This window comes from Wolffia australiana, chromosome 9, assembly GCF_029677425.1.
Source record: "Wolffia australiana isolate 7733 chromosome 9, ASM2967742v1".
NCBI classification, from domain to species: domain Eukaryota; kingdom Viridiplantae; phylum Streptophyta; class Magnoliopsida; order Alismatales; family Araceae; genus Wolffia; species Wolffia australiana.
In genome coordinates, this window is record NC_135843.1 from 186064 (window position 1) to 257643 (window position 71580).

Sequence of the window (71580 nt, forward strand, 5' to 3'; positions counted from 1 at the left end):
AATTCTTAGAATATTTTAAAATATTATGACCTAGAAAATTATATTCTTTACGAATTTAATGTCATAAAAAATATTCTAACTTAAAAGTTAATTTATTTATGAATATGATGTCAGAAAATTCCAACTAAGCACTAAAAATTCTAGAAAAATAATTATTAGCTTGATAACTATTGAAGTGCAAATGAATATTGGATATTCATTTGATTTAACAGATAATCAACATGCCATTACACAACTTCAGAATGTGATATGTAATTATCTAAGAGTTCGGTCTGAAAGTAGTTTTCCATCTCCTATGCATAAATAGATCCATGTATCATGTAAAAATCAACTTAAAATTTTTCTTACATTGCTAGCTCGTGTGTAAGAGGGTGATTTAATGATGTATCAAGATTTCTTGGTGCAAATCATTATTCAAAGTTAGAAGGCCAAAGAGAAATGGGCGGGATCTCCTGTTATCGTGAATTTATTTTATCTTGGCAGAACATAAAGATCTAGAATGAGTTCATTGCACTTATGTAGTCATTTTCTTCTCAACACCAATCCATTTATTCACATCTACCTATCTACGTCCATCATGTGTGCTTCATATTACCTGTCATCTTCATCCACTGTGCCCATTAGTCTATTTTTATCAACATTTATATGCATCAATTATTATATGTATATATATATATATATTATCTCTTTCTCATCTCATCATATTTCATATGTTATGAAGTATCCTTCTCATCCCTTAATGACTCTTTAAAAGGCCTTAATTTCCTAGTATCCATTCCATGCGGAGAAGACGCTTGCTCATCACCGTTTAATAATTTTTTTGAGTTGAGGTTCTATAGATTTTACTGTAAATCAATTACTGACCAAAAGACACCCCATACTTGAGTTCATCAGTTTCTCTCTGAATGAGTCTTCTAACCTCTTTCACATCAACTATTGACCTTGAATTAGGTATTTCGGAAAGTCATCAAAGCAGAGCCCCCTTCTTTCCTGTACCCCAATTTTTTCACAACATTGATCCTCCGGTTCAAAAGTTGAGTTAATAACAAGCCAGGAATTAGAACTGGAGAATTCATAGCAGATAGAAGTCAATGAGATTGTTGGCTCATTAGAATCTCCACGGCTACCTCAAGATCTCCTTCGGCAGCATCAAGGGCAACCTCCACCTGCGTCTGAAATTTCAAAAAACAGGTATCACACATATTCTCATTCAGCATTGCCAAGAAGATGGCTAAAACATGTATGTTCCATATGCTAAATACTTCGCTATCATTTCCTACATATTACTATTATTAGTATGTCGCAACAGGGATGCAAAGATCGATAATATAACAACAAAAAGCATTCTAGTCACCTTTTCAAAACCCATGGACACGAGTTTCTTCACCTCCTCCGCATACCCATCCGAATCCTGTTACTCTCAAAAAAATACATTAAAGACATGCCCGAGAGGAAGCAGAATAAACCCGAAAATTACAGCTAGAGATAGACAAAAAGAACCTGAGTGCGCGGAGGAATTGTCACGGCTCCTTGGGTATTCACAGCTAAAGGCCTTCAAAATCACAAAAGAATGAAAAGTTTTCATGATTTCAGAGTTACAACGCAATAAAAAGAGAACTGACTGAGTCTAAATGATGGTGAAAGAAAAAAATACAAAGACTAAACCCATTAAGTGATTCGGTCTTTTAATTTGAATGTACAAATCAGAGCGTTCTTTTGCGAAAAGTTCATTTAGACATCAAAGACGATCGTGAAATTTACGATCACAAAGATAGCATAAGAGAATTAAATAATGAATGAATGAGTGAGCGAGGAGCATTTGACTGGTGAACACCTTGTATCATGAATTCTCTGAGCTACTGTTTCTGGAGGGGGCGTTCTGCCATTGTCATCTAAGAGTCTAGCCTGCAGGCTCAGATCAGGATCAAACGTAGGTGGCAGTGGGCCTCTCTCTGAACCCAGCGTCCTTCCTCTTCCGGGGAATCTTGACTCTTCTGAAACCTAAGAATTAATAGATGCCCTCTTAAGAGAAGTTCATCATTCAGAGTATCTCTCTCTCTATCAGAGAGAGATGTACTCAAAGAGGCGCCACATCAATGTTGACACACAGAACATCATAATAATAAGAAAATCAGAATTACAGAACCTGGGATGGCATTTGCCGCGTCAATACCCAAGAAGAAAGATTTCTCCAGACGTTTCCAGGGAGCAAAGTGCTGGATGAATATACCAACATGTTTAGTCTGTGGCAATGAAATTTGGAGAAAGTGCATGATAGAAACAGAAGTGAACTTTGAGGACATATGATACCTTGGGCTTGAACCGCTGCTAGAATAGGTAGGAAGTGAACCGTGAGAAGCTCCGCTTGACAGGATGAATCCTTGGAGCCGAACACAAGATGACTACAAGATGAAAGCTCATCATTCCCCGTGATTATTATCTCACGGAAAGATTGGATATAATACTTCTAAATATGATTTTCTTTTTAAAATAAGGTCTTAAAGGACAGAAGGGGCTGAAAACATGTCATACAACAAGACAGTGCTAAGCAAAGAGATGAAAAGAATAAACTAAAGATTTGGCAACGAGATGTATGATTTGTTATATCAAACGGTTTGAATTGATAATCACAAATAATTCTCAAGGTTCTTGCGTTCATGAAAGGTTGGATTTTATTCCCATCACGAAAACTAATTTAGCAAACACAAATAAATGTCCTATCATCCAAGAAAGTTGATATATTTTGCAAATCATAGAGAAATAAATATAATATTTTGTCTTCAAGATTTGTGATAAAATATGGAGAAAGCCCATCTACAGTATCTGAAAAAAGGTTTACATGATACAAAAGATTGGAATACAAAAATAACGAAGCTCACCAGTACGGAGGAGCTTTCAATAGCAGAATAAAAGGACGGCCCAGGCGTTACATACTGGAAAAATCCGTACATATCTGCAAGAATGATAATAATGGTGAATAGTATTAATTGCCACAAAACGTAACGATTTGATTCAAACAAGAATTGAAGGTCATTTAAACGGATAACGTACAGGCAAATCCAGATAATATGCCGCATAAATGTCCCAGTAACGAAACATTTGAGGCTAGAAACTGAAATAGTATCAGCAGAATCCACGGATACCTGAAAGTTTTGAAACAACTTTTTATAACAGGGACTTCGTAAAAGGGTAAGCATCGAGAGAGTAATAAGGGGTCATTTTTTTACCATTTTGTAGGCACATTGAAGAGACCGAAGACACTGTAAGAAAGGACCTTGCGTTACTTAAGGCAAGAATAAAAAATAACTTCCAAACCAAATAATTTAAAGTGATAAATATTTGACCAGGCTACAAGGAAAGATTAGGTAATGGACCATCTGTGAGCCATAAACATGAAATTTCACCACCATATGATGGAGATCGGTCAATTATCCGAATTAAGATTGCCCGATTCAGACTCTAACGAATCACTATTCTGTTAATAGAACGCCGAATACGGGATTTGTGATAGTGCGGTTCAGCCAACAGTTTTAGTTATTTGTGTATTTTGTACAATTATGATAGACTTGAGATGATTACGGGTTCCGCATAAACTTTCTGGAAGTTTACTTGAGTATGTCCATCGAATGACCGAGGGGAAAGAAGAATTGGTTTTCCGAGCGAGTCAACAGCATAAATGAATAACAGCTAAGTATTCAGTCCATTTATCACTCCCTGGTGATAAAATATAAGGGAAGTAGAGCAAAAAAGATTAAAAACTAATTTTCAGACTAGAAGAAAACACTAACCTCCGAGACCGGATTCCACTCAAACTTCCTTCAATGACGATCAAGGAGAAGAGGACGCCAGAAAATCCAATAGCACATTCATTTAGGAGGTACGGAAAAGGATGAACAGGGTTTTTAGCAATAGTAAACGCAATAATCAGATGCAGAAGGCCATTGCTAGTTGCGAGCAACCATATGAGATACACCAATCGGACTGATCCGATGATCCTCTCCAGCTCCGTACCAAGGGGTACCAAAGCCAACATATTGAAAAGAACGTGAAGAAGCGACCCATGGAAAAGATCGGCCGTATATATTCTGTACACTGGAAAAGAAAATTGTGTCAGGGAGGAAATTTAACTAGGAACATGGTTTTATATACTCAGGCGAATGATGACATAGAATGAACTCTGTCGATGCTGTTACTCCAACTGCGTGCCAGTGCCCAAGTTTTGGCTACAAAATTAAAATATAACTACATAACATGGTTTAATAGTCTCACGTGAATGATGAATTGCAAGGAAATCTGTTGATACTGTGACGCCAAATGTGTGTCATAGCCCAAGTCATGGGTACAAAATCACGATGCGAGCAATAAATTTGGTCGCTTGGGAGCCTCTGAAATCAAACGACCAAGTACAGTACAAAATAAGACACTTCAAAATTTTGTAGTAATCTTTTGTATTAGAAAAAGCATAAATCCAGAGTTTCAGAAAAAGCACGGGCCCCAAATTTCAGAAATGATCATAGACCCGGAAGTTACACCATGGAAGTACAAGTAGCAAACCAGGCAAAATTCTCTGAAAAATTCTGGGAGTTGAGAATTACACCTTGGAAGTGCGATACCACGTCGACAGGCAAGAAGCAGACTTCACGGAAAGAATCGTAGCCAACCAGCAAACACACCAAGTATATGAATGAGCACAGCACCAGCACAGCAGATGTCACGAACGTGATCCCACCCCACCATTGTCCGAACCTCGTCTGGAGCCCCGCCTGCACGCCCCCCAAATCAAAGTCATAAACCCCCACCCAAAAAAAAAAAACCAAAAATTCGCAATCGCAAAAATTACAACAATTGCAAGAATTGCAGAGAATGTTCGATCTCGCACCTCGGAAACGATGTTCGATCGCATTCTCTTCGTCCCTCCCGTCGCTCTCTCCTCCGCCCCTCCTTTCACTCGCCCGCAGTTGACAAACACTTCGCTATAAATTTTCCTAATTTCCTCTTTGTCTCCCGCCGACGCGCGGCGCACACGAGTTGTTAAACCACTAGGCCCGGCCCATATACGCCTGAAAAGGCCCATAATGCAAAGCCCAAAATCATCTAATGCAGGCAATGTAATTGCACGCATATTCTCACTATCATACTTCCCCATTAGCTATAAGGGCTGTCAAAGATTTGGGATAAATGTTGTGGGTATCCCAAATAAGACACTTTTAACGAATGAATTATTTATTCATTGATTATTAATGATTGTAAAAATATTTAAATAGTGGACAAAAATATTGAACGTCAGCATTCTAAAATACACCTTAAAGAATGGAGAGTCTCAGCATGCGCATCTTCCTCTGTGGGTTCCCCCCCCTTCCCGACATCATTTTAAAAATCCTGTCACTGGATGGAAATAATAGGAAAATACAAATCTACCCTCAAAATTTCAGGTTGATCTGACGGTTGGATAGGGAGATATTAAGGTTTAATTTTCCTAGTCTTAGGTTCAATTTATTTAATTATATTTGAGTGCAATAATAACATATGATATTGGTGGGGTTGAAAGACAGATGACAAATCCCAGTTATAGTCTGATGGGATGGGACTGGACAGCCGTCCGTTCAGTCGTCCTTTCAGTGGACTTGTTATCGTCTCAATTGTCACATCCATATTTTGTCATCGCCACCGTTCCTTCATCAGTCCTGTTCAGTCAATCACAGGCAATGAAAAGAGGAACTGATGATGAAATCTGGATGATGACATATTCTAGAGAAAACATAAATATGCTCCCCATTCTCCCTCTACCCCCTCTCTTTTCTAAATGACGTCAGCTACACTAGCATCACCATCCCATCAGTGTTGCATTGTCTTTGCCTGAGATACCCACCAGGGGTTGTTTCTTTCCCTCACAATATCTCCCTCAAACTCTCTCGCTATCTTTTCCTCTCATTCTCTTCCTATCTACCCAAGAACCCATTGGCTGTTGCTGGTGTCACTTCTTGTGCTGCGCCACCACAGCCATAGATATCCACTTGATCACTTGACTACCTCTCTTGTTCCCTCTCCCTGTATCCAAATTATCCCTCCCTCCTCTCTCTACACGCTATTACATTCTTATTCCCTCATCTGTTATCTCGCATCATATGTCGGGTCATTTACTTACATCAATCATTAGTCTTCTCAGACATATGGTTGATGACTAATGATCAAAATGACTTTGTCTTGTCATCCATCCACTAGTGATGAAGTATAGTTGATGGATTGGGACAAAGTGGACGATGGCCTGTCATCCATCTTCCGATCCTAGTTATTGGCATCATATGACATATAATTACATTAGATACCAACCCCAACAGCAATGTAAACAGGGGACAAAGAGGTCAGCTTGCAGCATGCCTCTTGATAGTGTTTATCAACTACGGATAGGAAAGGACACTGTCTGACCAAAGGTTAGTTACATCGAACCAAACTGGATTGTTGTTCAGCATTCTTAGGGCTGACCCAACATTTTGGTATGGGTCCAGGTCCAGTTCGAGGTGTAAAAGCGGGAGCGTAAAGCTAAGCCTACGATCAGAGCTGTCACTAAACTAAAAAGTTAGGTCACTATTCTAAGATAAGCTACCAACAAAAATAGCAAGCTTGAACCAGAAGTGGTTAACAGTGATTTGCATCACCTTTAGCGGTGAAATACAAGCAAAAGAAAGCATGGTTCCATAAATCTTCTCTGCAGCATGAATAGCGCATGGTGACCCATCATATGAAATGACACTAGGCATTTTATTAGGACATTGCATAATGATTAGAATACTGAGTCGCATCTCTTCAGTATGAATACAATATAGATTATAGCGATCTCCTCTGGTACCTACTAGTACATCAGGATTCAATTGGTCATGAACATCACACGGTGCTGCTCTTTCACTCTCTTACTCTCTCCCTCTCTTTTCTCTCCATCTCTCATTCTCTTCATCTTTCCCTCTCGTTCTCTCTCCCTCTTTCTCTCTCACCCTCTCTCACATGCTTCCTCTCTCCCCCTCGTTCTTGCTCCCTCTCTCTCCCCCTTGTTCTCTCTCCCTCCCTCACTCTTCCCCTTGTTCTTTCTCCCTCTCTCTCTCATCCTCTCTCCCGCTCGTTCTCTCCCCTCCCCCCCTCTCGCCATCTAGCCCTCTCTCCTCTCCTGCTGGTTCTCTAACCCACTCTCTCTCGCCCTCTCTCCCTCTCTCCAACTCTCTCTCACCCTCTCTCTAGCTCTCACTCTCTTCCTCTATCCCTCTCTCGCACCGTCTCTCCTTCTCTCACTATCTACCTCTATCCCTCTCTCACCCCGTCTCTCCTGCTTTCACTCTCTTCCTCTATCCCTCTCTCTCATCGTCTCTCATGCTCTCAATCTCTACCTCTATCCCTCTCTCACTGTCTCTCCCACTCTCACTCTCTACCTCTTGTTGGAGGCAAGCCCAAGCTTTCACAATTTCCCAAAGGTGTTGATTACGGAGAAAATGGATGTCGATCGAGAGAGGAAGACAGAAGTGAAAAAATAACTTTTCAACTTGTAATTTCAAAGGAACGATGTACATATTTATTGGCCAGATGAAAAGAGAGAAAATGTAACTCCTAACAGTGGTTACTTCCCACGTAGCTTACAATGGACGGTGGAAAAGAAATAGAAGAAAAAGTAATGGAGGAGAGGGATAGTGGCAAAAGTAACTGCCTTATGAAGTGGGCTTAGTCTCATCAATCTCCCCTCTAAGTCCAGTTCTCTTACCATCTTCATGGATGCCCAGATCTTGACAAAGTTTGACAAAACAAATTCTTCCCAAAGCCTTAGTGAGAATATCTACAAGCTGATCATTTGTAGCCACACAATCCACTTCAATTTTCTTTTCTTCAAGACACGATCGTATGAAATGGTACTTTGTATCAATATGCTTTGACTGATTGCGAAGTACAAGATTCTTTGACAAAGAGATGGCTGATTTGTTGTCTATTAAGAGCTTTATGGGAAAAATTGTTTCTGTCGTTAGTTCTTCAATGAGTCTTGCTAACCAAATCCCCTGACAAGCTGTAGCAGTGGCGGCTACAAATTCAGCTTCACATGAAGATAAGGCCACTATTTTTTTTTTTGTGAAGTCCAAGCTATCGAGCCTGATCCGAGGAAAAACAATACTCCAGTCGTGTTCTTTCGATCAATAGGATCTCTGGCATGATCGCTGTCACAATATCCCAGAGAGAGACTTCTTCCTTCTTTCTATAGATTAATCTCAGATTCATAGTCCCTTTGACATATCTGAGGATCCTTTTAACTGCCACCATGTGTTCTGATGTAGGATTCTCCATATGCCTACTGAGGTAGACAACATAAAACATAAGATCATGTCGTGTGTGAGTCGAGTACCTTAGACTCCCAATTATGCTTCTGAAAAACTGTAAGATCAGCTAGAGGAGTTGCATCTTTATGGTTGAATTTGAAACGTGCTTCAAGAGGTATAGAGATTGAGTTACAATCACTTATTCCACTTTGTTGCAGTAGCTTTAGAGCATAAATCTTCTGAATTATTCTGATGTGATCCTTTTAATGATCAACTTCAATACTCGAATAAGAAGTCAGCAATCCAAGATCACTCACTTCAAAGTAGCTTTCTGTTTGAGTCTTGAATTTCTGAATACGCTAGACACTTATCCTGTGACTATGATATCATCCACATAAACTCCAATGATTAGTCGAGAAATCTGAGATACCTTGAAATAAACAGCGTGCTCCAAGGAGCTTGTGATGAAACTAATAGTATTTAAACATTTATCAAGCTTTGTGTACCAGGCACCTAGGGCTTACTTCAACCTATAAAGGGCCTTCTTCAATTTTAGGACTTAATGTTCTTTGTCCCTCTTGATGAAACCTTCATGCTGCTTTACATATAAAACCTCTTCTATGTCACCATTTAGAAAAGCTGATTTCACATCTAAATGATGAATTTCCCATCCTCCATGAGCTACAATTGCAAATAAAACTCTTATAGTTTCCATTCTAGCTATCGGAGAAAATACCAATTCATTGTCGATTCCCTGTTTCTGCACATAACCCTTGGCCACCAGTCTAGCCTTGTGACGAGTTATTGCTCCTTCTGAATTTGTTTTTACCTTGTAGACCCATTTGAGACCAATAGGCTTGCATTATTTTGGTGGTAAGACAAGGCTCCATGTATCATTTCTTCCAATAGCATCAATCTCCTCTTTCATGGCATTTTTCCAAACTTCATGCTTTGTTGCTTCTGAATATGAAGTGGGTTCTTCATACATCAAGTGATATTCTTCAGTATCCACATAAATTTGACTTATATCTTTGTACCTTGCATTAGTGTGTTCTTCATAGGCTGCGTGTTGAGTGTTTTCATGATTCGAGATTTCATCTTCATGCTCACATGATTCTTGACTTGAATTTTGCTGGTCAACCTCTTCTTCTGCATAAGGAGGTTGAGGAAAATTTTGAATGCATAGAGTACCTTGAAGTTGAGATGAGCTCCAATCCCAGTGGTTGTTTTCTTCAAAAATTACATCCCTACTGATGTGCACTTTGCTGGTCTTCGGATCATAGCATTTGTATCCTTTTGTACCAACTTCATAACCTATGAAAATCATAGGTTTGCTCCTATATTGAAGCTTTGATAGTCTTTTTCCAAGTTCCTTCACATGAATTGGAGAGCCAAAAACTCTAAGATGAGAAACATTTGGCTTGAGACTAGTCCAGACTTCATACGGAGTTCTTCCTTCCAAGTTTCTTGTACGTGATCAATTCAAGATGTATACACTAGTGTTGACAGCTTCTCCCCATAATTCATGTGGTAAATTATTCTCTTTCATCATGCATCTCACCATATTTATAACTGTCCTGTTTCTTCTTTCAACAACTCCATTTTTCTGAGGGCGAGTATGAGCTGTTAAATGCCTCTTTATGCCATGCTTGGAACAATAAGAGGAGAATTCTGAGGAATTGAACTCTCCCCCTTGATCAGGGCGAAAAATTCCCAATCTTACTCATTTTTCAGCTTCAGCCATTGTCTTGAACTTTAGAAAAGCCTGGAACACCTCACTCTTTTGCTTCAACACAGCAACCCACATTAGTCATAAGTAATCATCCACTAGAATGAGAAAATACTTGTTTCCTCAATAAGTAGTGGGTGAGATAGGGCCACATATATCTCGATGGATGAGCTCGAGTACTCTGCTTGCTCTAAATGTTGAAGAGTGGGAAATGAACTCCTATGTTGCTTGTTGGCAACACATTCTTGACATAGATTGTTTGGTGGAACAAGAGATGGAATTCCCCGTACTAACACATTAGAAGAGAGCTTCTTCAGAGATTGAAAATTCAAGTGACCATACCTTCTATGCCACATCCACCCTTGTTCTTGATTTCCTTTTGATATAAAGCACTTCTCCTCAATGGACAGTTTAAGAGGATATAGCCTTCTAACCGTCTTCTTCACTATCGCCAAGAGTCTTCGATCTTTGTCATAAATGATAAGCGAGCCCAATTCCAATACCATTATGCATCCAAGATCATCTAGCTGACCTACACTTAGAATGTTTGACTTGAGCTTAGGTACATAAAGTACATTGCTCAATTTCAGTCTTCCTCCGCCTTGACCATTGACAAGAATGCTCCCCTTGCCTTCAATTTTAATGCTTGAGTTGTCTCCAAATCTAACTTTTCCTTGATGTGATACGATATCACAAAACAGCTTGCGCCTCCCAGTCATATGATTTGTAGCTCCAATGTCAACGTACCACACCCTTCCTCTTTTTCTTTTGTCTCTTCTTGAAGCAGTAGTTGGCTTTCTTCTTGCGTAATCATCATGAGGAGTGTCATTGATAGTTGATCCTCTGCTTCAGAAAATTTTGCCTTCTTTTCTCTTGGTTCTAATGGAAATATACGTGGCCGACAAGCCAATCACACATTCCACATCTCGTTCCATGTTCATTAATAGAACATATTCATTATAGTGCACGTGTGATGCGTATAATGAAGTCCATGAATACATGATCGGACTTAGTGAATTATGATGAGATCGTAATATGGAGATCACTAGTCTTTAAGCATATGTTCTAAACATTCCTATTCAAAGGATACGCGAGAAGGACATCAAAGTATCCAGATAGAATAGCACTATCTAGCCTCACTCATATGATGAGTATGGCCGGTCCCATAGCCATTAGTGTGGCGACACTAAGGATAGATAGTGGGTGCTCTTTAGTGAAAAGAGTTCACTAAATTGATCCGTACGAATCCCTGGATGGTATTATACCGAACTGTCAATCAGGTTGATTGACGTCACGGATGTGTAAGTGGTCTTTAGACCTAAGACACCCAAGACGTCTTGTGGACGGACGGTTGTACTTTGGCTATGGCCAACGAGTCTCTAATCATGGGATTCTAAACGGTCTTAGTTCGGGTGCATCAAGAAGTACACGAAGGCGATTGAGTGGTCAAGATGGGATCGTCCACCCTCGGTATAAGTGGTGACAGCTCAAGGAAGATGATGCGATGAAGTCCTTGGCCAAGGCAGTGAAATATCAGAGAAGAGTTCTCCGATGATTTCTGAATGCATCAGTACTAACTTGGATGATCGATTAGGGTTTGACAGTTGACCATACCCTAAGTCGTCTAAGGAGCGTCAAGTGGATGAGGGATTATACATACACGGTAACTGATGACGAACAGGTTCCATGAGTGCGTTGATACACACTCCGTTGTATCTTCTAGGACACGAGGTGTAGCTTGGCACCCCACGTGTCGGAGTCTCAACCTATCGATTGGGTGAAATCGATACGACGTTGATTAATCTATATGATGATATAGTTAATTAATTTGGATGGCCAATAAAGGTTATTGGGCCGCTGGAGTCGTTAACTAGACTGATACATGGGCCTAGAGGATCACACGCAAATGGTCTTTTGGATGTTGGAAGATATACTTAAGTTTTGGGGGTTTTTATGAAAAATACCCACTAAGTATAAACAGGGGAAGGCCTTGAACGAAATTCACCCAGGCCAGAATTGTTCAGGGGCCTTTCTCCTTCTTCTCCACTCTCCCCACACCCCCTCTCCATCCCTGATGTGACCAGGACGACGTAACGACGCCAACGGAGAAAGAAAGAGTCTCGTCAACGAGAAGGAGGAGATCCGACGTGCCGAGGACCACGTGGATACGTGTAGAGGCTGCACACTTGAGCAGTTCGACTCGTCTCGCTCCGTGATCAAAGAAATCACGAATGAGATTCGTGCAAATGTACTTCGTTTAATGGTTTTTTGTCGATGTCGTTCGATTCGCAAAAGTCTTCCGCTACACATCATTTTGTTCTGTTCATCCAGATCTAGGCCTCTAGAACCCAACAGGTTCTCTGTAGCATTTCGAGGCATAATGCCCAAACTTTTCACAATTAAAGCATTGTACCTTGGATTTGTGGCGAGACTTCTCATCTCCAGCTCCCCTTCCTCCAGAGCTTCTACCTCTTCTATGGCCATGGCCACGGCCACGACCACGACCTCGGCCTCTACCACGAAACCCGTCTCCTTTGGGTTTTTCAATGCTACGAGATAGAAGAGCTCGCTCTTCCTTCTTTGACTAGCAATCCTGAAGTTTCTCTTCATAAATCTTCAAAGATCCTACCGCTTCTTCAAGTGACATCGAGTCAATATTGCCAAATTTTTCTAGAGTAGAAGGAATGGGATCAAACTTCTTTGTAGCAGCACGAAGAAGCTTTGACACAATGACTCCTTCGTCAACTTGTTCTCCAAGATTCCTCATTTGAGTGACGACTCGTGACGATTCGTGACAGTTTTCCAGAGAAATCGGTCATCGGTTCTTCATCACCCATGACCAGCATCTCAAATTCATGCTTGAGAGCTTGAAGTCTGGATTTCTTGAGCCGAGAAGCGCCGATGTTCATCGACTTGAGAATCTCCCATGTCTCCTTTGCTGCTTTCGTAATGTCAAGCTGAGTTTGAATGTCTTCGCTCAAAGCTCCAATCATCACAGAAAAGGCTTGCTGGTCCTCCTTCCTCACCACATTTTCTCCATCGATAGCTTCCCACAAATTATAAGCCTCCAAGTGCAACTGCATAGGCATTGCCCACAATGCATTATTTGTCTTTGACAAGACTGGGAACGTACCAAGGTACCCAGCATCTCTGGGTCCCTTTGTAGCTCCAACAAGGATGAGATCCTTCTCGCCTTCAGCAGCAGCAGAGGCAACATCTCCACGTCACGACATCTTCCCTCAGAACCTGGAGCTCTGATACCAAATGTTGGAGGCAAGCCCAAGCTTTCATACCTTCCTAAAGGTGTTGATTATGGAGAAAATGGATGTCGATCGAGAGAGGAAGACAGAAGTGAAAAAATAACTTTTCAACTTGTAATTTCAGAGGAACGACGTACATATTTATAGGCCAGATGAAAAGAGAGAAAATGTAACTGCTAACAATGGTTACTTCCCACGTAGCTTACAATGGACGGTGGAAAAGAAATAGAAGAAAAAGTCGTGGAGGAGAGGGATAGTGGCAGAATTAACTGCCTTACGAAGTGGGCTTATACACCTCTATCCCTCTCTCGCACTGTCTCTCCCGCTCTCACTCTCTACCTCTATCCCTCTCACCCACTCTTTCTCTCTCTCACCTTCTCTCCGGATCTCACTCTCCTCTCTCCCTCTCTCTCACACCCTCTCTCCAGATCTCACTCTCTTCTCTCCCTCTCTCTCACACCCTCTCTCCAGATCTTACACTCCTCTCTCCCTCTCTCTCACACACTCTCCCCAGATCTCACTCTCCACTCTCCCTCTCTCTCACACCCTCTCTACAGATCTCACTCTCCTCTCTCCCTCTCTCCCTCTCTCACCTGCTCTCACTCTCCTCCTTTCTCCATTTCTCGCGTGCTCTGTCTCTCTCACTCTTGTCTCTCTCTCTCTCGCTCTCACTCTCCCCCTCTCTCCCTCTTGTTTTCTCCCTCACTCACCCTCTCTTTTGCTCTCCCTCTCTCCATCTGGCCTGCTCCCTCTTCCTCTCTCCCTCTCATAGTCCCTCCATAAGGCACTCTCTCCCTCTCTTTTTCCTCTATCGCTCTCCCTATTTCATCTCTCTTCCTCTCTCCCTCTTTCCTTCTCACTCTCTCCCTCTCTCCCTCTCTCCCTCTCCCCCTCTCCCCCTCTCGTATTCTCTCCATCTTGCAATACCCCAGTATCGCTCTCTTCCTCTCTCATCCTCACACTATTTCACTCTCTAATTTTATTCCTCTCTCTTTATCTCTCCCTCTTGCTCTCTCATTATCAAACAATACTTTGGCACCGGAGGCGACATTAAGATAAAGTCTAGTTAGATGCAGCGAGACGACCAAGTCAACTGGACATTGATTTTCACATTGACTAGTCAACATGACCAACCGAGACTGGACCTGACCGAGACCAGATCTGAAAAAACCAGACGGAGACCGGACTGTATTCTTCCCTAGGTGTGGAAGCCAAGTGGTGCCAAAGGGGCAGTTTTGAGTTGGGAATTTCAGACCCAACTTGTCTTTTTTTAGTCAACAGGGCCAGCAGGGAGATCAGCTTGTCGCATTTTTCTTTTTTTTTTAAGAAATGACACGTATGCTTTATATTTACCTGTTAAGACATCCCTGCTTTAAATAGCCCACAAGACTCAACATTTTTTATAAGAGACAACTCATTGGCCACCAATTGATGGGCGAAATTCCGTACAATTATCTGCAAAGAGACAGCCTTGATTTGAATGACACTTAAGTACTATTTTAATCACAATGTTTTGGGATTAGAGCAGATTAAAGATTATTGACCAATAATCATCAGACTAATAGAATAAACAATTATTTAAACAACATTTTCTGAATAATCATTATTTTGTGTTTAATGCCCTTAATCAAGAGTATTTTTCGTAGACATGATAAATAAATGAATCATTAATTTTCTAAAAGTATTTACAACATCCAAGACCAACATCTCATGTCCACATCAGTAAAGGTGTCCAGAGAGATCCGATATGGCATCTGTATCTGTTCCAATACAATCCGATATCGGATATCATTAAAGACAATCAGATATCAGTCCATAAGCGACCCTTTTTAAATCATGAAATTGAAAATTATCTCTCTCTTTCCTTGATCCGAATGTGATCATGGAAAATACGGTCTACATTGGAACGAGGGAGGGGTAGTAGTGTAACACAAAATAGAAGAAGGGCAACCCACAATCCTTGGAAAAATAATGGCAGGGTAAATAATGAAAATAGAGTATTTCCGAATAGGGTCTGAACTTAGTTGGAAGAATCTAATCCTTTTCAGGATTGTTTACCGCAGATAGATGGATAGAGATAGAGTCACGAACTTTTACTTGAGAAGGGACCTGGCGAGGTGTTCTCTGGCCGTGGCAAGCGCCTGTGAGACGGTCTGATGGAATACAAGGAAAGAACATGGATAAGAATAAAGGACAGTCATTTACCCCAGGGAGGTATATATATAATAAATAAGAACGGTGATAGTTTAAGGATGTCATGATATGTTTACCAGCTCAGAGAAGGGAACAGCGCCATCCACACTGTTTGTGGCCACCTTCCCGGCAATGGCATTGGCATCTGTTTCCAGTATGATCCTGCAAAGTTTCAAATTACGGTAAAGCCGAGCACACAAAGAACACCTAAATATCTATAATTTCATTGAAGCTCCCCCCCTTCCAGCTATTTGTAGATGTTTTTCTCTGTTTTCGCCATAAATTTAGATAATTCCAATAGAATTATGCAGAAGAAACTATCGATAGAATCAAATTGCAGTTCCCCAAACCACCATTTTCTTCATGATTGCATGACTAGGGGTCACGTACCCTCCATCGACAACTTCATCGATGCACAGAAGAATCAAATCCAGGTTTTCGAGAACAGCTCTTTTCTCCACATCGCCCCTGAAAATGGCCATAGAGGTGAAATAAATAAATGAAAAATAAAAAAATCTCGATTAGGAGGGAGATACCTGAGGAGAAGCCCAACGGCATCAAAGAAACCTTGAAGAACGGAAGCCAGGATCAGCTCATTTTCCTCATCTCCGCCCGTGACGAAAAAATGCAGATCATGGATGAACTTATAGACGATGATGTAATTATCAAACATCGTGATCTCGGCTGCATCCAGTCAAAATATTCCCTTCAGTATAAATGGACTCCAAAAAGGCACTGTCAGCCACAGGCTATTTACTACCCATATGACGTAAAAATCATAGGATGGACAGATGGATATTTCAATACTCACGCAATTAAAAAAAGGACACGAGTGGATCCGATGTTCAAACAGGGTCGTCAAATTTTATTTACCAAACTAGTCGCTAAAAGCTTATCCGCCTAAAATATCAAAAAGAGATTGCCACCTTCTGCACGGGCATTAGTCTTCTGGGTCTTTGTAAACACTGACTTTTCAAAGGCCAACTTTGCGTTAAGCGTTGGCCAGTCATCTGTGAAGTATTTGACTGCCACACGTTTCCCTTCAGAATCCAACAAGAGAATGTTCTTTACTGAAGGGCAGGACACCTGAATGATGAAAAGAAATCTAATAATCAGACAGAAATTTGAATTATATTCTTAAGAACTTTGAAGAGATTCAATCAAATTAATGTATTAAACGACAATACCCAGTCGGTCATCCAAATATGAGGTCCGTAAGGCTATCTAAAAACTGTAATAAGTCATTTTCCAATTAAATATAACACAAATCAAGGAGATTGCATACCAGAGTAATGAAGGGTAGACAATGCAAGAAGAGCGTAACTACAGTTTCGAAGGAATAACATTTACTTATCTAGGATAGAGTAACATTTATTTATTTGTTTAGCTTAATTTTTCACCAATATCTTCATCATAATTTGTTAGTGAGATACTAATTCTCATGGGCTAATGGGCCCTATTCTATAAGCCCATTAGCCCTCTTATCATTCTCTCTCCTAGGGTATATATATACCCACACATGTACTCACTAGAGATTATGTCATTATCTTCCTTCTTCCTCACTTGACATAATTTATTTTTAATTTGTAACTATGGGACTTAATCATAAGGACATGGCTTGTCAGGTATGGACTTGGCTTTTGGGAATTGACTGTGCTAATAAACAAAGGCGAGGCTTCATTGAAGCTGCCCCTGATATCTGATACGGCTCCCATTAGAGTATATGAGAAAAGAAAAAGATGGGAGAGCCAAATAAAGAGTGTTGACCAGATAACAGGCACCAGGGGACCTAGTACCCCATGTGGTGCTGATGTGGCCACTAACTCCCAGTCTTGACTTGGAGTGGTATGGGAATCAAGAATGCCTATAAATAAGAGGTGAGATCTCAAGGAAAGGCATCTTCTGGCAGTTAGACTTCTTGAAGTGTGTGGGAGATCTTGGAAAGACCAGGTGTATGCAGCAAGGGTCTTCTGAGGGCGTTTGTATCATCAAGAGGAGCTAGCTACAGGAGGATTGGCGACCGCCGGGATTTCAGAAAAGGGATCTGGATTTGCAAGAAGGTCATTTACATCGGTAAGTAGAATTTCTTGATCTTTTATTACCAATTCCATACAGATCGTTTCGATATCTAATAAACAGGTTTGCTCATAGTTTGTCTGAGGACTGCTTGAATTCATAATCAAGGCTAATTGTAGAATGATGACTCTAGTGGTCGAGAGGACAAGAATGTTCGTGGTTTGCGGTTGATTAAAATATAAATGCAGACAAAAAATTCATTTGATTCACAGAAACTTAATAGACGGAGACAAAATACTCTTGTCCTCTCGACCACTAGAGGTCTACAATTAGCCTTGATTATGAAAATATCCAAAAATTAGCCTTAAATTCATCGACGGAGTCAAAACAAAAACGTCCCAAAATCTGGAGATGAGGATGGATATTTTCAACTTAAGTAAGAAAGATAACAATTGAGCAGTAAGCTCGAAGAAGCAGAAACAAGAGATTAATGGAAAAATACATTTCGGTGATACCCTTACCGTCTCCAAGAGAGTTAAAAATTTAGGATTCTAGCCAAATGAGAAATGAGCAATAAAAAGACATTTTTTTCATGTAATTGAGTCACTCTTGACTCAGTGCACGGAAAACTACGCAGAAAATGGCTTTTCATGGCCATACTAAACTAGAAGGTTACAAATTTAATGTCATCCGTGAGTTTTGCTGGATCGATAAAGGTTATAAATTTCTTTCCTTACCTCCGACCGTGATAGGGCGCTCATTTTGCCTAGGAGATAATGTCGGAAAGTCCGATCCCTGGAAAAAAGTTAGGTCATTCGTTGAGAAGTTTTGATCCCACTCGAATGATGAGAGCATCACGAGAGCCAGATCAATAACAATTAATAACAACAACGAGCGTCCAGACACTGGGTTCGTACAATCAACGAAGATAGCAGGTTCCTTGGCATTTATGAATCAAATTTCGGAATGCAATAGAAGTTTCTTGAAGAAGTACTCATAAGTCTCAGAATGTGGGGAGAATAGTCGAATTCCAAGAACCAAATAACTCGTTTAGGAAATTGTGCAAGGGTTTGAAAATTAAAAGGATGATGGGATCGACATAAAATCAGAAACACAATCAGGATACGACACAGAAGATAAATTAACATCATTGGAAAGCAAGATCTGCGTAAATCTGACACTGGGCATAACAGATCTACTCCTCCATGCAAGGACGGGTACCAGCCAACCGTCGAACTGGGAAGAGTAAACGATAGAATGAAGAAAGACTAGCACAAAAAAGCAGCATTTTTTGAAATCGTACAAGTGATAGCGCGCAGCGGAATCGCCGAAGGTGATCGCCGGATGAGAAGGAATAGAACAGCTCTGAGCTTCGAGGGAGATTCTATACGTTCAGAGCGAATAAGTTTCAGATTATATTTAAAGAGCGGTCCTTTCTATTTTTTCCGGGCTGTTCCAAGTTATAAAGGATTTAGATTAGGCCCGGCCCGTTTATTGAAGAGAGACTTTGTTCTAGAAGGTGCATTTAACTTCCTTGCGCTTATTTCTAAATTTCCAGTATCAAAGAGTCCTCAGAGAATTCGCCAATAGATCTCATTTCTAAAGAATGATTTGGATTGGACAACGGTCACTCATTTTATTGTGGGAAGAAGTTCTATTCTTGGGTTGTAAAATATATTTGAATTGCTGACATCATGTTGACTTGACAACTGGTGTAAATTCATTAATTTGCTTTTTGAAACCATGTAAAAGCCTAGCCCAACTCTCAAGTGGACATCTGCATTGTGATTTTTTTGTTTGTGATGGAAACATGCTAGCGTGGAAAGCCATTCACACATTCTACATCTTTTTCAATTTTATTTATATAATATATTGATAAGATGCACTTATGAGACTTATAATGAAGACCATGAATACATGATGTGGGTAAGTTAATTATGAACATATCATAGTACAAAGATTACCATTATTTAAGTATGTCATATAAATATTCCCAATTATTGAGCTCCTAACCATCTTCGCTCGGTTGCACCAATAATTTCACAAAGGTAATTGTATGGACAAGATAATATTGTGGGAATAAGATGTAGTTCAATCCCAAGCAAAGGCAACAAAATATAATATATGAGTTCTCTAATAATTTCCCAATGCAACAATTCAAGTCCGATAATTTACCATACCCTAATTCATCCGAGCATAACTAGACGAGGGACTACAAATAAACCACAACTAGATGAGGGACTAGTTCCATGTGACTGTTGATATACTTATTTGTATCTTCTAGATGTTGTAGCTTGGCACCCCATATGTTAGGCACTCAATATATTAATTGGGGTAAATCAATCCTTTATTAATTAATATATTTATTGATGTACATAATCACTAAGATTTTCAACTAAAGGCAATTCGGTCATTGGAATCATTGATTATAATTATATATGGTGCCAGAGGGTCACACACAAACAATATTTTGAATGTCAAAAAAAAAATTAAACTTGGAGGGCCTTCCAAGTTCCCAAATTGGTTTAGGTGCATGGACTAAATTTCAGAATCTATATGCTCTCGCATATTCCTAGAGTTATAATAGTATTCATGGGTCATAAATCCATCTTTGAGATAGAGTACCTCGATATTTACTTGAACTATTATACCCAACATTATGATCATCTTGTATAGTCATTCCCACTTGACATATAAAGTTCTTTCATGAGCATCTGCATAAATGCATGACTAAATCCTTGTCTCATGAGGTTGTGATAATTTTTGGATCATTTTTTATTGTAAGACTACTTTTGCTCCCACAATCTTCTAATAGAAGATAAGTGTCTTCAAAACATGCATCCTTTCTAACAAAACATATTTTCTTCCTTGATATGGTATAAGTACTATCAAAATTTTACAATTTAGATATCCATTAAATCCATATTCATAGTCATTAACTCTAACTTATTTGTGTCGTGCCTCGTCTCATGGACTAGAGATTCCATCCTTTGTCACAATTCACGTTGGTTTTACTTTCCTTTCCACAATTCTTGTGGATTAAAGGAACCAATATCAGTAGGTATGCAACTAGAATGATTGCATATACCCACAGAAATACAAACATTCATAAGTAGCTCATCGTGGATCACATCCTGCCAAATAAAGTGTGATTCTATGTCGAGTTTAAAATTAAGTTCTTCATTAATGTAAGGTTGAATCAGTTGATCTAGAATAAAATTCCTTCATAACCATGAATACCATATTCCAGTACTATTATCCTCAATCTCATCAAATCGTTGATACACTCTTTTAGTGGGTAGATGCATAAAGCAACATGTATTGACCTAAACATGCCATTTGTATCAGTTGACTGATCTTTGGACGAATCTTCAGCTTATTAGGCACGATGGCGTCGATGCGCAACGGCGCGACGCGCGACGCCGCGACGGCGTGGCGCGCGACGAGCACAATGTGTATAACATGAATGTCTTGGATTGATAAAGGCACGACTTTAGGAGCAACAGATAAGAAGTCGTGTATCATATAATGGAAAGATGGCCATCATGGTCCTTAGATTTGCAGCTCCAACATTTTGATGCTGGAACTAAACAAAGGATCCCTCGTAACATTTATAATATAAGCAGAATGTCTCTATACCGCCAGTAGATGGGATTTTGCTTGCCCTTAAAAAAAGGACCCCTCCAAAACCAAATCATTATTTATTTTATATCATATCAGCGGCGGCACCCTGGCTGCCCTGGCGTTCTCCGGGTGGTGGTCGGCGCTCAGACGGCCCGTCGGCAGCAGTCCAGTGGCGGGCTGTGTCCCGGCTGCGTCGTAGGGCGAGCTGGGGCGCGGGTGGCCGAGCCCTAAGACGAGGGGTGTCGGCTCGTCGGACATAAGGTGCCTTGTGGCCGTCGGCTGAAGGGCGGTGATGGTTAGGGTGGGCACAAGGGGGCGCGCCGCTGGCGGACTGGCAGCAGGCGCCTAGACAGCGCTTGACGGGTGGCGGCAGGGGGGCGCTGGAACCGGCGGTCGCGGCGCCGGAGGAGGTGACGTCTCAGCAGCGACGGGCGACGGATCTCAGCGGTCTCTCCCTTGAGAGAGGGAAGGAGAACGGCGGCGGTGATGAGGCGGCGGCACAATCCGGCGACGGCGACTTGGTCGGCAGGACGACGGCGGCTAGCGGCAGCGGCGAGGCGGCAACGGCTCCTACTTATCCTCCCTCTAGAATTCCCTCAAGTGGTCTACATTCTCATGGGGACATCACATCAAACATAACTTTTCTTCAAAAAAACAACATCTTCTCTATTCGGTAGTCTCTTCTCCTTATATAGGGGAGAGAAAGGGGAGGGTTACCCTAAGGATAACCCTGTAATTTTAGGGGAAGTTGTGGCCTAAAGAAAAGGCCAATCCCCCCCCTAGTGGACCCCCAAAACAGGTCTGAGAAATACCAGGAGGGGCCCAAAAGCGACGGGGGCCCTCCCAAAACACACGCACACACAAGTCTAGGGGAAATTAAAATGCATAAAAGAAAGAACTCGCCGGGAGGACCGTGTCAGGCTGTATACTTGAATGCAGGGTCCTTCTCATCGGCCCGGGCTTCGCGGCGTGGTCGCTGACGTGTCGTCGCGGGTTGACCTTGTGCTTCGGCTTGCGGATGGTCCCCCATCGATGCCACTAGTCCCCGCTCACTACTGCTCACCACTGTCAGCTCCCATCTCCGCTTGCGACCATCCATCATTCGGTCGTTGACATTGGCTCTTGCCTCCGCTTGCAGCTCATTGCTATTGTCAAGGCTTTGAGGGTGGAATAATTGCTTAACATAATTGGGGAGAGAGTTGAGAGTTGAATTAAGGGAAATATAGTAAGAGCAGTCATCGAGAGAGATGTATGAAATCAAATAATATATATAGAGAAATATAACAATATAAGAGAGACATCAAAACATAAAATATTTGAGGATAAATATTATTGAACACATATTTTTAACTTTTACAAGTTTCAAAAACGCTTTAACAAATATTCTTGAAAATTGATGTAGAAATACATCAAACGTAACATACACAACATCTACCAGAAACATAAAATCGTTATCATATAGAAAATGAAAAAAACCATCTAAAAAACCTACTCCTAAAATCCTTTGAAATAGTTCGTACTTTGAGTAGCCAAATCAACAGAGTCCACTGTTATTTTTCCTCTCGACTATGTAACTCGTAAAGAGTAGAGTCACAATAAGGTACAAGGCTCACCAAAATCTTAACTAATACACATATATAAATGTTATATATATTGACCTTTCGAAGGTTTATGTCTGCTTCTTTTGGGTTGGTTTGAGGAATTTACATATAAAATCTACCACTGGTTAAAAAATCGATTATAATCAATCTGGGTTTTAAACATTCAGAAGAAACCCTATAACTCGCCAGGAGTCTGAGGGAAGGAAGACGAAGAGTAGACCAAGGAAGACGACGAAGATCAGACATAGCTGAAGCAGATCAGTGAAATGGGGAAGCGAGAGAACGACAAGGAAGATCGCGGCAAGAACCAGAGCAGTGTAAAGAAGAACAAGAAGAAGAAGAAGGAATTGCCCGCCACTGTGAGTGTTGCCTTGCCGGGCTCTATTATCGACAACGCGCAGTCCCTCGAAATGGCAACTCTGGTGACGACATGCTGCTTTTTACCATGAACTTAAATGTTTTCTCTATCAATTAAAGTACCATTAACTTTATCAGTGTATATTTTCTTTCGCTCGGGTTGCTGGTCGTTAGTTAATTTTGTGTTTGCTTCTGCCTTTGCAGTTGGCTGGTCAGATTGCTCGCGCGGTCACCATTTTTCGTATTGATGAGGTTTTTCTCTCCCTTTTTTTTTCTTTATTCTCCTGCTGTTATTTGTTGTTTATTTCAATTTTAGAATGTTCTCCTACCCGAATGCGAACGAAGTTCCTCCCAGGTCGGCGGGACGACAATGCAGTACGAGCCCAGGTCAGAACAGACGATGTAGCTGTACTATTTAGAGAGGAAGTAATGATGGGCAACATCAAATTCAGAAGATCAAAAAATGCTGACGTTTTTTATGAAATTGAGAGCATCGGATCCCAAAGAAGGTATAATTATGCAATCAATATACACCCATCGGGATCCAACTAGTCTTTTACCTTTAGGTTGAAAGCCTCTCGTGAGAGCTTTCGTTTCAATATTCATTGTTTCTATCCACCTTTCATCTGGTATCGCCTCCTTAACATTTTTAAGAGATTGTGTTAGAGTCTTGCATAGTGTGGAGCTTCTGAAACTCGGATGAGGTACGGTCACAAAATGAGAGAGAGGATACTTTACTCCTTGGGTACTTGTCTTTTTTCTTTCCTCAGGGCGGAAGGTCATTCTGAATCATTAACCTGATCTGGCACATTCAGTTCGTGAGTTTGGACTTCTTCATTCTGAGGAACAATCACTCCTTTAGTCTCCTCATCTTCATTTGACCTCGCCTCTTCTGTGGGTGATTTGTTGTTAACAGCGGTTTCACTTGGGTATATATCGGCTGATTGCTGTATCTACTCTGAAAATGCTTCATTATCTGTATTCTCAGTATTTGTGCAAGTTTTTTCTTAGCAATTGAGCCTTCTTGCTGGGTACATGGAGGGCATTTTTAATTACCCCCAAGTTTTCTACCTCTACATCACTAATACCATTTACAGCTAACACTTTTCCCCCAACTGTAAAAACCCGTCTATCTCCTTCTTATGAAATATAGGTACACAATTTTGTATGATAACAAGTCATATGGTAAATAGCCCCAGAATCCTGAATCCAGTCTAAATTAAGGTGGCTTTCAAGACGTGTCAACTTACATGGTCTAGTCATGGAGGTAGAACTGACCAAGAACTGACAAAGAACTTTTCAGTTTCTTCCCTGAGACTGTTGACTTCATTGGTGCTGTGTTTTTTCATATGAACCATTGCTCCCTGATCGGATCACTCTCCATCTTCTAGGTCACTTGGGTGTTTGCAGAATGACCTGACTTTTTGGAGGTCGCTTGTGCAGATCCCAGCAGTTTTCCGTTGTTTGCTCCCGTTGTTTGGAGTTATGGCACACAGCATTGCTTCTGTCCATTTTTCCTCCCTGATCTTACCATTATATCAGTCTCCTCCTGCATATTGGCCTTTCTTGCACTTTTGAGTTGAGGTCCCCTGCAGTCTTCTGACCCTAAACCGTGACCATTTGTCCTGCTACATTCTCCTTTTGATAGCCTCCAATACGATATTGATAGCCTGCCAAGGTCGGGATCTTTTCGGGATTGAGAATCTGACTTCTTAATGACTCGTACTCTGAATTATAATCCATTAGGAATTTAAACATTCTATCCCTGAGAGTATGCTCCCACCCATCAAGGTTTTGAATTGGCCGATAGTGGTCCAATTCTGAACATAGTATCAGATCTGCTTGGCAATGTTAAACACAAATATCTTTGCAAGTTGATCCTTGGTCATACCTCCCAGTGGAAACACATGCATGTTAGTATCATCTTGCTTCCAAATATTGTATTATAGATCAGATGGATCCACCTCTGTGATCAGGTGGTTGCCTAGCTCTCATCCCCTGGGTCTTTTGTAATACAATGTCAGAGTCCTCGCTGAAGTAATCGTAGTCCCCCCCGGTCCCTTGGTACCCCATGGTCATGCAGAGGCATTAGCGTGGGAAATCTGACGCAGAAATTTGGATCCTCCCGCAGCCAGTCATGTTTTGTTGAGTGCCCCAGGCGCTGCAGTCGTCCATGTCTTTCCCATTGCTCAGTAAATGGCCGTTGATGTCAAGGCTGACCAAATGTGCCTAAATTGTAGCCTGAAGAAGGATAGTTCCAATTGAATTGTTAACCGCTGAGGCGCTGACCACTTTTGGTGCTTAAATTGACTTTGATAGTTATGTGCGTGCAGCCTCTTCTTTTATCCCATTTAATAGTATCTTAACCGAGTGATCTCTGATTTTTGAACTATGGTCCCTTGCTTTGACAGTTTGAGGTCTTGCGTTTTGTTTGAATTTTATCTTTCTGAACAGGTTATAGTTTTTGATAGCAAAACCTCTTCAGATGATGCTGCGGGAGAAGAAAATTCAGATGACAAATATGATGGGGCTCCTTTTCTGATTAAAATATTGCGTTACCTAGAGACTCCACAGTATCTGAGGCGCAGTCTCTACTCTATGCACAGCAGCTTGCGGTTTGTAGTAAGGATTTGCCTCAAAAAATTTGTGGTCTGGTGGATGTTCAGGTTTCCCATATGTTCATAGTATCTTCATCGTCATTTGGTCCAGGGTTTGCTTCCACCCCTTGATGCTCCTCACCATCTCCGAAAACATGAATGGGGCCCTTTCCGAGAAGGTAACGAAAACTTTCCTTTTAGATACTAGATATTTAGATAACTTTTGTGCCTTTTTTAAAGGAAAAGAAGACTTTTGTAATATTAGGATTATTTTGGACGATCATTTTTGTTGTCACAAAATAAGTTGTCTCCTTATATTTTAGGTAGCTTCAATGTTTGATGTCTCCTGATATGTTATCAAAGTAAATAGGTCAGGAAAGGGAAAACCTGCCATGCCCATATTGGTGTTTGTGCGTCAAGTCTCGAAAAATTAGTTTTTTTTTTGAAAAGATTAGATTTTTGTTGTCACAAAATAAGTGTTGTCTCCTTATATTTTAGGTAGCTTCAATGTTTGATGTCTCCTGATCTGTTATTGTTGACTTCGTATAGCACTGTGAGAGAGAGAGGGAGAGAGAGAAACAGAGGGAGAAGAAGAACAAGAAAAGAGAATTGTATTAAGAGGTAAAAAGATAACCATAGAAATCCTAATTTGTCTCTCTTTTATAGAGAGACAAATTAGCCATTAACAACGGCTAGTTATAACGGCTAGTAAGACTAGCCGTTATAACTTACCCGATTCCGATATGGAATCGGGTAATGGGTCTACCCGGACCCGATAAGGGGGGAAAACACAATAAAATTATTTAGGCTTATAATTGGCCTATATATAAAGTAAATAGGTCAGGAAAGGGAAAACCTGCCATGCCCATATTGGTGTTTGTGCGTAAAAGTCTCTAAAAATTAGATTTTTAGCTGCCGTTATGACCTGCATTCTCCCAATGTTCACCGTTGGTGTACATATTAGCTGTAAAGTATCGGGTTCTTTCTGCATTTCTGCAGTCATCTTTCTCTTTCTTGCAGAAGACCTGCTTCAGACGTTGTCAATGTCCATCGTTGGCCAATACCTGAGATTCGATATGTATTTCTCCCATTAGATTTTCTATCTGATTTTACTTTTATATATTTGTTAAGAGGGGCCTTTTTGGGTCCCCCGAATGAACTCTGGACCCAGGCAAACCACACAAAGCATTCCAAGTTTACTGTTCGCGCTAGATTGCGCTATTTATCACGTATTACTTAGCCACCGACTGAAACATTAACCATTGTCCTGCTGCTTAAGCTAAAAATAATTCCTACTTTTCCAGTTTTTATTTCTTGGTTTTGGTTATCGTTTTGCATCTGGGATGTCAACTGTGAAGATTTTCATGTACTGTTGTCATTTCCCGCGTTCTAAACATAGTTTAATTAATCAAACTTTTGAGATACCCTTTTCGAATAGAGCTCACATCAACCTAGACTTTCTTTTCCACTTTTTCCGGTGAGACTTGCTTCTGAAGTTTCATCAGCCATGTCTCCAAGTTCTGTTTTTTCCTTTCATACTTTTTTACAAACTGTATGTGTGGACTTGATCTGAATTTCATTTGATCCTGCACTTTATTATTCAAGTAACAAGACATTTTTTATCTCATGTCACATTAATTATTACGTTGTTTCAGACAGGATACGTTGTTTAATTAGTTTCTTTACCTGAATCAATTTTTTGTCTGCTTAGCTTTTCTTACACTTGTAGTTGTAATGTTTCTCTATCGTTGCTCTGTCCAAAATTCATAGCAGTCCTAAGGAACATGACATAGACTGCATTTGTCGTCCCTCCATCTTATCTTTTACTCCTTATTCCTTGTTTGATCTATCTCAGAGTATCTATCAAATTTGGTGCTTAGTATCTTTTCTCGAATCTAGGTTTAACACTGAAGGAGAAACCTTTGAATTTCGCCGGAACACTAGTCGATGTTGGGTTGAGTAAGGTACGCTTTGACCTGAAATCAAGTACTAACTTTTGCTGACTGAGTATTTGGAAGCTGGACAGTTTGATAACATCCAAAATTATCGTGGCTGGGTTTACTTTTTTGATAACATGATCGTCATATTTTGAACATATTTTCCTTTCATTTTTTAACATAGAAAAAAATGAACAATATTAAATTTCATGGCTTTCCCAACTGCGTATTTCTTATTTGGCCTGGATTCATAGTTCCTTCCTCAGGTTTCTGATATTATTTAACATTTCAGTTTAATACAGATGGGTAAACATGGAAATTAAACTCTAATTAACTTATGGTAACCAGAGGATGATACGAAGGGGATATGCTTTGAAACATTTTCGTTCCAGCTTTGAAGAACAAAGACCTAATTCAGGGGATAATTTGACTAAAATTTCTTTAATATAAACTCGTCCTTTTGCAACTGCCAACTTAAACATCCCCAAAAATTTCAAGATATCAGTTTGTAAACATCATGTGGCGAGCCCTATTTGACGTGCTAAGTTGCCTTAGGGAAAGACGATCAATTGTTGAGATCAACTGCAGAGGGGTTCTGATCTTAGAGACTGTGAAGACATAAAGCAGTAATAAGGAAAGGGGCTAAAACACCTGGAGAAAAAGGAATTTATGGCCATTTATCTCATATGAATGGCGAGCGTCAAGAAATTACTAATCTTGAGTAACAAGTGATGGAAAAGAAGAACTAAATTGTTCTGAATAGGAACAAAGTCACATGTATACTGCCGCAGCAGGGTCTGTGCTAGTGTTACAATACCACTGAATTTAAGGAAAACGTCTGCCCTTTATCAGCCCACTTGTGGACAGGCCCTCTAAGAGCCAAGTGTAGCCTACAAATAGAATGGAAACAAACATCCAATCCTCTGCTAGGTGGTGGCAAACAAGTGTCCCATTGATGTGCCATTCTGCAGGCATTCTTCTCGTTTCTCTCTTTCTCGTCCTGCGAGCTCTCATTCTTACAACTTCTCTTCCCTTTCCATTCCTCTATTGACGTTTGAAGTCTCGAATTACATTGTCATTGAATTACTGAAGAGATATGTTGGAATTCATTTGATGCATCCTCGGAAGCATGTCAGCTTGCCATGTCAGCTTTGTACATTGGGTTGGGCATTGTTTGAGTGTGACTCAGGACTTGATTTGATTGATTCATCACACAACGTGTAGTAGCTATCTCTTTCAGTTCGTTTTATGTACAAAGTGCTTCATGCAGAATGTAACGGTGGAGGAAATTCTTGAACCTGGTGTACGGGTGACCGTGGCAATGGGAGAAAATCGTTCGCAGGGAACCGGTATGTCCTCTTCTTGGATGTCTTACTCCTCTGACATCCTGTGCACGAAAAAATTCATTATTTGGGTTTTTGAAGTTAATTTCCTTTTGAGTAAGTTTGTTGGCTTAATTTGTCTCTAACGTTTGAAGAAAGAATTGAATCCCTGGAAATATGTTATTATAACTAGTTCAGGGATAGAAGACTTAAAGATGTTAGAAAAAACATAAATATGTTTAGTTGGCAAAACATTATTTCGGTAGGCAAATAGTATACTCAAAGATGAGGGTTACACCCTGCAGACGATGCCAAGAAAAAGACAAAGATCTTTGATTTTCATGGCTTGGACTCCAAAGTCTACTCGTTCTGCAAGTACAGCTTGGATCGTATTTGGTGGGGATGCAGTTGTTTCTTCCTAATCTCTCAGTACAATTTGTTATGTATCTTCAATGTGAATACAGCTGAGGATATCTGATTTTCTTATTATTTAATTAAGGCTCAGGTCATGGAATTTGTACCTATTTCAGCAGTTTTAGACTGTGAATGAGAAAATTCAAGATATTTAAAATTTACCTGGTGGTATTGTCTCCTGTTGCCTGCGAAGTAACTGTTACAATGCCTACGACAGGTGAATCTGGACTATCAACATGAAGACAAGTGCCAGCGAACAAAATACTGTACTTTCTTTTCCAATGAGACTAAGATATTTTAGAAAATAGCCCATGGAACCAAAATGGCCGTCGGAACTTGGAAGTGTAGTAATAATACTCTCAATTACCTGTTTGCATCATCTGGGAAACCCAGATGTGGTTTAAGTAAAGGGTTAATTCGAGGATTTAAACAACTTTAAAGTTACCGGGTCATCTGGTCTGTAGTTGAATTCTTTCTGGAGAAAGCAATTTATTTCAGGTCTGTTAACTGGTAAAGAGCTGTATCTTGTATTGTTTTAGTAGCTTTGGCCTTTGGGACTGGCCGGCTTACGTTTTATCTTTCTCTCTTAGTTTTTATCTTTCTTTTTATTTGGTCTGGGTCAAGAAATGTATATATTGTCTCCATCTTCTCCATAGAGAGAGGGAGTGGTTGTCAGGAAACCTTGAGAGTTAATCATTAATACTTAATACAACTGGTTTTTTCAGATGTTCCAAAGAAAATTGTCACTCCGAATACCCCGCAGAAGGAAATGGGTTCGTACTGGGGGTACAAAGTACGATATGCATCAAACTTGAGTTCAGTTTTCAATATGTGTCCATACGAGGTTAAGTTTTTTCCTTGGTCTGACAGAAAATCTCTCTTTTTGTTGTGACCAAAAAGTTTCCTCACCATGACTTAAAGAAACACACATATATATAGGAAGGTTATGACCATGTCATTGGAACATCTGAGCATGGGGACATCATTAATTCATCGGAGGTTGTGATTCCAACATTTTGGTACGAGCCGATCTTCTTTTTTTTAAAGCTTGTTTTGACGTCTGTTTGCTGTTTTTACTCTAGTTTCCAATCATTATCATCTCTCTTTTTCCATTTGATAGTGAAAACTTTTGTATACCTTTCCTCACGAAATGCTTCAGTCAACAGCTTATGTTGAAGACGTGATCATTCAGAGTAGCAGGTGTTTAGGTCACTAATATATATCGAATCTGGTTAAGGGGTCGCCCATTAACTGGTTTCCCTTGATACTTTTTTCTCTTAGTTTCATATTAAGACAAACTGTTAAGTCAAATGTACTTTTTCATTCGCTCTTTAAATGACTTCTTTATGTGAATTAAGTCACTTAAACTTGGGCCAGACCGGGGTCCAGGCCCACTAGTGTATCTCATGGGTATTTAAACCCAACTCTGAACACAAAATTATGTTTCCTTTTTCTTTCTGAAACCTTAAACGTGGAGACTTGCTGCTGGCCTTTTTCTTCTCCGGCAGAGCTGACAGTACTCAAGTAGAATTTTTTGTATAACAGTTCTCTCTTTATTTTCTTAACAAAGAGAGAAGTAGGATCAAGGAGAATGGGTGATTGGAAGATCTGTTAAAAAGATCTAAGATACATACGTGACCTGAAAGTGGGTGATACGATTCGGCGTGGTTTGTATTCTGAATGGGGACAAGGGAGGGAAATCTGACTGGATGGATGTCTCCATGAGGAGAAAACAGAGGAGACTGGTGGAGTGGATGACACCACAGAAGTGAGATCCAACAGGGTGGGCGTCATCTACAGAATATGGCGACAGCAAAGTTGTAGATTCGTAATTACATTTTCCAGTAGTAGTCTTTTCCTACGGACACATTGATGACTGACGATTGTGTACCAGCATGAGGACACGCTGAAACTGATGAGGGGGACATGCTGAAGCTGTCGGTAGCGTTGATATGATCCCTGACCCCTCCTGGGGGAAGTCTCATCTTTTGGACATTAGGGCCCTCTATGTCCCTCCTCTCCCATGTTTCCTTTAAGTAGCACAGCCCTTCCTTTAGGAGGGCAGTCAGTAAGTTATGCTAGTGGTTGTTCTTACCCCCTTCTCCCCTCTACATCTAAGTTCCATCTCTTCCCCTGCAATCTTGTCCTTGTGATCGTTTCTTCTTCACCGCGTCTTCAGATGGCTCGTATTTTGGTTGATCCCTTCCTCCTCTGTTAGGCGTCTTCCCTGACCATTCCCATTCTCCTCTCCGTCTCGGGAAATCTCTCGCTGCCCTCCCCCCCTCTTGACTGGCCTATCTCTATCGAATTGAGGTTTTACGTTATCAGAATTACATTGGAGAAGATATGCCCCATGAGGAATGTGTCAGACGTCACTATTTTGCAGTTTGCGGACTAGCATGACAATGTGAATACAGAACTTTGTACAACAGTGATGCCCAAACTTAAACCTCTGGTTGCATGAGAACAGAACCCTTACGGTTTTGTGTGTGGGAAGAAAAATCCTCTTTTCTAAGGTTTATGCATCAGGAATGGGTGGTTGTTGCTCGCTTGGCATTTTCTGTTCCTGTCGCCGGGGCCTTCTGGTTCAGGGATGTGCCAAGATCCTTGGGGACAAGGGTTCCACATGATTGATCGGAAGGGTTGTTTCACTTGTCTCAGCCATGCTGTGGTGAGGTCTCATGCGATAATTGCTGGGACGTACCCTGTGACCATGTTCCCAGTAACTGGGAGGTTGGTAGTAGAGCTCATTGTTGTTGTTCCGTGCCTCCCCTTCGGCAGGATACACTGGACCACGATCATGGCAGGGCATCACCAGAGAGGACGAGCCAGTTGGTGAGGCATGTGAAGGGGAGGGGTTCCTCCTGGAAGTTGCTCCGGTGTGAACCAGGAAATTTGCCTGGTTGAAAAGTGGAGGGAGCTCAACACAATCTGCCCTGAGGAGAGTCGACACAAGTTTGGGATTCATCTCGCATGGGGACATGCAGTCATGGTTGGCGGCTGTTCTCACCCGGCTCATGTGGCCCTAGATCCTCAGGATTAATGGATGATCTCCCAATTAGGGAGATCTCATGCTGGGTGGGCCTGCAGCGAGGCCAGGCAGTGCCATGTTAAAGCTCTAGCGCTAAATCTCCTGCCAGTGCACCATTAAAGGCCAATTCAGGCACATTTAAGGCTTGACTGTTCAAGTTTGGTTGTGGAGCCAGTGTCCAGCCAATTATGCTTAAGTTGAAGCCCATTTTTTTCATGTTGGCAGGGTTTTCCCTGTTCGAGACTGGCTTGTGGAGTTGGTCCTCTTCATTTTATGGACAATCCTGGTTCAAGGGCCTCCCAGGGTAGGATGACGACATGCAGAGGCAGCATCGATGAGCAATCCACGGCCATTGCAGGTTCTGATGGCTGGGGCAACAGAATGTGGAGGTGGCGCGAGCTCAGCGAGATCATGACGGCGGACACAAGGGCTTGCATTTGCGCGGTGAGTACTGCAAGCTCTTTGGGAGACACCTCGTCTTTTTGCTCCAGGCCCGCACTTGGGCTTACAGGGTGTTGGCTTGCGTGGTCTCAAGGGTGGCAACCTTGGCTGTCAGGTCCTCCAAGGTGGGCAACATTTTTAGACAGAAGCTGAAGAGTAAATGCATGTCTCATTATCAACTCCTCTCAGTCATGCATGATGTGACTATAATATTTTTTATGCAAAATAATTTCCTTCGACGCTGTGAGTTGTTATAAAGTGAAATAGGGAGAATCAAATGTGTCTACCGTGATTCCACCTCGTATTGTTGAATGTGAAATTGTGCCTGCTTCAGGTTTTGTTCAAGCCTTTTTGTCCATCAGTATCTTTTAGTATTTTTTAGTTTTGACGTAGAGTAGTGCGCTGGCAGGCATTTGTTGATTGCTTTTGGTGGGCTTGGAGGATTAGAGGAGTGCATTGAGGAGGACAATGATTTGAAGGTACACTCGCATCTGCAAATTTTAACTTTGTTGAAGTAGACCGCTGCTGTTATTTTAACTTGGGTGTAGTTTAAATCTGTCTTCTCTCTCGCGTGATGAAGCATATTAAAGTATATGCCATATGGAACAGAGATTAATGAAGTAGTTGTGGACTAACTTTTATACGCGCTTCTTAAGTGAACCATTTATTTAAATAACACATTCAGCTTAAATACTCTAGAAATACTGCACTTTGTTCTTTCAGTGAACTTTTTAACTTAAGCGAGACTAAGTTTTCCCCTATCTCTCATTGATCCGATCAAATTTTATGCATCATTTCCTGTGTTTTGTTACAATGGAGTTTCGATTTTATTGATTGCATTAATTTCCAAAACATTCGATTGTTTTGAACAATTTCTACCGTTCAGTTGACAATTTTATTTGCTTTGCTTAATCGACAGCCACAGTGAATAAAAGACTAACTAGAAATGTTTTTGAGATCAGTGAGGATCTCTGAATCCCTTCAGCCATGCGACACTCTACTGGAGAAAAACAAAACACGATCTCTTCCTTGATTCTGAAAGTTTGACCCCTTTAAACCGGTTTACAAAGGACTGTCGGATTCTGGACAGTGAGTACACAAGTCTCCAGGTCCGACGCAGATAAAAGGAGACATCATACAAAATATCAGAGAGTATAGGACTATTTAAATGGTAGGAATCTCCCAAGGTTTTATCAGAGCAAGCGAGTCAAGAAAATACGAGGCAGCACGCTTGACACAATAGGTGCTGGGTGGAATGACACAAAAGGTGGGAACTCGATTCTACATTAAGAGGGGATACCCGGGTCAGATGACATCAACAAATTTCTAACTAGTCGCTGACGCAGAGGCTGGAACTTATGAGATCCTCCAAAGGGAGGAGCCGATCCAGTCTCTTTCTCATTCCTGTCTCAGCTAGTTAAATACTGGATTATACCAATCAGACCAGGGCCCGCCAATAAAAGGGACTCAAAGTGAACAGAGAGGCCACTTATAGTGAGGGGTGGCCCACTAATACAAGATCTAAAAGGAAACGAAAAGACAGGAGTGGGCCACTTTGAAAACTTGGACCACTTACAATAGAAATAACGGAGAAGTAATCAAAATAACATGAGCTAACATCTCCAAAATCCGTCTTCCCTCTTATCTGGCAAATTATTTCTTCGTATTTCCGAGGGGATTTTATGAATTGTAGCTTTATCATTCATCTAGATTGCTGCTTCTTTTTTGATACTTTGTCATTTATAAGACTGCAATCTTGGAGATCTTAGAATTGTTCGACTTTTATTCTCAAGATTATGTTCTCCGTGTTCTTCCAACAATAACACATGTGAAGCTCTATCTTTACCTAGATATTTCTTGGGAAAGCCACTTTTAGATGTTCCCAGCATTCCTCCTTGTTCTTTGTTTTAATGTAGCGTCTTTTAGATTCAAAAAACGATATATTCCAAAAAATAAGACATTATATCAATAATATCGTTCTTTCATCAGGGGAAAACTGTCTCGGAGATCTTTCATTCTTATCTGAACACATGCCCCCAACAAGGAAGCAGAACAATCCGAACCGAGGCATGCTTGATCTCACTACTTTTCCTTACCATGCATTTTTTCGAAGTAACACTAGATTTCCTGATTAAGATTTTTCTTATTGGCAGGAAGCAGTACTCATTTCTCTTCAGTACTTTCAAGAACCAATCAAGCGGGCGCTCAATTAGTTGAAATACAGCTAACACAGAAAATGATGTAAGCTGCAGCCTTTTTCGTGTTTTATTTAAACAAATCAATCAACTTAATTTAAATTCAATTTACCGTTATTAGATAAATTTAATACAAAAAAAATTAAATACGGCTATCTTGGATCAATCCGTCCAACTAACTTGATTTCCTATTATCTTCTTAACTGTAAATTATTTATCTACCTAATCATTATTATTATTATAGATTAATGTATACATTAGTTTGCAGTTGAATGGCCCATCGGATATCAGAAGACCCTTCACCTGTACTCTACATCTGGTCAGATGCGTCCTGTCTTGGCTTTTAAGAAGCAGCCGAGAAATAGGAATGTATGGTATTTTTCTAATGGAATTTTCACGCTGTCTTTATAAGGTTTTTAAAGAAAATTTAGGCGAATAAGTTGTGCTTTGGTGTGGCCCAAGTGGCTCATTCAAAAGAGGAATTCAGAGAGTACTTTGGTGGCCATGTGTCGCAAAATATTTAAGGCACCTAGTATGCCATGTTAAGACATGGCTTGTGCCTTTGACTGTTTCCTCCAGAACTTGACAACTTTACCAAATTGCTTTGTTATTTTGAGGTAGTATCTGAGTCTCAGTTTGAGACATTCAAAGGCAATGCTATATTAAATCCTGATGTGTGTGGCAAAATATTTTGTGAAGGTAAGGTGATATCTAAACACTGTGGATCTAGTCTCTTGGTTAAATTAGATGATGTGTCCATGAATGAACCACCTAACCACTTAAAAAATGTGTAATGTCGAAAAAGTATTGGATGAAAAACATATACCAACTCAACAGAGATACTTTTAAACTAGGTTGGCAATAGATCAAAACTCAGTGTAGCCAACTAATGGGTGAACATTGTCTTCACTCACATTTTTTACGAAGATGGTCAGTCATTCTGGTCCATAACAACCAATCATATATCTCATGTCCAGAATTCATTATTTTTGGGCGTAATTTCTTTAAAAAAGCTACTTAAGGGTATATAAATCTGAGAGATCTAAGTGATTGTCATCATCAAAAGCTTATTTTTTCATTTGGAATACAATTTGACTGCTTTTTTTGGTTTTTCATAAAAAACTATTCCAAAAAATAAAAAGGAAACCAAAGTTGGATGAATTACCGATGAGAACATGGAGGAACACAGCAAATAAAAATCTTTTAAAGCTGTATATTAGGTTAAAGATTGTGGAATTATAGCGACCGTGTTTTCCTGAGTGGTATAAAAGGGGAATGCATCCCACAAAGGTTATAAAGGGGAATGACGAGTTTGTGAAAACTCTCCATGAATAAATTTTCAATCATGAGAAATTTTCAATCACAATGATCTTTGAACATCCATCTAAGTGCATATGATAGACTCCAATCCAGTTTGAGAGTAAGGATCAAGATGGACTCTACATCTGATTTTAGTAATTGAACACTACTAGATGGTAAGTATGCCTCAGAGTGAAAATGAATGATACCTAGACAAGTTATAAAAAGAAATATGTTTATGTCTCATAATATCCAATCAATCAAGATAGAATTTTAAAAAAGGTTTACAAACTGCTAAAAGTATTCTTGAGGATAAGAACTTTGGTCTAACAAAAAGGGTGTCTAATCACAAGCATCATTAGGAAGATAATTTATTAGAAATGCTAAGCTATTAGCAGAAAATATAAGCAGGAGAAAGTTAATTGCTCAATTATATGTATAGATTGGATTGAAGTTTGAAGAGACCTATACACTAGTCTGAATACTTGATGGATTTTTGATACTCAAAATCCATTTAAGGGTAGAAATACTGAGCTAAGATGAACATAAATTATATTCTTAAATAATTTATATGATTTGAGAGCTGAGATGAATTTTAATAATTTCTGTAAGTATTAATTTATGTGGATTCTCCTAATTTCTGACATAGGAGGTATAAAGTCCCTAATATTAGCTATCAATATTGCATTTGACTCATCATCAATATTTAATCCATTTTAAAAATGGTATATTATGGATACTGCTGTGACATCCTCATTCTATACTAGAAGCCATTAACAAGACTGATACATGGGCTTACAGGATCACATACTAATGTATTTTGGAAGATATACTTAAGCTTCGGGGGGTTTTTATGAAAAATACCAGCTTAGAATAAATAGGGGATGTCTCTGAAAGAAATTCACCCTGGCCAGAATTGTTCAGGGGCCTTCCCCTTCTCCCTTCTCCCTTCTACAACTCCACTCCATTCTCATTGTAATCTGGACGGCGCAACGATGTCGATGGAGGTTGAATGGATATCACCAAGTCGAAGGAGGATATTTTGACATGCCGAGGATCACGTGGACACATCTAGAGAGTGCGCACATGAGAAACTCCACACGACTTGCTCAAGGATTGAGGGAATTATGGATGTGATCTGAGCCAAGGTTATCTGTTTCATGTTTTAATAATGCCGTTGTGATTCCCATTTAACTATTTCCCTGGAAGGAATCAATATGTTCATCCAGACCAATGCCTCCAGAACCCGATATTACCATCATCACTAACTTCTTATTTCATCATCTACATCTTAGACAATTGTCTCACCTCCCCTACATCTTAAACTCTAATTTCTTGGTATCCTTGTCTTCACTCACATCTTCTTCTAGTCGTGACCTCTTCACTTTTTAATCCATCTTACATCCCCCTTCCTAGAAACTCTGTTCACATCCTTCTATTTAGTACTCTAATTAATATTCTTCTTATTCTTATTAAATATTTATTTTCTCCTTCTCTTCTTATCATTTCCATCATTACACTATCTTATATTTATAACTATCCCCTCTTAGACTTCTTGAAACACAATTGAAAGAGCCTCAAATATCTACTTTACGTTTCCTACGTACACGACCCATACTCATCACATGCTATTTTTTTTGTGAGTATTGATTTATCTAAATTAATTCTTTAACTGAAATGCACCAATGAATTATGTTAACCCTAGTATTTTTAGTTTATCAATTACTTAGGCCTGGATTGAACAAGAAGATTAAACAATGTTTCCTAATAAAAAAATGAAAAAAATTTCATGCTAGATGAATGACATTTGACTGTATATTGATATCTTGTATGTCATATCATTGGTATATGCCATGTTTTCAGGATTGCAATGTCTGGAGGAAATTAATGTCCAAAACGTGGTTGCAATACTCCCATTATCCATCAAACTTTTGGATGGATTATGTTCACATTATGTCACCTATTTTCTGTAGTCCATGCATATGAAGTGAGTCAAACTTAATAACACTCAAATTAAGGGTTTAATTCTATGGCATTTACATGTTTTATGCATCAAAATAATTAAATATCTGTGTTATCAAAACTACGAGGCTTAAATATAATTTAAGCTTGGTATTCTTATTTTTTTGGATTTAAGTGAATTTTAAAAGATTTTACAAGATCATATCATGAAATAAATTAATTTTACGTTCAGAATATATTTTTTTAAATTTTTTTGGACTTATATTCAAAGAGATATGAATTTTTAAAGTCAAAATATATATTTGTCATATATTTATGACACAATGCCATAATGTGCCGAACATTAATAGACATACTGACATTTTTTTTGCAGAAGGCCACGTGCACCAATGAAAAAAAACCATTTTAATTGCAATACATGCGATCAAGAATCGAGAAAAGAAAAGTATAAAAAAGAAAAAAAAAGAAAAGTCAAAAGTTGTGGCGCTCACGTGTACCACTGCAAATCATTAATAAAGAAGAAAAAGTGTTGCTGTAGAAAATGGAAACACGTGTCGCTTCAGACACTGACAAGGGAAAATTCCCTTTCCTGTAATGCGAATGGAACAAGTCGGTGCACCATTCACTAAAAAAAGAGAAAAGGAAGAATATTCTATGACGTGGCACTCAAAAACGTGATGCCACATCAAGCAAACCCACATCATGCATTATTATAGTTAGATTTCAAAGAAATGGGCTTCATTTTTTAGGCTTTTTATTACCCTCAGGAGTCCCACTGCCATTAGCACCTTTTTTAGTACTCCTTGAGCTAATCCCTCATTGTTTTCATGCATTACTCTTAGGAATAGCTGGATTTACTAATATGATGGCTGGTCATAGTTCAGTAAAGATTTTAAGTGGGTTTTCTTGGACTATGTTATGTAAGAAAAAAAATTTGTATTTTATAGGAGATCTTGGTCCTTTAGTTATAGTCATTGCAATAACTGGTCCAAAATTAGGTAATGCTATACCACAAGCTCATGTTTCTACGATCTCAATCTGTATCTACTTGAATGATGCTAAAAATCTCAATTAAATGAAAATTTTAATTAATAAATAAATAAAAACGAGGCTCCGCTCGTAAACTCGCCCATCAGAATGTTATGAAATAAACAAGGTTCTTATTTTTAAGAAAGACGGAGGTTATGTTTACATAACAGATTCAACAGCGGATCAACTCCAGCGCCGGTAGTTCTGCTGGTAGAATTGACCGTAGGAACCCGAGTGGCACTGACCGCGTTCTTTTTGGTTGATGCTCAATCAACCTACAATACCCTCTTGGGTAGGGACTGGCTAAACTATAAGCGTCACCCCTCATAACTACTTAAACACTCTATTTTGGAAGGAGGTCTATAAAAATATTGAATGAGTGGAGCGCAGCAGTATTCTTTTGACTCGAATGCTGCTGAAGCAACTCTTTATGGATAAGAGATAGGTCCACTTTTTTGGCTGAGACAAACGGCCTAGGGAGTTAAAAATTCACGTTCCCTAAAATGAACTGATCAGTACTTGGCTAATTGATAACCTAAACCTCTCCATCGTTCCAACCAAGCGGTGATCGTCACAGACGAAGAATGATGGATAAAGAAAGAGAAGCTATCCCCTAGAGGTACATGTGGTGTCTTTGAAGTGCACAAACATGAAAGATGAGGTAACGTGGAATATTTGATGATTTGACAGCTCAATCTAAACAGAAAAAGAGGAAGTGTTAGTGCCAATGACAAGGTGAGAGAAAACAATCAAGGGCTAGGATTTCTCTAAATTCAAATTGTGACGTCTGACGATCAATAGGTCCAATTGAGCTAAAATTTTCAAGGTTGCTTGGTTTGCTCCTCTTCTTTCCATCCATACCATGTGATCTATAAAAAGAGGCATGGATCACAATCACAATATCCTTAAAATTGCTTCCTACTCATGTGGGCTGATTGAAAGAAAGTGAATTTTTGAGATTCATCAACTGTGTTCTTTGTGACTTTGGTTTGTGGGATCAAGGATGAGAGAAGAGGGGGACCTTACTGGCACTCACAGATCACCATGATTCTAGCATAACGTAAGGATATATGGTAAGCGCCTTTGCCTTAAATTTCTCTTTCTCGACATCATTGATGGTGTAATTTAATTTTATGATCATCTTTCACTGTCACAGTACTTCCATATCTCCACATAACCTTGTTCCTCCATCATCGTACCATTCACTTACTTGCTCATATCATCTCAGGCACGTTCTCTACCCTACTCACCTCACGCCTCTCATCATTCTCTTTTCATTTATGCTTTTTGTTCATTTCAAGATTGAGTTATAACTATCTACGATCCATGACTCAATATCACTATCTTACCTAGTATCTCCTCGTCATTGCACTTCGTATTAAGAATTATCTCTTATCATCTCAATATCACTAAGTAAGAATATTAAGTTCTTAATCATTGTTCCTTGTGGAGGCGATGTGTAATCTCCACTAGCTAAATATTACGAGATAAGCACTGGTTTCTATATTTACTGAATAATCTCAATTACCAACGATGATTTAAAACCCAAATTGTTAGATTATCAAAACTCATCAAATGTTCCTACATAAGTCGACTGATGGAAATATATGTGGTCGGGCAAGCCAATGACACATTCCATATCTCGTTCCATATTCATTAATAAAATGTATTCATTATATTGTATGTGTGATGCTTATTATGAAGTCCATGAATACATGATCAGACTTAGTGAATTATAATGAGTACATAATACTTAGAATATTATTCTTTAAGCATGTTTACTATATATTTGGATTTGAAGGATACTCGATAAGGGCATTGAACTACCCATATTGAATTTAACACTTTAGCCTCACTCATATGATGACTATGGTCAGTTTCTGTAACCATTAGTGTGGAGACACTAATGATTAGGGTGATTTTTAGTGGAAAGAGTTTACTGAATTTCTCCTTAAAAATCCCTAAATGGTATTATACAAAACTATCAATCAAGTTGGTTCACGTCATTGTTGTGTAAGTGGTCCTTACACCCGAGACACCAAAAATGTCTTGTGGATAGTCGATTATACTTTGACCAGGAGCTAGGAGTTCCTAATCATGGAATTCTTAACTATTTTTGTTTGGGTGCATCGGTATGTTCATGATGATAAGTAAATGGTAAAGATGAGATCATCTACCCGCAGTATAAGAAGAGAAAATTCAAGGAAGATGATGTAATGAAGTCCTTGGCTAAGGTAATGAAAAATCAGGAAATAGTTCTTTGATGATTTGTAAACACATGAGTACCAACTGGGATGCCATATTAGGATTTGATAGTTGATCATACCGTAAGCCATCTTAAGATCATAAAGTGGATGACGGACTATACATACACGATAACCAATGATGAATAGGTTCCATGAATGAGTCGATACACACTCCTTCGTATCTTCTAGAGTATGAGGTGAAGCGTGGCACCCTACGGGCTAGAGGCTTGACGTATCAATTGGGACAAATCAATGCATTATTAATTAATCTATATAATGATATAGTTAATTATTTTAGAATGCCAATAAAGGTTATTAGGCCACTTGAGTCCTTAGCTAGACTGATACATGGGCCACAAGTAAATGGTCTTTTGTATGTCTCTATATATACTTAAAGTTTGGGAAAAGTAAGAATTATACCCAATTAGTATAAATTGGGGAAGACCATAAATGAAATTCACCAAGGCTAGAATTGTTAAGGGCTCTTCCCCTTTTATGCCTTCTCCCCACATCTCCACTCCATTTTCAGTGAGATGGGGATGACATACTGACAATGATAGAGCATGACCATAGCTCGTTTAGATGGAGGATATTTGATGTGACAAGAATCATGTGGATAAATCTAGAGGCTAAAAATCTTAAGAAGATCAACACATCTTACTTGACGATCGAAGAAAAGAAATAATGTATGAGATGTGTTCCCAAGTGATTTGATTATTAGTTTTGTTGATGCATTTATAATTCCATTCCAAATCATTCCGATGAAAGAATCCGATTTGTTTTCATCCTGATCAAGGTCATAGAACTCAACACAGATGACCACCTCCTTCATCCTATCATGCATTCTCATTGTGCCAGACTTTAATCATCTGAAGTTTAGAACTTTCCATCTCCATATAGGTTCCATATTGCATCCTTGAAGGTTGGATGGTCAAGAGTGCTTAAAGGGAGATGGTAAGACAGAAATATTGTGATAGCTTCATTTTTCTCTGGTGGATATGTCCTTCCAATGTACTCTAGTTGTTGTGTTTGTTGATGGCACACTTTCAATAACAGTTTTGATCTGGGGCTGCATGCTAGTTCTAGCATTAAGCTCATTAAATCACTAATGCTGAACTTATTTAAAATATATCCAAATTAAAATGTATGCCCCATCATCTGGTCTGAATTTTCCATAATTTTATCTTTTGGCATTAATCTTGTGTCTTACATTGGCTAAGGCTTTTTAAAAGTTACCTACTTGTCTTACTGGTCAATAATACACAATCAGCGAAACCATTACCTGGGTTGCATGATAGTCCCTCCCTTAAGCTCATAAAATTTTTGTACGATGAACATACTTAAATGACTCCAAAAAGTTTGTGATCTTGTCAATCCTTTGATTGTATTTTTCTGTTATTTGGTTTTCTTTTCTAGGGATAGGTATCACGAATAAAAGTGATTACCAGTTGAACTGTAATATTAAAATATTGGAGACTACTTTTTATGTCATTTAACAATGATTTAATCCTCAAGGGCCTCCTCATTGATAGTCTTCTCCACCTCATCAGCTCTGTACAACGACAGTCATTAATATTACAAATTGATGATTATTCATTGTACATATATTTTAAAATCATTAAATTGAAAATTATATAAATTAGTAAATAAATTATATATCAGAAGTAAATATACCAGTTCAAATAAAATAATAATAAATTTATTTTATGATTTAATTTGTCATATGCTAAGGATAACATTCAAAAAATGAATATATCCATTTTCAAAAAAATTATCATTGGGTAAGTTTCAGTCACAGAATTTGAAATAAAAATAATATGATGTGTTTATATTCATGAACTTTAATCCTGTTTCAAGAAATTTTAAGATACTTTCAATCGGCTTCTTCTTATTCGAAATTATCGAAGCTAAAATAAATACAAAAATCTAATAAGATCTCGGTTCAAATATCTACTTCATTGAGGGTTGTATGTCGATGAACTCATTCGCCAAAGAAACTATATAAAATGCTGTAATGAACAAATCCATAAACCAGTAGTTATCCCAAAATTGAAAAGTTTGTATCAATAAAGTGATATATTTAATAACACGAACAACAACTTAAATTCAAAATAAGAGCCAATGTTTAGTTCATAAGCCAATTCAAAACCTATTTCAAAATATCAGGTTTATTGTAGTTCATCAACAAGATCTGGGTACATATAATATAACTATATAAAGTATGAATATACATGGATATTATGTTTTCTTGAGAAGCAAAAGTCATATATTTTTATCAAACTCCACGAAGAAGACGGTGTAAATCAAAACCTAATACTACTGTCAAATAGATGAAATGGAAAGAAATAAGATATTGGCATAATGCATAGAAAAAAATTGTGTATGCCTATTTTAAGAAAAATCCAAATGAAATAAAATAAAATCAAATGATTAAAAAGAGTGAGAAACTTGGTGAGATGCTTTTACTTTTTAATAATTTTATTAATTGATAGGAAGAAATGAATGAAATTTTTTTTCAATGTAGGAGGAAGAGATTGCATCGTCAACACCACACTTTTTGTTACTCTTGAGCACAATGTGTTTCAACAAAATCTTGAAATAATGGATGCATACATCACTTGATTAAGTTTTAATTTTATGAAAAGGAGGCCAGACTTTAAGAATATAGATCTTCACCTTGAGATTAAAATTTTACTACTTCACCATTGGTGTTATTTAGATTGGTGTGATTTGGCCATTGGTATTATTCACTTTGAGCAGTGAAATACATTGGTGTTATTTTGCTGCTCCACAAGAAATTCTCCAGCACAATAGTTTCCTCTATGTGTCCAGGGTTGAGGCCTTGGATTTGATGACGGACTTGAAAAGTGAACACTTGGTTTCTTCATTTTCAAAAGATTGAATCTCAGTTAGGTATGAGGAGAGAGATAATTTCTGCCTTTTGTGAGGGTTGAATTTACTTTGAACTGTCATTGACCGTCTTTTAACAATGTGTTCAGAAATGAGTGTAAGTTACAAACTAGAAGGCGGTGCATATTCATTATCTTCAATATATTCCATATATTTAATATCTGAACTCTTGGAATCAAACTGAAAATCGCATCTCAATAGTTGATGCCATTGTAATAATGACCATTGAACCAAAATTTGATTTGGCCACCTCTTGTTGCCTTATTTGAATTTGAACTAACCAACGTCACGAGAACCTTATGGAGATTGAGTGGGCACAATAAAGAGCCTAGCTGGCAAGCTGATAAACTCAAAGTTTGGGTAAAAATTACATCGTTGAGAATTTGAGCTTAATCAATAAAGTTTATAACCGATACTCATTATAATTTAGTTAGCTAGTGATGAGTACGGGTCGTCTCCACATGGAACAGATATTAGGGAAAGTACAATCTCAATTGGGTGAAGAGAATATGAGAGGAATTATGTATAAGGTAGTGAATGCATGATTAGAGTAGATAATAATATGATAAATGGATTTAGGGTCTTACTAATTTGGGATTAAGATGGACGAGAAAGGAGAGTGAGACGGGATCGAAACAATGACGTGGTAAGTGGCGTAAACTCGAGTGGATACGGTGATAAAGATTGCAAGAATGAGGTAGACTGATGGTAGAAAAAAGAGACGTAGTGATATGTGTTGGTTGAAAAAGGAAGGAGAGAGATGTGTGAGGAGATCGTCACCGTGTAGAGGGCATGTGAAATGAAGGTTAAGGTGAGGATGGGTAGAGGACGATGACGGAGTGGATTGGGGATGGCAATGGATGAGGGTGATAGATGGTGAAGATGGATAAACTAAGTGTCTTGGAAACAATTCAATGTAAGGCAAAAGGCTAACCTTAGATCCCTATATTCCACCAGGATCAGGACGTCTTCCTGATGCAGATAAACCTCCCCACTTCTCTATTGAACCTCCCCAAGCATTAGAGACACCAACGAACACTTGATGGACCTTCAAAACTTCACTTTCTTTCAATCAACCTCACTAGGAGGAAGTGAGCTAAAAGATATTTTTTACAAATATCATGGGCTCAATTAATAGATCCAACCAAATGGATAGATGGAGGACAAAAAGACAAAGCTGCCCTTCAAATTTTAGCTCGATCCAAGTTCTCGATCATCAAATATCAAGCATGAATGTTAAATAATTTCAAGACGTTGATTTAATTCAAATATTTTTCTCTCCTCATTCTCAGCACTGTCACATCATTCAGTTAGGGTTTTGTCTCCTTTGGGCATTAGATGGGATGATTGGCTGAGATTCCTCCTCGTCATTTGCGATTGATGGCTCTCATTGCGCCATGTATCACCCTAGGAAAAGAGAAAAAAGGAATAATGATAGTATATTATTTAAATATATCACTTTAATAGCTCTTGTCAAAGCTGACGTGACACCATGTGAGCCTGCGCCACCTCGGCGATTTCCTCTTCTAAACCAATAAAAATGTGACATGTATGCGGCACATGTACACGTGGCGCTCTGTGGTGCTGCCACATCGCTTAACCATCATTGTTGACTATTCTAAGGACAGAGAAATAATACTATTATAATCATCTCTTTCTCGGGCCATGAAACACATTTATTGCTAAAAAATGTCTCCTTTTTTCTGATTGGTCCACGAAAACTCATAAAAACCCAAAAAATTCTAAAATTCATATAAAATAAAAGCCCAAAAAATACAAATAAATATATATTTTGACTTAGAAAAATTATATCTTTCCAAATTTAATGTTAAAAATTCTTCAAAAATCATATTCTGACTCAAAAATTGTTTTCGTTTAGAATATGCTGTCAGAAAGTCCCCAAAAATATATAAAATACAGAAATCTTGGAATATCATTCTAAGAATGAATTTGATCATTTATGCTTGATAACATGCATATATGAATTCAATCATTCTAAAAATAAATTCAACACAAATAAACATGAAAAAATGATTAGATTAAGCTACTAAAAATGCATGTTATCACCATATACTGATTTATTTGTTTAATTACATTTTTTAGCATCATGATAAATTAAAAGTGATAAATGCCTGATTAAAACAAGAGTAGCAGCTTCAAACCAGTATAAACTTATGTATGTATTTATTCAATGAAAGTACATAGGAAGGAAAAATTTTGAACTACTGGATGAAAAAAATTAATATTAGAATGAATACTTCACCTCTCCCACTTTCATGAGGAATTGCTTCGGTGATTTTGAATCAGGACTTGTAACATTGAAATAAGTACATCAAATCATTTAGAGATGATTTTGCTTCAATGGTTGTTGAGTGAGCTTGTAGTGTTCAGGAATATGTAGGCTCTTTACTGAACATGATTTATGTAATGAGTTGCCATCTCAGCGTGTTGTACTCAAATAGTATGAGTAACATCTTTTCAATTTTATAAAAAATATAGAGTTGTATATTCATGCTACAATATCAAAAATGATCTAGTCATCATGGGAGTTGTTGTTCTGCTAATTTGTAAATCTTTCAATGCAGCATGCATAATCACATGTTTCCCAACTTTCCACATTACATGGACAATCATTACTATGTGACTAACCCCTCAACTCTATATCCCAAGAAAGTCTCTATGGTTCAGAGACTTTATCATCTTACCTGGGATTCTGGATTAATGTGGACTTGGCAAATTTGGTGCATGCTGTTTGGTGATTCCAACATAGATTCACCTTTAGAAGTTAGACTCTAAAACAAAAAGTTATTGATTCACGAGGCTTCAATGAGGATTTGGCTAAATGAGAGTCAACGGGTCAAAATCTGAAAGTCAGACAACTCATTTACTTCCCTACCAAGTTGCTGTGATTAGAGATTCAGGGTCTTCTTATAAACTTAATGTGCATTATTAACCTTTTACACAGGAAACAACAAATAAGTAAGAAAGTTCTGCAGTGAACTAACTCGACATGATACAGATCAATAAATATGGATACATCCCCATATGTTAATATTCCAATTTAGCTGCTGTTCCATCAAAATTTGCAAGAAGCATGGTACAATTATGGGCTTGTAACCCTGGATCAATAATAATGGAAATTTCTCTTCAAAGACTGATAATAAAAAGAACCCTCTTTCTAATGTTCAGCAGCTTGGAATCCAAATATTTTTTTTGTGAAATAGTTGACACTGTATCCTCCACTCAGCTTGAAAATTCAATGGTTCACCCTTTATTTGAGCACTTCAGCATTGCAGTACATGGTAGGGAATTTTAAATTCGCATTAAAATGTCAGGAGCCCATTCCAACAACCTTACACCTCTCAGTGGTGAGCCCCTTAGCCCAAAAAACGAATGTATTAAAATTCACTAACATGTTAGAGAGTGACGTGTTATTTAATTATTACTTTATTACGATGCAAATAATAAGATATTCTTTAAAGAAGAATGAAAGACTGGATAAACGAGCAGGCTTTGGATGGATCATGGAGAAGGTTGGGCGGAGCAATTTTTGTGCAGTTTAGTTCCTGGGTGGTAGAAAGTCTTCACCTTTCATCAAATTTCCACTGGGTTTCAGTTGGGTAATCAAAAATTTTCCGGGTGAGTAGTTTATCTTGTTCGGAACGTCCATCCGATCCTCTTTTTCCTTGTATTTTACCGAGAGGTAAGTCGGAAGCGACGAAGGGATGACGCAACTGGAACGCCGACGCCACAACTTCTTCTGGCCATCTTTCGGCGGATAATTCCATTCAGATACTCCCCTTTTCAAATTTCCCTGCGATTTCCTCTCTTTCTATCCCTCTACCCATCACTTGTTGTGCAGAAAGTTTGCTTTTTTCTTCTCCACCCATTCTCTCCTCGTCTCAGCTTGTTCGAAATACTTCGCATTCGGTTTCCGTTCGACATTTCTTTCGTTTCCCTTCTTCTATCCAAGTGGGCATCTCCATGGAGATCGACAAAGCGATCAGCGAGTGCAGCGACAGGAGGCTGCAGACGAAGTACAAGAACGCCACTTTCGTCATCCGCAGGACGTTTGCTCTGTACTCGTACGTTTCTTCCGGACACCCCCGTCATTTTATTATATCTTGCTTCAAGCTAGTTGCTGATCCATCGTTAACAGGAAGACATTTTAGTAGTTAATCTGACTTCTCAGTCTAGATTGCTTATACACTCCCTTCATTTTATTGTATCTCACTTCAAACTCAGTTTTGCAAATTTTGTTTGGATGAGATCGCTCATTGATCCATTCAGTATGAGGAATAGATAGAACTAGTTAATTTGTCTTCTCTTTCTCGATTTTGAATTTTACATGGATGCCGCTGATTCATGATTATCAATTTGAAGGTTTGAGGAGATCGCCTTCAGCTTTAACGGAGGGAAAGACTCGACCGTATATTTTTATCTCTGTTTGATTGTTGGTTTTAAAATATTAATTTCGACTGACAGTTTCGGGCAATTATTTTGTAGGTTCTTCTGCACCTGCTTCGTGCGGGATATTTTTTGTATAATGCAGAGGAAGGTCAAAGGTCATCTGAAACCAGCACCAAAAAGGAATGTGCAATGCGAACTATTTACTTTGACAGCCCATCTGCTTTCCCGGAGATCAATTCATTCACCTACGAAATAGCTGATACGTAAGTTGCAATTCTAGAATTCAGACGGCGGATTAATCTATTTTTCCGTTTCATTTATATTTTTCTGGGTTGTGTGCAGTTATGGGTTGGAGTTGGAGGTCATTCACTCAGATTTTAAGTCTGGACTGGAGGATGTGCTGAAAAAGAAACCGATTAAGGCTATTTTCCTGGGTACACGTATTGGCGATCCCAATGCGGTAAAGCATTTAGGTTTGGTGTAGTATATACATAATGACTGCTTGTGGCTTTAAGAATTAAGTTTTGCTCTACCTTGTAGGTTGGGCAGGAGCAGTTTTCTCCGAGTTCCTTTGGCTGGCCTCCGTTCATGAGGGTGAATCCCATTCTAGACTGGTCATACAGGTTACCTTCTTTGTGATGATGACCCTTTGTTGATGTCAATTCATGGATGAATCTGATTATAATTTTGATTCTGATTATATGAAGAAAATTATAAAAAAATCATCCTTTTGACAGGGATGTGTGGTCCTTCCTCTTGACATGTGGAGTTGAATATTGCAGTCTTTACGATAAAGGGTAATTATTTATGAATATATAATTTTCTAGTGATTTTCTCTTTTTTCTTAAAAATCAGTGCGCAGAAAAAACTCTTTGATTTTATCGTGTGTTGACAGATAATTCTTTTGATTGGCTAGATACACTTCCATTGGGAGCATACATGACACAGTTCCAAACGCGTTGTTGTCCTTCATAGATACTGACAATGGAGAGCATTTTAAACCTGCGTATCTCCTCTCAGATGGTCGGCTAGAGAGGGCCGGGCGAGCGAGGAAATATTCTTCATCCTCTTCTAATGTTTTACCAGTAAGCAATGGGATAAGAATGGACCGATGCTCCTCGAAGACTCTCTCCGCCGCCATCATTGGCGTAGGCGATGAGATTCTGTATGTCTCATTTCACTATTCCACTTTTTGTATAACTTTGCAAACTAGTGTATGCCGTCACCGATGACAATGACGATGACGAGACGCCACTGTCCCGGTCATTCGTCTCTCATCTGCAGATAGGATGATGATGACGATTTCATCTTGTCATTGTCTCTCATCTCTCCCCCTTCGTTAACCTCACTCAGATCACAAGAGAGCTTGACGAATTTATATTGTCATTCATCTGCAACAAGGATGGTGATGGTGAAGGCGAAATCATCAGCATCCAAGTCAATCATCTCTCATCTGCAGGTAGGATGACGACAAGGAAGGTTTTGCCTCGTCATCATCTCTGGTCACACTCCCTCTGTTAAATCATCATGAGACGATGACAAAATCATCATTGTTATTCGTCTACGACCAGGATGGTGATGACGATGAAATCGCTTTAGTCATTCACGCTCTGGACAATGACAATTTTTGTCATCGTCCGTAACGAGTATTGTGAACCCCTCGGAAATTGGATCAATTTCTATTCCTTTGAAAAATATGCCCACGATGAATTTGTTTTATGTGTGGTCCGTATTTCTAGAATCTCTCTGGATAGATCTTGGGCGTTGCTCTTGTTATTTCTTTTTTAGATTGTTAAGAGATCGAAGACCTTAGGTTTGACCTCCATCAGTTGGCTCTAGTGTTTTATCTGTTTGTGTGCGAATTAAAGATCTTTCCATTAAAGATGCAGAGAGTGATGCTTTGCTGAGAATTCCTCTGTGAGCAGTTATTATCCCTCTGTTAGGTTATCATTTGTTTATTTTGCTATCATTTGTGGCAGAATCAGTCAAAATGGTCATTTGATGTTGATTTCTCACACATACCAGCACTAGACATGCACCAGACGCTCTTGCCTTTCATAAAACAAATATGCAGCGGTTCATACCCATCATCTTCCGTTGAATTTTGTTTGTCTCAACTATTAGACTTCAGTTTAACCCTTCTGGATATTCCAAGGAATAAAATAACTGCGTTACCCTTACTTTATCACTTTTAAAGAAGATCGATCGTTGGTTAATTTAGGTGTTTTCAAATCCGTTTGCCTGTGGATATTTCTGCCTTAACTATTGTCCTAAACTACTTTCATTTCCGAACATCTCAGCTTTGGCTTTTGTGAAGATCAAATCGGACTGTCACTTTGCAAAAAGCTTCATGCTATTGGTTGGCAAGTTACGCGACAATCAGTTGTCAGAAACGACGTAAGTTTGTTGTTTAGATGAATTATTAAGGTTAGCATAAAATTTCGTTTGACGTTTATGGGATCCATTGGAAGCCTGCATGTTCAATTAGGGTAGAATGTCAGTAATGAATATGGTTGATGATTTACCTATCGATCTAGCTACTGCAGGGAACCTTTAATTATTCCAATGTGCTCCATTAGTGCGTGGACTTTTCTAGCATGCCATAATCTTCTTTGAATACTTCCTTCATTTAGTTGTCTACAAAGATGCATTAAGTGTTTTACCATGCTCTGCATGCGCATTTGTTAATTCATACATACGTATCTTGTTCTTGCTTCATTCATTGATGTTTCTTCTGTTCTGAGAGTCATGGCTAACGTTTTATGGGTTAACAAAATTTAATAGGACACGAAAATATTTAGATCCATGTTATTCAAAACATTTTTCCTGATATTTAGGAGACTCATTCACTGTGTTCCTGAAAGATGATGTTCCTTTAAAACCTGTGTGTAGTTTGATGTCAAAACATCATCAGTGACTGGCCTGAAAAGGCACGCATTCACCTGTTCTTTGTCTTTTATTGGGATGCATATGGGAATCGTTCAATCAAATTCGCTATATCTCTAGAATTATACTTTTTGCTTATAATGATAATATGATACAATCCTGTACCCCCAAGGGTATCTTAGGCATTTTAGCCCACTTAGGGCATTTTAGTCATATCATGCTCAGGGTAGATTGCTTTCTCTTCTTATAAATATGTATAGCTCTCCCTTGAGGAGGGCAGTCAAGACTTATGGTAAGATCGGCCTCTTGGCTCACTATCTCGATCCTCCTGTCTCGGTCCCGTCCCCTTGACTGTCCAGCAATCCCCTATCCCCGTGATCGTCTCACCGGATCTTCAGCCGGCTCCCCTCCAATCCGATCCCTACCCTTGCCGTTCGTTTCTCTTCTAGTCTCCAACGATCCCCGTCCCTGCATTCGTCAACCCTTTACAGTGTCATCAGGCGGCTCGTCCCTGGTCGATCCCTGCCCCATCTGTTCGACCCCTCCTATCATTCCCGCCTCGACTCTCCTACCCCGGGAACATCTACCTCGCCTCGCCCTCTACCCTTCTTCCGATACGAACCCAGACCGAGGTTCTTATCATAATATTTTTTGGAATAAAATGCAGGTTGATTCTGTCGCCAAAGAAGTCGAGGAACAGATATCTGGAAATGACATGGTACTGTTCTGAAACCGGCTACAAGGTCTTTTTTTTACAATAGAGATACATTATCCTCACCGTTGGACTGATAGTTTTTTGGCGGTTGTAGATTTTTCTATTTGGAGGACTTGGCCCCTTGTATTCTGATGTATCAGTTGCTGGCGTCGCCAAGGCCTTTGGAGTTCGCTTGGTAATTGCTTATGGAAATATCCTTGTTTTTTGTGAGAAATAATTCATTTACGTGTCAATAATTTTAGTGAACATCCTTTTTACTGCATATTTTTTAATGTAGACTATTTATATTCCCTCTATTTTCAGGCCGCAGATGAAGAGTTTGAGGAGTATCTTCAGCATCTTATAGGCGATCATTCCACTGGCGCCAGAAACGAGGTGCTTTTTGATTTCTGCCCAATGGCTGACCTGTTATATAAGATTTTTTATTAATTTTCTTGAAGACTAGAAATCTTTTTTTTCTTCTCTAGATGGCTCTTCTACCCGAAGGCATCACAGAGCTGCTTCACAATGACATGCTTCCTGTGCCTATAGTATGTTTTCTGATATTTTTTTATACCCTACAATTCGCCTATTTACACTACTACTGGAACTTTTCCTCATTGATGTCACTCTTTTCATATTTTTCAGATTAAATGTCGGAATGTGATCATTCTTAGTTCAACCAACATATCCGAGCTGAAAAAGGAATGGGAATGCTTGCTTACCTTGCCCACCTCCCCATTGGTGCAGATAACCCCTTTCCTATCAAAGCATCTGAGCACAACACTTTCTGATGTAGGCTTCCTGCACCCCTTTCATTTAGCAATTCCAAGTATAATTCTTGAATGAAAATTAATATTCGTTGTGTATTTTAAATCAAATGCATCATCAGGAATAGATTTCCTTGAGTTGGAGTCCGAAACTTTATTCTTCTTTTTGTATCCAGTGCTCGGTTTGTTAGATTGCACTAACTTTTCAATGTAACTTCTGCGAAGGTCGAAGTTTCTCAGTCTATATTGCGGTTATGTCATGATTTCCCTGACATCTACATTGGTGAGCCCCATTACTTCTATTATGTTATATTTACTTATTTTCTCTGAAGCGTGTGAAATTTACTTAATATTCTGCTGAATTACCTGATTTTTCAGGTAGTCATCGCAGATCCAGAATCGGACTCCTCATCATCAGTTTTGTTGGCAAGGTAAAAATATTTAAACAATTCACTACCTATTATTTTGGGATATTTAATTGAATCTCAAAGATAGTTAGTTTGCTTAGTATTGGTTTTTTGATCCCATCGAGAATAAATTCTATGTTACCAAAGATGTCACAGTTGATTAGAAGAAGCACAACTATGTATCTATAGAAAATAGTTTTGCAGGGAAATGTGGTAAACCAGAATTTTAGTTCAGAGGACTTGGTTGGATGGATATCTGATTTCCCAGATCGTGAAATGCATCAAAACCCCCTAATCAGCCCCTTATTTAAGGGGAGTGAGGCTATGCTGTGTTGGAAAGGCCACCAGAATTATCTCCATTCCAGAGGGGACAGTCATGTCCACCCGTGACTCAGCTATGAAGACTTCTGCATTAAAGGTGGAATATGGACAGGTCTATCTGAAGAAGAAAGCTAACTTTAAGTACCCACTCAGTACTCTCTCCTTTCCCAACTTGTGGGCAAGGTAGTGAAGTCTCTCTATCCAACTCAGAAATTCACCTCTCTGAGGAACTCATCCGTTCAGTATTAGGCATTTAAACCAAAAGAAGGATCTGTTAAGATGGATTTTTCATTATCCAAGGATTTTGAAATAAAGTGCTGGGTAGACTTAAGTATTTCTTGGGCATAGAAGTAGCACACTCACTCAAGGAGTTGTTTTCTCCCATTTGAACTATACTTTGGACTTATTGAAGAAGACAGGTCTACAGGGATGTAAACCAGCACCTTCACCAGTTGATCCAGACCATAAACTAGGCCTTGGGCAAGAAAGTACCCTGGTTGATGAAGGGAGATATCGAATATTGGTTGGTAATTGATGTGCCTAACTCACACCAGGCCGGATATATCCTATGCTATGGGCTTAGTTAGTCGATTCATGCGGGATCCCAAGGAAGTACATAGAAATTTACACCAATGCTGATTATGCACGTAATATCGTTGACAGAAGGTCCACTTCTGGGTACTGTGGCTTTCTTGGGGGGAATCTAATCTCCTAGAAAATTAAGAAGCAGATGGTGGTGTCACGGTCCAGTGTTGAAGCAGAGCTTGCAGCATTAGCCTTTGGAATCTATGAATCATTGTGGACAAACATCTGTTGGAAGAACTCAGGATACCTCGTACCAAGCCAATCAGGCCGATGTGTGACAATAGGTCTGCAATAGCGATTGCTCACGATTGAGTTCAACACGCTATCGCAAAGCACATGGAGGTGGACTTATACTTTTAGGAGAAACTGGGGAATGCATCAACTGTACCTCTCATGTTATCTACAGAACATTGTGCTGATCTTCCTTCAAAGTGAGTACACAGTCCTCTGCAGAAAAGGCTTGTCTTCAAGATAGGAATGGAGAACATTCATTCTCAGCTTGAGGGGGACTGAGAAACCAGAAGCTCATTTCTTATACAATGTGCTTTTATATTAATTGCATCATTTATTTTATTTGGCTGTTGTTATAACTTAGAGTTGGATCGAAGCATCCGAACCCGATATGTACTATATAGAGGGTGTCTTGAATAATTTATACAACCGTCTGGTTATGCTTATATTGGTCAAGCTCTCTCACCCTCTTACCCTAAAGTGTTCTGCCCACGCACTCTTCGAAGCTGGCTGCTAATTGGGTCGTTAGAGCTTCCATCAAGTTTAAATTATTTCGTTTGTAGCTTTATTTGGTTTGATGCTTTCTTACCTGGTTACACATAGCACTTGGCTGAGACTTTCTTCAGCATTGAGATTATTGACATGCAAAACGATTCTGGGAAGTAATTTTCTTTCTATTCTGCAAAAATATATTTAATTAAATTTATGTATACGGGTAAACTATATTACAGATCAGTAGATATTATAGATGAAACGTGAATGTCATTCATTGTGCAGGATCAAGCGAGAATAGATTTGGCTGCTGCATCTCTCTCAAAAGAATTCCCTGCATCGGCCTTCAGAGAGTTTAAGTGTACAGACTCTGATTCAGGATCTGTAGTGTGACCATAGTTGCGGCGCTTTGAAATTTTTTCTTTTCTGGAGCAGAGAGAGAGTAATGAGAAGAGTCTAACCAGGAAAGGGTTGTTGGTGACGGAGGGTTGTATAAGAAAAGAAAACTGATCTTAAGAATGGTTCATTCTCTCATTCTTGCTAGCTCACACATACTGTGGGCTTGTGTACAGAAGATTTGACTGGCTCTGAAATGAACAAAATGCAATTTAGCATGCTTCATGATATATATGCCTCTATTCATCAATCTTTTTCCTTCTTATATTACCGTCCATGTATCTGTCCAAGTAGATGTCCTATATGTAACGGTCTTTATCGTTTATATGTTAAGTATAATGACATATAAAAATGATAATTATGATAGAGACATCGATAAGGGATAATGACTTCAAGTGTGTCTGAGATACCCATGAACTGGCATCCATGGGTGATGACAATAATATCTCACCTTCAGTCATTCTAGAGTCTTAGCTCTATACAAACTATTATATGTGAAATTAAAGGAGTCAAGGCATTCTCATTGCACTTAATAGTAGAAGGTGCACTACGTATGTAAAGAACATCTCAACTCAAGCTCAGATTAGTAGGTACCCTTCACTACTAAGAATGTTGCATGATATAGAGAGTGCCACTCCAAGATAGTGGCTAGAATAGATGGGTGACAGCTTATCCAACTTCAATGACTCAAATCAGGAAAGGGGTTAGAAGATGCAAAAATTGTACTTCTTTTTATCTCTTTGTTTTCTCATTTTTTCCCTGCCATTTGACATTTATGAGATACTGCACAGTTTCTTAGCTTTTGTCTTTTGGAATGGGGATGAGGAGATGTAGACTATATAGACTCTTAATGCCACTCCTTTTGATACATGCAGTCCCTGAGTAGACATTCTGATTATTTCCCCGAAGGAGGTTTTGTAAACCTTAATGTTTCAAGGAGCTTCACTTTCTCAATAATCATAGTGTCTTAGAATAAAATCTGTACCTTGCTGAACTGATTTTATAGTAGGGTTTCTTTGACCTAGGTTTGAGACAAGGTGAATGAGTAGGTTGAGATGGAGAGAAGTGTAAAACTACTAACAAAGAAGAGATGCCAATGATAAATAACGATTTTTAACTAGGCCACCGGACAATGCTAATAGACTGCCAATGAAACCACAAGATGGCATAATGTAAAAGTTTAATTACCCACTCGCACACCCTAGGCTAAGGTTATGCTCAAATTGATAACATACTAATTATTCAGTTAATGCAATATATTTACCTGTTTATTTGCATTCAAATGATTTTATGTGTTATCAAGCCTTAAATAATTGAATTTATTTTTGGAATGATGTTATGAATTCTGAGAATTTTTATGTATTTTAGGGATTTTACAAACTGAAATAAAATAATTTTTGTGGTCGCACTATGTTTGCTATGATTTTTCCGATGTTAAATTCTTAAAGATATTCTTATTACTTATTAATGAATCATATATGACTTTTATGAATTAGTTAAGTTTTAGGGGTTTAATATCCACTCACTGCCATGTGTCACCATTCAATTTGTTGAATGGCGACCAATCATGGCTTTCCGTGGTGATTAAGGCAGCTAATCATTACAAAAACATACTCTTATGGCATGGTAAATCAGAATGCCGTAACGACAAAAGATTGATTGATGCAATTTTGATTTTTAATGCCTAGGGCTGACATGGACCAATAGAAAAAGTGAAATAAAAATTATGTATCATTAATTAATTATTATTTTAAGGCATAACTAAAAAGTAGAAAAGTAAAAAAAAAATGGCTCTTACACATACCACACAAGAGTGACACCGTGATTAGATAAAAGCAGTAAATACTACTGTGGCATGTGGAGAGGTGTGCCTTGGTTTTATTTTACAGGGACATGTGGCATCTTGCTTTTGGACCACACAAAGATGAAAATTATGTCATTATTGGTTTGAGTTTAATAAATAAAATTTACAACCAAAACTCGAGAAATAATTCTAGCTATTAGAAGAGTATAGGTCATCTCCACGTGGAATGGATATTTGGGATTTAACTCTCTGTAGAAAGTGTTTTTGATAGAATGAGGAGGGATACATATATGGTAAGAGTAGTGATGCTATGGAAACTGTGAGATGAGATGGAAGACATCTCACTAGGGTGTACTTGACTAGGGCATAACGATATGTAAGGATATATGTAGGTGAGATGATGTGATTAAGATGAGTATAAATGTGACAGTAAGAGAGACAAGATCATAAGGGGAAGATGGTGGATGTAGAGATGAGTGAGGAGGTAGATGGAGGAAGATAGTAGTTTAGGATTTATAAATTTGCGTCGGGACGAGATTGTGACGGCGTAGATGGTGTGTAATGTAGACAATAGATGGTGATGGATGATGATGGATAGTGATAGTTGAAGGTGGACAGTGATAAGAAAGATGCTATTGATCTAATTCTTTTGTGTGATAAATAAAAACCAATGTAAGTCAAGAAACTATTCTTATATCCCTATGTTCCGCCAGGATCAATGCAATTTTTTGATCCAGACCTTCTCTAAGAATTCAATACACCAAGAAAACCATTAATGGACATTAAAAAATTCATTTGCTTTCAATCCGCCTCTCTAAGAGGAAGTGAGTTTAAAGATGTTTTTGTACAAATATGGGGAGCTTAATTTTTAGAACCAACTATACGGATGGATAGAGGGGGAGAAAGACGACCCCTGAAGTTGGACAATTACTAGACATTGATTTAATCAAAATATTTCTCTCCCCTCATCCTCGTGATTACCTTCATGTCGCTTCTAGGTTTTTCTCTTTTATCATTGCATTAAATGCAATGATTGGCTATGATTTGTCTGCATCATCCTCGATCAACGGCTGCCATCACACCATGTGTCCCTACAGGAAAAAAGACAAAAATGTAAATAATGATATAATTTTAAAATAGTAATAATAAAAAAGGTCTGTGTGATGTGGTGGCACGTCAGCGCACTTTTAACAAAAATCCAATGATTCCCAAACATATCATCACCACATGTACGCGTCAACGAGCTTCGTTTGATCACCATTAAAAGTTTTTAATCATGTATTTTTAAGATTCACCGACATTGGTCCACGTGCACATCTATTGCATGAAAAATGTCTTTATTTTTCTCATTTGTTCATGTCATCGTCTGCAGTAAATGATTAATAAAAAACCCGTTAGTTTTTAATGACATTATGGCATCACTAGTTGTGATGACATAACAATTGTGTTCTAAGGATTGGGTGATGCTAATCATTAACAAGATTTAATGATTGGTTCTCACCTATCAGCAGTAGTAGTCATCTACTGGTCGCTTTACAAATTGGATCACAACACATGGCATGGTGGAAACAAAACCCAGAATTACATTTATAATCTAGATAAAATTAAAATAAAGTCAATATATATATTCTGACTTCGAAAAATCATATATTTGTCAATACAATGTTAAAAATTTTTGGAAAAATCATACTCTGAGTGAAAAAGTATATTTTATCAGAATTTGATGTCATTAAAATCCCAAAAAATATTTAATAATTCAAAAAATTTAAACTATTGTTCTAAAAATTGTTTTAATCATTTTAGGCTTGATAACACACAAATATAACCAATTTAATGTGCATAAATGTGTAAGTATAATCATACTAACCTATTAATATTACCTGTTATCAGCCACCATGTCAAACATTGAATGACTGTTAATTCCGAATTGTTTTGTATTTTTTTACACAGGAACTAATCAGAAAAGTGGAGCTGTTGATCAACAATAAAAGGGAAAAAATTCAGTCAATCATTGGTTGAATTTTGCGAAGGCTAGGGACAAAAACCATAGATGTGACGTGGAGGCTGATAATATGATAAACGTGTGTATAATTATAAGTATCTTATATAAATTGAAGCATTTAAATAAATGATCATCATGTTATTAACATCCAATATTTGTGAATTTCACCATAAACATCATTTTATGTACATTCTTAGAGCCATTTCTTTGGTCTTGGACTTGCAAAGGGCAGTAAGAGAGGTGTGGATCATGTCCTAGATCCCTCCACAATTCCCTCTAATTTCATTTTTAATGAAGATCATGAATATCAAATGATGGAGTTCTAGAAATGGGAATTCAACCAAAGAGAAAAGAGGACAAAATGGCAAAGAGAAAAAATGGAAAAATAAAACATTACTGATCATGTCTTGTATATAAATATTATCTCTCTCTCTCTCTCTCTCTCTCTCTCTTTCTTTACCTCATTCTGTATTTGCTGCAGGATTGGCTAGCCAGAAAGACAAGGCTGTCCATAAATCATGGTTATTCAACCTGGGGTATCCTCAAAGACACCCCATGTAAAAGATGAGAAAATAAAAAAAAGAAAATTGGGAAAGTCAGCCGCAATGCAGGTGGAAATTACTGTGAGGGGTAAGTCTGAGCCTCAGATAGTGTGGCAATGGGGGAGTGGAAGCGGGACATATGCTCCTATGCAATAATGTCGGGCAGGAGCAGACTCTTTAATTCTTACCTTTCTTATATTATATTTTATAAAATATAATAAATATATCAGGTCCTCAGTTTGGTTTAAAAACCCAGTCTAAAACTTTACAAGCCTGATATTTTTCCATAAAATGATGCAACCAAGATCTTGTACAGTTTGGTGTGACCAGACTTCGGTTTAAAATGGCAAACCTTATCTATTATATCAGACTAGTAGTGTATTAAAGTGGGCCAAATCTCATACACTATTTTACAATGTGTAGCTAATGATTCAAACTGTTGGACGGGACATGATAGATCTAGAGAGTCAAGATAAGTGAGACTGAGTGATATATTTTGATTAATGGCCATGATCAACATAATATCAAGGTTTATGATGCTAGAATCTGGGGAGAAGAAGCATGTCAGACCCAATACACATTCAAAGGCACAATATCTTGGAGATTGGAGGTTGATTGAGGGATAAACATCTGCGTGAATCATGCACTCTACTAAATTGGTGAATCCACATCTGGACTGAGCTTTCAAGTACTTTACATGAATTATTGAACTAAACAGGTTGTTAAGTGGTTCAAAATTCATTTTGATCAATTAAATCAATATCAGAAGCTAATTAATTGAATACTGAGTAAGAGTTCTTTCATATGTTCATTGCTCTAGCTCTTATGGTTTGTTCATAACAACAAAGAAATTTAATAAAAGGTACCTTTATACTTCTTTTTTTCCACTTCTTTCTAGGTTTGTAGATGCATCATTCACCATTTAATGTTCAAAATAAGAAATTTCTAGTTTTTACCTTGGTTATATTTTTTCTGTGTTTTATTAGTTTTTTAGCCAAACCCCACTTGATTCCTTGGAGTAAAGCGGGTTTTTATCATATCTCCTGAGTTTTAATTTAAATTCAGGACTTATGTAAATTAAATGGTGATATATGGATGAAAATGGGAAAAACAAAGCCCAAGCCACATCATTGACTGGAACAGGAAACCCAAGCCTTGGCTGGGACCCAAAAAAGAGGCCCAATACACAGGAAGTTCCTTCTTGGAGTCCTTAAGACCTTCTTAAGAGTCCGATCAAATAAAAGCAAGACCTTCTTAAAAGTCCGATCTAGGCTGAAAATAAAAGAATCCTATCCCTCCAACCCTTTGGCAATCGAATCCTAAATATGGGAGAGTCAGGGCACTTTTATTCAAACTCTTATCCCCTCTCATTGTATCCCATCTTGGATTTCTGCCTCCTGATTGTTATTGTAGGACTATTGAATCATATTTATTGACAAAGAATTACACTCTCAGTACTTGCTTTCTTACTTACCCCATATCAGTGAGGAAAAGTTTATAAATACTGTTGCATAAATCAGAGCCTAAATGACATTTTTAATTTTGGTTTTTGTTTGAGCATCTGCCTAAGACTTGAATTCATATTTATATCATTAAAATTGAACCAAGAGGAGTTTTTAGACCACTCTCTGTGCAAATTTACTTCACACTCATCATTTAGGAAATTGATATTTTCCATGGTGAGTATTAAAATCTAAGTTTAATATTTTTTAATGCAAAAGTCAAAGATATTAATATATATTATTGAAAAAGACACTACCCTTTCATATACAAATGATGGCTCACTATGATGTTGGCACATTTTGGGTCTTTACATGAGACTATCTTTTTCAGGCAACATATCATTTTTTTGATTTGAGTTTTATCTATCAGATATGGCATAGTATTCTTAAATTTTTTCATACTTGAGGGGGGCGATGGTATTCTATGTTTGGAAGTGAATTCCAACAATCAAAGATCCATGATTGGCATCGATATCATGTTGATCTGTCTCCAAGATTTAGGAAGATAAAATGTCTCACCAGAGATCAACACACGTTTTGTCGAAGTTTAAGGACTTTTAGAAATGTATAATTGTTGTACATCGTTTATCATGCTACATGTTAGCAAACTGTGAGGTCTATCAACCCTGTATTAATAAATTTTCCTTCTTTTTGTCCTACAATAGGGACATCTCTGTTGGTATCATATTTCAGCTCTTTATCTCCTTGTTCTTGTAGCCCACTCCGTTGCATGTTCTTTATTTATCCTTCCTTGTGAGAGAGTGCCCTGGTGATTTTGGATTCAACCACCTCCATTTTGGACTTAACAGACAAATTAACAAGTTATGTAAAATCAGAAAACAACAGGTTCTATAAAACTCATGCTTCATGGATTCAAGGAAATCAGTTTTTGTGCTAATGCCCTGCTGCTGGTCATAAGATTCTGGTCATTGATGTCTAGATACAGTATCCTATAATTTAACTACATAAATAATTATGTATTTGATTTGTTGAATTGTATTGACAGTGAGATGAATCGTGATGAACATAAGCAAAATTATCACAACATCGGTTGTACCTAGTGATCCTATCAGTATCAGTGAAGGCATATGATCATATAAAGTTGGGATTTTCAAATGAAGGTGGCTTATAGCCAATAAGGATATGATATATAGTAAAGTCACACTTCTGATACTATCATCTACATATTGTCCATTTGCACCCACTACCGATGGGCTCTCATAAGCTCAACGTGGACAATGCGGCCAAAGAGAAGCCATGCCTAGTTTTTTGAGGGGCAGCCTTCGCGATCACCCAAGGAGCATCATATTTGCTTTTTCCCCCAATTCTATGACACTTAGAGTAACGCATCAGTAGCATCTATGGTGATACGTGACAGCTTGCTCGTTTGGGAGGAGCAAAACCTTCAAATTATTGTCCTAGAATCTGAGTCACTGATGTTGGTTGATATGCTCTGTAAAGGTTATTTCTCCCACTGGTGTCTCTACTGTGTTCAGAAGAACTTCACCCTTTATAGGGCAAGACTTACGAATATCTACCGCCAGCTAGATCTGGGAAATCAGACGTTGGATGCCCTCGCCAACTACAGGGAATGTTCTTGTACTCAGTCTCTCTTCTCCACTTGGAAGGACCTAAATTAACATGAGGCCGCATCACATTGAGAGCCTAGACATGCTGACTATTTTCACCGAAAGTATCTTTGTCCCTGACGGACCTCATGTGGGGCTCTTAGTGTGGGCCATTGGCTGCGAGCACACAGATGACATACATATACCATGTCTAGCCCTACAAGTACCAATGCCTCTAGATATTGCGACTCCACTTTTGGCATCCGAGGCCTGCTTAGTGACCTGCTAAGGTATGGTAGCTGCATCTTTTTTCTTTTTGTTGTGGGCGTGGACAAGTGGGGTCTACATATAAGTTGGGGTATTTCCACTCCACACCTACAAACTCTTGCAAACAATAAACTTTAACAAATATAAAATAGTCCTGAGTGCCATCCACGACACTACCGCATCGGTCCACGAGCATGACCCTGGGGTTGATCATTCCTCCTCCCATGTTTTTCTCAATTAAAAAACCTTGAAAGCCCCTCAACCCAAACCCATCAGTTTAATGCTTGTTTGAATAACCTGGTCAATTGGAGATCTTGTTCTAAGATCACCTAGACAGAGTAGGTTCATTGAATCAACTGAGCTGATGACGAGTCTGCAAAGTCTACCAATCAAGATGGTCAACTAAATTTCAGATTAATCTTCCCCTAAGCTGTCGAAATAATTTATTATTTATTAATTTATATAAAAATGTATACGATTATGTAATATTTTTTAAATTCCTTTATTTTTTCTAATTTTGATAACCAACTCATTTTATCAAAAAAAAAATAACAAACTCATTAATTCATTCCGCACGAATAGAAATAATTTTTATTTAATTTACTGAACAACTAATTTTTATTTTAACTCTGAACTCTTTTGTTAATTTTTATATAATGAACAAATAGAAATATTTTGTGACTTTGCCAATGAGAGAGTGAAAGCGGGGTGGATCATTCTTTCAATCTCAAAATGGCCATTTGCCTTGGTGTCTCGTAACTTACATCAATTTGAATTTTCTCTTAGTCCCTTTTGACTCTAGGGAGAGCTCGACGATTGGGAACAAATAAATGTTATATGCAATCTTCTATGGTTGAACGGGCACAAACGGTGGAGTCACACCTAAGTGACTCACAGACGCGGATAATCTAGGTAGACAACAAACGGTGGAGTCACACAGAAGAGATCACCAGACATGGATAATCTTCACTGGTTCAAATAGTATATTCACGCCTCGGCGGGCCGCTGGTGGCGGGCCTGGAATTCCTTCATGAACGCGGCGAGCCGCTGAGCCCCGGCGACGCCCGGCGGCGCGCCGACGGCGACCGCCACAGCGCCGCCGTGCGCGCTGAGATCGGCGATGCCGGCGAGGTGGGCCTCGGCGACGAACTTCTTCTCGAGGTCTCTTCGGGCGAGGACGAAGGGCGCGTTCATGGCGGACCTGGCGTCGCGATCCGCCACGTGGCAGACGTAGAAGCCGCCGCTGCCGTCGATGACGTCGTAGATGACGTCGGCCTTGGCCTGGTTCCGCCGCTGCACCGCCTCGAGCCCTCCGCGGTCGAGCAGGTCCTCGAAGACGAGCGCGCAGAGGTAGATGGCGGCCGGCGACGGCGAGTTGCAGAGCGTGGCGGCGCCGGCGGCGTGCGCGGCCAAGTCCAGCATGGCCGGCGTGCCCGCCTGCGCGCCGCCCAGCAGCCCGCGTCGCACCACCGCCACGGTCAGCCCCGCCGGCCCGACGCTCGCCTGCGCGCCCGCGTAGATCATCCCGAACTTCTCCACGTCCACCGGCTTCGAGCAGAAGTTGGCCGACATGTCCGCCACCAGCACGGTCTCCTGCCCCGCCGGAGCAGGATACTCGCGCTTGAACTCCAGCCCCTGGACGGGCTCGTCGGCGCACACGTGGACGAACCGCGCGCCCGGGCTCGGCCGGAGCTCCGCCGGGGCGGGCAGCCGGTCGAACCCGTAGGGCTGACCTGTCCACGCCACGGTGGCTCGGCAGTGCGGGGCGGCCGCCTCGTAGGCTCGCTCGCTCCAGGTCCCGGTTACCACGTAGGCGGCGGCGTCCGACGTGGACGAGCAGAGGTTGAGGGGCACCGCGTGGAAGAAGGAGGTCACGCCACCTGGCAGGAAGAGGACGGCGTAGTCGGTGGGGATGTGCATGAGCCGGCGGAGCGCGGACTCGGCGCGCGCGATGGCCGCGGCCAGGTCGTGTTTGCGGCGCGCCACCTTCTCGGCGGCGCTGCCGGCGGCGACGCCGGCGCAGTTGGCGAGCTCTGTTTGGGCTTTGAGGGCCACTCGCTGAGGGAGGCTCGCCGGGCCCGCCGCGAAGCTGAAGGTGCGGTCGTGGGCGGGCGGCGCCGCCGGCGATGAGAGGTCGGTGGAGCAGGAGATTGGCCGCTGCCGCCGCCGCCGGTAAGTGGCGGCGGGGAAGGGCGCGTCGACGGTGGAGCTGCCGCGGCGGAGACGAAGAGAAACGAAGGTTGGTGAGGACGATGTGGCCAACATTCTTCGGTAAGGTGGAGAGGAAGGGGGAGTTGAACTTTAGACAGATCTTAACGTTCCCACCTAAGCGATTCTTTTATAGCCGGAATCTTCCCATGTTACGCCCTGGCTCTCTCTCTGTCTCTTTCCCTCTCTCTCTCTCTCTCTATCTATTTCTCCATCTCTCTCTCTCTATCTCTCTCTCTTGCTCCCTCTCGTCTCTCTCTCTATTTCTCTATATCTCTCTCTCTTGCTCTCTCTCTCTCGTCCCTCTCTCTATTTCTCTCTCTCTCTCTCTTGCTCTCTCTCGTCTCTCTCTATATTTCTCTATCTCTCTCTCTTTTGCTCTCTCTCGTCTCTCTCTCTATTTCTCTATCTCTCTCTCTTTTGCTCTCTCTCGTCTCTATCTCTCTCTCTTTTGCTCTCTCTCGTCTCTCTCTCTATTTCTCTATCTCTCTCTCTTGTTCTGTCTCCTCTCTCTCCCTCTCTATTTTTCTATCTCTCTCTCATGCTCTCTCTCTCTCATCTCTCTATTTCTCTATCTATCTCTCGATTTCTCCATATCTCTCTCAATTTCTCTATATCTCTCTCTATTTCTCTATATATCTGTCTATTTCTCTCTCTCTCTCTCCATTTCTCTATATATCTGTCTATTTCTCTCTCTCTCTCTCTATTTCTCTATGTATCTGTCTATTTCTCTCTCTCTCTCTCTCTCTATTTCTCTATATCTCTCTCTATTTGTCTCTCTCTCTCTCTCTCTATTTCTCCATATCTCTCTCTATTTGTCTCTCTCTCTCTCTCTATTTCTCTATCTCTCTCTCTCGCTCTCTCTCTATCTCTCCTTTTCTCTCCTCTCTCTATTTCTCTCTCTCTCTATTTCTTTCTCTCTCTTTTTTTCTCCTCACTCTATTTCTCTATCTCTCTTTCTCGATCTCTATCTCTATATATCATTTACACACACACACACACTCTCTCTCTCTCTCTCTTTCTTGATCTCTATATCTCTCTCTTTGTTTCTATATCTCAATCTATCACTCTCTTTCTCTCTGTTTCTCGATTTCTATATCTCTCTCTGTATCTCTTTCTCTATCTCTCTCTATCTCTCTCTCTCTAGATCTATTCCTCTCAAACCTGCGGGCCGCCCATTGGTTGAATGGGATGGAGTTGGGGGCTGAACCTGGGACTTGGGCGTTCTAGATCAAAAAGAGGTGACGATAATCTACGTCCACAAGGAATTCTGGTAAGTATTGTTATTTATTTTTATTATTGTGGACGAGAGGGAGGAAGGCACGTCTGGGTTTCAGCTACGTGTCACAAAGGGTGAGCTGCTTTGTCCAGAGTGTACAGTCAGCCCATCTAGACGAAGAGTAATTTTAGGGTATAGACAAATCGTCCTTGAATCCGTCAAGGTACCTTACGTCAGAAATTTCCCATCTGTATTGCACCGGAAATAGCTTTTAGGATGCCACCCCTCTAGAACTCCTTGCTCCTAGTCTGTGATCAACTTCTACAAGTTCACTTCCCTTTCCCCTCCATGTCCCCTCCATTTCATAGTAGAACTTGGACGCAGTAACTGACTAACCAAATTTCCTTTTTAGTTCAATTTCTCCGAAAATGTGGAAGATGATTATGTATCATGTTACCTAGCATCAGAAAAAAAACCATATAATGCTTACTTTGTTGATGATAATTTCAAAAAATAATTAGACACTGATGAATGGCAAAAGAACTGTACATAGTGTTCATCGTTTAATCTAATAGACTTAATGGAATTGAAAGGCTTGTTAACCTAGGAATAAAACCGATGGTAAAATCATCAAAAGACTCAATCTCCAAGTTGATGAACTCGACTTTTACATAGTTTAAGTATGGAGTTGTTGTGATTCGAGCGTCATGCAATAAATTTATGAACCTCCATTAGTATAGTAAATAAGAAAGGGTCGATCCTCAGGGAGCCTAGGTAATTAGATTAGGTGATTCAATTTGGATGAGAGAGAAATAACTATGATTATAAGAATGTGATTTTAGATGAGAGATGAAGAATTATAGAAGTTTAGAAGAGGGTATAGAATGTGAGATAAGTTTAATACAGTACTAGATGTATCAAGTGCCACACCTAGGAGTTTTGGGAAGGGATGATTAAAGGAAAAAGAAATGGAAATGAGATGAATTCTAACGGTTATAAAATAAGGGGTGTTAGGTTCGTATAGGAGAATTGGTGAACTTTAGAAAGATATGATAGTAAGGGAGTATGATTGTTTAATGACTACTATTAGTGTAGATATGAATTGAAGTTGGACGAGATTTGGTCCAGTAGAAGTAGTAGAAAAACAATTGGGGTTGATTAAAGTTGAGATTGAATTGTAAAACACTGAGGAACACAATCTACTTCATTGAACTGTAAAACAGAACTTACATTATCCATGGAAGAGATTACAGAGAGAACCCAAATCCAAACCTTCGCACAAATCCCAATTGAAGCCTATCCTAGGCAGGGTGATGCTTGGTTTGCCACGATCATAATCCTTCAGCTGTTTTCGCTTCCACAACACTCTCCAACATCAATCAATGCAGAGAATGGGCCTTCGAATTTCCTTCACCTTCTGGTCACCTGCTAAAGAGAAGCGAACAAAAGACAACCCAAAGAGAAACGATAATGGATACTTAAGAGGCCTATTAGGGTTAATGTCAGCTGTTGATTGGTGGATCTCCTGATCCACCGAGAATGGAACACGGGTCGCGCTCTAAGTATCCCTTCTACCACTGATAATCGGCCTGTAGATGGACTGCCTAAGTGCTGCTAATCGGCCGTATCCCTTCTACCACTGCTAATCGACCTGTAGATGGACTGCTGATCCACCGAGAATGGAACACGGGTCGCGCTCTAAGTGGGCGCGACCGTATCCCTTCTTCCACTGCTAATCAGCCTGTAGATGGTCCACGAGTCTTCAGCATGACACACTCTAAGCGTCCAATCAGATGATCTAATTTCACCCCTTTTTAATAGAGTTGCTGTATCTTCTCATTAAACATCACTTTAACCCCACATTTCTATCTTTCTACACCCTCCATGGTAGGACATTTTGCGGTTATTTATGCTTCATCTCTATCTTGGATACTGAATACCCTGATTGGTTATGCTCCGAAGTGCAAGGTGTGTCCGGTTCTTTGTCGGTATCGTTGTTGCGCCCGTACTGCAGCAATTTCCCTATCCCTTGCAACCAACTTCTCATTAAAAGAGTGAAAATGAACCATTTGACTTCAGAAGTCAAATGGGGTTAGTTTACCAAAATTAACAGATTAATATGCATACAATGATGTGTATCTCAATTAAAATAATTCATTTCATAAATTTGACATGTCATGTTAATTTACGCATAATTGGATGTTTCTGTCATAATTTATCATCTAAAATAAGTCATTTTAATGCATGTATACAATGACAAATGCATGCTTATCACAAGTTCATAAAGTCGATAAGTTATATCATACCAAACACTAAATTTTTAACCATTGTAATATTTCCCAAAGTATAATTTATTTATTTATATATTTTATAGGTGAAAATAAAGTTATCATACTACATTAATCTGCATTATAAGTGAATTTTCAAAATAGAAGTGCTGATTCATTATCCCCTATCTGGTACTGTTTTATTTACATTCAAAGTTTTATTATCACAATTCAAGTGATATAATCGCTCTGTCGAATAACTACTTAGGATTTTTAAACCTTTATTTATATGTTTTACAAAGTCCTGTCAGCTATTCTTGGGTTACTTAGGCTTCATCATCCATCCAAAATTGGTTAACATAGTGAAATATAACTAATAAAACTCAGACTTTATGCTCTAATATTAAAAATACATTGATGCTTCTATCACCTTGCAAACAATAAAATCCAAAATCCATGGGTTCCTCTATTGAGTCCCTTTGATAGTGTTTAGATATTTGGCCATGAGACATATTCTCACAGCTCTTCGTACACAGAAAGTCTTTACTGTCTTCACAAAAGATGCCTCAAAATATTTGAGTTGATCTCCTGAACATGTGATTCTTACAAAAAAGAAGGGGCGCTCTTTAAGAGAGAGAAAGGAAAAGGGTTACCCAAGTGAGGTTTGCATGGGTATCTCTGAAATGAAATTTCCTCCTTTTATATTTAATAATGCACTTTTCAAAAAAATTCTTGCAAATTAAATGCAGCTTTCAATGTATAATAAATATCTTATGTATGACTCTAATGTCTAATAAATACCCTCTAGATCCATTTACAAGTTCAATTAATAACTATAATAACCCAATAACCATTATTAGTAAGCCTTTATAAAGTAGCTATATGGAAAGCATAAATTAATTGATCATGGATCAATTTAATCCAATCAGTTGGTGAAATTTCCAGCTTATCGGAGGCCAAATACTCCTTGTTCTATGAAAGGTATGGAGGAGTATGCCAACTCTTTCATGAGAATATAACTAATGGAAGTATATGTGGCTGACAAGCCAATCACAAATTTCACATCTCGTTTGATGTTCATTAATATAACATATTCATTATAGTGCACGTGTGATACTTATAATGAAGTCCATTAATACATGACAAACTTAGTGAATTATGATGAGATCGTTATACGTAGATCACTAGTCTTTAAGCATGTATTCTAAACATTCTTATTCAAATGATGCACAAGAAGGACATCGAAGTACCAGGATAGAATAACACTATCTAGCCTTACTCATATGATGAGTATGGCTGGTCTCATAGCCATTAGTGTGGAGACACTAAGGATAGATAGTGGGTGCTCTTTAATGGAAAGAGTTCACTGAATTGATCTGTACAAATCCCTTAATGGTATTATACTGAACTGTCAATCAGATTGATTCACGTCACAGTTGTGTAAGTGGTCCTTAGACCTGAGACACCAAAGACGTCTTGTGGATGGACGATTGTACTTTGACTATGGCCAACGAGTCTCTAATCATGGGATTCTAAACGGTCTTAGTTCGAGTGCATCCAGAAGTTCCCGAAGATGATTGAGTGGTCAAGATGGGATCGTCCACCCTCGGTATAAGAGGTGACAGCTCAAGGAAGATGATGTCATGAAGTTCTTGGCCAAGGCAATGAAATATTAGAGAAAAGTTCTCCGATGATTTCTAAATGCATCAATACTAACTTGGATGACTGATTAGGGTTAGACAGTTGACCGTACCCTAAGTCATCCAAGGAGTGTCACGTGGATGAGGGACTATACGTACACGGTAACTGATGATGTACATGTTCCATGAGTGAGTTGATACACACTCCTTTGTATCTTCTAGAACAGGAGGTGTAGCTTGGCACCCCACGTGTTGGAGACTCAACTTATCGATTGGGTTAAATCGATTAGACATTAATTAATCTATATGTTGATATAGTTAATTAATTTTTAAGTTAAATAAAGGTTATTGGGCTGCTGGAGTCATTATCTAGACTGATACATGGGCCTAGAGACACACACAAATGGTCTTTTGGACGTCAAAAGATATACTTAAGTTTTAGAGGTTTTTTCAAAAAATACCCACATATTATAAATAGGGGAAGACCTTAAACAAAATTCACCTAGGTCAGAATTGTTCAGGGGCCTTTCCCCTTCTTCTCTACTCTCCCCACACATCCTCTCCATGCCCGATGTGATCAGAACGGCGTAATGATGATGATGGAGGTAAAACGAGGCTCGTCAACGAGAACGAGGAGATCCTATGTGGCGAGACCACGTGGATACGTCTAGAGGCTGCACACTTGCAGTTTGACTTGTCTCGCTCTGGGATTCAAGAAATCATGGATCTGATCCATGCATAGGTACATCATTTCATGATTTTTGAGATTTCGTGCAATTTTGGAAAAGTCTTTTGCTGCATATTTTTTTGATTTCTTCATCCAGATTTAGGTCTCTAGAACCCAACGATAACATCATTAGTTATCGTAAAATGTATAATCTTTCATCCATATAAGACTCATGAAATGACTTAGGGTAT

The 71580-nt window shown here is 39.2% G+C and overlaps 5 protein-coding genes across 8 annotated transcripts; 2 read left to right on the top strand and 3 right to left on the bottom strand.

Moving 5' to 3' along the window:
* Positions 1-954: 954 nt before the first annotated feature.
* Positions 955-4988, bottom strand: RBL15 (RHOMBOID-like protein 15). Its single transcript, XM_078581276.1, has 12 exons — positions 4880-4988; positions 4598-4763; positions 3789-4092; positions 3228-3260; positions 3052-3143; positions 2880-2953; positions 2311-2402; positions 2147-2216; positions 1835-2001; positions 1501-1552; positions 1355-1411; positions 955-1172 (listed from the first exon to the last, which is right to left on the bottom strand). Exons 1-12 carry the CDS (start codon positions 4901-4903, stop codon positions 1089-1091), a joined length of 1215 nt encoding a protein of 404 aa, XP_078437402.1. The 5' UTR covers positions 4904-4988; the 3' UTR covers positions 955-1088.
* Positions 4989-15215: 10227 nt separating this feature from the next.
* On the bottom strand, positions 15216-18916 carry LOC144707928 (coatomer subunit zeta-2-like). The gene is made up of 7 exons (XM_078581205.1): positions 18790-18916; positions 18224-18281; positions 16397-16556; positions 16007-16154; positions 15861-15938; positions 15548-15632; positions 15216-15430 (listed from the first exon to the last, which is right to left on the bottom strand). Exons 2-7 carry the CDS (start codon positions 18245-18247, stop codon positions 15371-15373), a joined length of 555 nt encoding a protein of 184 aa, XP_078437331.1. The 5' UTR covers positions 18248-18281; positions 18790-18916; the 3' UTR covers positions 15216-15370.
* A 3954-nt stretch (positions 18917-22870) lies between these two features.
* On the top strand, positions 22871-35448 carry LOC144707807 (methyltransferase C9orf114 protein). 4 transcript variants are annotated; one of them, XM_078581055.1, is made up of 13 exons: positions 23064-23133; positions 23273-23320; positions 23424-23577; positions 25554-25690; positions 25778-25844; positions 27565-27629; positions 28873-28951; positions 30064-30182; positions 30278-30357; positions 33220-33289; positions 34800-34877; positions 34964-35051; positions 35267-35448. In XM_078581055.1, the coding sequence occupies exons 3-12, from the start codon at positions 23532-23534 to the stop codon at positions 35021-35023; spliced, it is 801 nt and encodes a 266-aa protein (XP_078437181.1). In that variant the 5' UTR covers positions 23064-23133; positions 23273-23320; positions 23424-23531; the 3' UTR covers positions 35024-35051; positions 35267-35448. The 4 variants fall into 4 exon arrangements, with proteins under 4 accessions (XP_078437179.1, XP_078437180.1, XP_078437181.1 ...); XM_078581053.1 differs by lacking the exon at positions 23424-23577 and having other exon boundaries at positions 22871-23133; positions 25523-25690; XM_078581054.1 differs by lacking the exon at positions 23424-23577 and having other exon boundaries at positions 22871-23133; positions 25523-25690; positions 35274-35448.
* A 12505-nt stretch (positions 35449-47953) lies between these two features.
* Positions 47954-55873, top strand: LOC144707755 (phosphoadenosine phosphosulfate (PAPS) reductase family protein). Its single transcript, XM_078580993.1, has 17 exons — positions 47954-48090; positions 48425-48536; positions 48835-48880; positions 48958-49124; positions 49204-49321; positions 49402-49484; positions 49599-49658; positions 49778-50026; positions 51162-51258; positions 52415-52465; positions 52557-52637; positions 52766-52837; positions 52930-52992; positions 53090-53236; positions 53437-53494; positions 53590-53642; positions 55533-55873. The coding sequence occupies exons 2-17, from the start codon at positions 48436-48438 to the stop codon at positions 55638-55640; spliced, it is 1554 nt and encodes a 517-aa protein (XP_078437119.1). The 5' UTR covers positions 47954-48090; positions 48425-48435; the 3' UTR covers positions 55641-55873.
* An 8442-nt stretch (positions 55874-64315) lies between these two features.
* LOC144707845 (phosphoserine aminotransferase 1, chloroplastic-like) lies at positions 64316-65593 on the bottom strand. Its single transcript, XM_078581095.1, has one exon. It carries the CDS (start codon positions 65591-65593, stop codon positions 64316-64318), a length of 1278 nt encoding a protein of 425 aa, XP_078437221.1.
* Positions 65594-71580: the final 5987 nt, after the last annotated feature.

Bases quoted from the DNA above. Each gene is read 5' to 3' on its own strand.
- LOC144707807 (XM_078581053.1), top strand. From the start codon at position 22,978: ATGGGGAAGCGAGAGAACGACAAGGAAGATCGCGGCAAGAACCAGAGC. The intron at 23,321-25,522 runs GTTTTTCTCTCC...CTTTCTGAACAG, and splicing joins CCATTTTTCGTATTGATGAG to GTTATAGTTTTTGATAGCAA. The intron at 30,358-33,219 runs GTACGAGCCGAT...GTGCGCTGGCAG, and splicing joins GTTGTGATTCCAACATTTTG to GCATTTGTTGATTGCTTTTG.
- RBL15 (XM_078581276.1), bottom strand. From the start codon at position 4,903: ATGCGATCGAACATCGTTTCCGAG. The intron at 3,261-3,788 runs GTTAGTGTTTTC...CCTTTCTTACAG, and splicing joins AGTGGAATCCGGTCTCGGAG to TGTCTTCGGTCTCTTCAATG. The intron at 1,553-1,834 runs GTGTTCACCAGT...GTGATTTTGAAG, and splicing joins CAGAGAATTCATGATACAAG to GCCTTTAGCTGTGAATACCC.
- LOC144707845 (XM_078581095.1), bottom strand. From the start codon at position 65,593: ATGTTGGCCACATCGTCCTCACCAACCTTCGTTTCTCTTCGTCTCCGC.
- LOC144707755 (XM_078580993.1), top strand. From the start codon at position 48,436: ATGGAGATCGACAAAGCGATCAGCGAGTGCAGCGACAGGAGGCTGCAG. The intron at 50,027-51,161 runs GTATGTCTCATT...CGAACATCTCAG, and splicing joins GGCGTAGGCGATGAGATTCT to CTTTGGCTTTTGTGAAGATC. The intron at 53,495-53,589 runs GTGAGCCCCATT...CTGATTTTTCAG, and splicing joins TTTCCCTGACATCTACATTG to GTAGTCATCGCAGATCCAGA.
- LOC144707928 (XM_078581205.1), bottom strand. From the start codon at position 18,247: ATGAGCGCCCTATCACGGTCGGAG. The intron at 16,155-16,396 runs GTGGCAATCTCT...GACTGGATGCAG, and splicing joins GACTAATGCCCGTGCAGAAG to CCGAGATCACGATGTTTGAT. The intron at 15,431-15,547 runs GTAAACATATCA...GTATTCCATCAG, and splicing joins CTGTTCCCTTCTCTGAGCTG to ACCGTCTCACAGGCGCTTGC.